Here is a 72,089-nt window from a genome sequence, read left to right on the forward strand (position 1 = left end):
TTCAAAATGACACCGTTTTATAAAATTGACATGGCTTGTTAAAATATTTAATTTAAAAAAAAAATCTTTCTGTTAACACAGAACCAAGTCAATTTACTTACATTTTTAGGGGTCGCATTTCAATAGAAATTAATTGTGCTTAGGCTAGGTTAGGTTTTCATTAGTAATCACTTAATTGATATTCATTACTCATTAAATCTAAGCAGTCTCGGGCTCACTGTGCAAATACTGACTTTAGCAGGTTCTTGGAAGATCTGAATTGATCACAAATACGTAAGGCCTTCCCAATAACATATAAGATATTTGCTCTGTTATAGTTCATACTCATGAAAACTATTTGCTAAACCTGATCGTCTCTGGGATAATTTTGTCAGTGTAGGTGTCAATGTGCTTGAAAGTGCAGGGCTGTATGATGTTAGATAGAATACAGTAGTCAAAAATCATATTAGCAATTAAACTAATCCCAGTTAAAACAACTTTTATCCTGGATAACAGTATTTATGGAAATATCCAGGAAAAAACAGCTAAACCATAACTGTGCCTATAGGAGAAACTGAATACAAAAATGACTGTAACCTTTCCATTCCATTTCATGCTCTATTCTGTGAAGGTTCACAACCATTGCTCTTTTTCATGTTTGGATAGAGATAAAACTGGTCTCTTTTTCATAGAACCATAGAATTGTAGCATGGCTTGGGTTGGAAGGAACCTTAAAGATCGTCCAGTTCCTACCCCTGCAATGCGTGGGGATGGCTGCGTGCCCAGCTCAGGCTGCCCAGGGTGAACCCAGCTCTGTCAGAGAAAGATGCTAAACCAAGAAGAGGAAACAGCCTATGAGCAAAGAGAGAACAGAAAAGGAGATATGAAACCAAGTTCAGCCCCCTGAGAGGAAATCTAAAGGAGACAGCAATCTCTTCAACATAGTGAATGGCATAAAAAACCAGTGAGTATACATTAGAGGCTTCCTATGTAATTTTACATCAAGATAGGTGGGCTCAGACCAGCACCCAGAGCAGCAGGAAAGCCTGATACTGAGAGGGATTTGCACCTTCTGGAGCAAATCCCAAGTAAACATAACCGTTCCTGACTCTCCAAAATGCCTACCAGAAGGATGAATGAGTATATCTATTCTGGTCAGCAGAACTCATTGAATATTTATATACAAGTTTTCATTTAAGTGAAATATTTCAAAGCATTTAACTGCAGCTGAAGAATGTGGATCTTTGAAATTAAGTCATGAATTTACAGATTCCTTCTGCATCTAAGAATAGCTTAAGAACTAGAAATAGACACAATAATAATCACGTATCTTTTGAAACACTATATTTTAGTGGTTACAGCAGTGCTGGTAACTTATTTTTTATTCTATGTTTCTGATCTTTAGGGTAGCACTGGCTACATCTGTTTCCCTCACAGCTAGGAGCTTGCGAAGCTTTCTCAACAATTAGTCTGACATTCTCAGTCCTCCCAGTCTGCACTGAGATCAGCAAACCCAGGAGAGACGGAAAACAGAAGGCAGGATGGTCTCGTGATCACTGCCATCACAAGATATGGATTTGTTTCTGTGTAACCTCAGCGAAATCATATTCAACATGTCTGCTTTTGGTGATGCAATGCCCTGCAGAAATCTTGGAGCTAACACTAAGCCAGCTGGCTCTGAAACGTGCAGTATTTCACTCTTCCTACGTGCACGTGCTGCTGTGTTGTATAATGCAGGTCTAGCAATTTCCTTGGAGCCTGCTGCAGTGCGTCTGCATTGGCCAGCAACTTGAAGTCATTTTTTGTCTCTCTTATGCCTTAGCTCTCCAAGTTTACACTGCAAAAAACAGCACTTTGAAGTGGACTGTTATCAGTGTAGGCATGCATGGTCACCAGCAGTAAATTATGAGCCTACAAACACCCGAGACACAAGAAATGCACCTCTAAAATCAAAGAGTAACAGCAACACCTACTTTGCTTAACTTGCCTAAAGTTTGAGAAACAAAGGCTTAGGAAGGAAGGGACAACTGAACAAGTAATTCTCTTTCTCCGATGGTAAAAATATGATATGTATAGGAAAATGTTGTTTATAACAATTGCACCTGTGGAACGTTTAAGTAAAAACATACAGAGTATTTCTACCAAATGTTCCAGTGAGCAAATATTTTCATTATAATATTTTGTACCAAACTTCTGTGGGATTTCTGACTATTTAGGAAAAATCACAGGGTAAGCAGCATGCATTCCATAGGGGAAATAAAAGAAAGCATCGATCAGAGAGTTCAATTGCAGCATTTGAACATACCAAAGGAACAAACTGTATAGGAAAACAAAACCCTTAAAATGAATTTTGAACCTGAAATTTGGATAGAAATTTTGAATAAAAATCTGAAATTGTTCATACATACTGCTCCTGGTTTGCCAGTGCAATAACAGTAGTGCTTGGTTTTCATTTCAGCTGGATAAAAGTCTCTGAGATTGATGTTTACAGGGCTTAAAATGCCATATTTATGAAGGCTGGCTTCCAGTTTGAGTTCTTTTGAGAACGACAGGGAGAAAGTGAACTTTGAACGGAGCCATGGGAGAATGCAAAAACAGGGAGGAAACAAGGCTCACATCCAATTTAGTTCAGACTTCAGAGAGGGTTTGGCCTGAGGCAGAATGCCTGAAAGACTGACTAGAAAGAAAATGCTATAGGGCCCTCCTTGCAAGGATGTAATTTAGAGAAGAATCACAGCGATACTATGACGATAGATTGTACAACCCCCCTAAAACAGACAGTGTGAGAGAGCATCAGGTAACGGCCTTGAGGGTAACGGCCTTGAGGGTGTGAGCTAAATGACTTGCTGGGATGTTACACCTGCTCCAGGTATCTACTAGGCCAGGCAGCTCTGGAGGGGAGGAAAGCTTGTTTGTAAGCAGAATCAAGATCTGTACCTGTAAATCACCGTGTGAGACATGCAACTGTAAAATGCATTTTAATAAGCATGATAAGGAGAAACTACCCAGAAGCACAGAACTCACCGCTGTGCTGTTTAGCACAAGGCTCTGCTATGATTTAAGATTCTCTGCCACTGTTCCCTTCATAAACCCTAAACCACATTCCTCCATATAAAACCTGCCTCCCCCTCCTCAGAAATATGCAAAGGTTACTTAACTGTTTTGTGCCAAATGGGGTTTGTAAAGTCAGCCAAGCAGGAGAGACATAACAGCACTTAGCAGAAGATGAGTGTCATGGGAAACCTCTTGCCTTCACTATTCTACTCTGATTCCACTTCAATGGTGTGTTCTTGTCCCAGCTGGCACTCGATCCCAGCAACTGACCTCATGAAAAGTTGACAGAAACATTTGTGGTCAGAAAACATTTTAAAACGATAAATGTACGAGAAAAAGATTATGAGCATTTCTCTTTTGTTGTTGTTGTTGTTGTTGTTGTTGTTGGCCTACAGCAAATGAGCTCCTTGCTAGATTACCCAGAGTAGCGTTAAGAAGATTGCACAGTTCTAATAAAAAGCCAGCAAAGACTTGAGTCCTTGGGATCACCTATTTCCACAGGAATGACTTTCAGGCACAAGTTGGAAAGCCTAAGTGAAAAGAAGTTGCCAGCAATCAACCTTTACAGGACAACAGCTTAAAAGCAAGTGAACATTAACAAGAAGAATAGATGATGTGTCAAGAGTACTATTATGGATTACAGACTAAATACTAAACTACAGTAACTAAAATAAAGACGAGAGCATTTTGCCCAGAGGGGTGGTGGTGCCTCATCCCTGGAGACACTCAAGGTCAGGCTGGACTGGGCTCCAACACCTGGTGGAGCCATAGGTATCCCTGCTCACTGCAGGGGAGTTGGACTAGATGGCCTATAGGGGTCCCTTCCATCTCAAACGATTAAATTATTCTATTCAGTCTTTGTTACACAATGGCCCAGTGAGATGCACATTGCTATGGGTGATGACTGCAGACTGGTTTTTTGAAATGAAAAATCAACCATCACAAAGCGCAGATTCTCAGTTCATTATGCATTTATCTAATTCATTCGCACATCAAAAAGTTTTCAAGTACAGTTTCATAATTTCAGAGTTTGAAAATTAGAGGTAAAGCTGAAGGGCTTTGCTATAGAGCACAGGCAGTTTCAGGGTCTTTCTGAACCAGCTGAGAGATACCACTTCTGAGATAAGATGACACTGCAAGCTTCTTAGAAAAGATTTAACATGCTATATTTAAGGAGATAAAGAAACATTCTGTGAATATCAGGGCATCTTTCTCATGGCTTCTTTTCTCCCTTTCTGTGATAGCTAATCAAGAATGACAATAAGAGAGATAATAGTAAGGTTATTCCTTCAGCCCAAACCTTTGAGATACAGTCCTGAGTAGACCAATTATGGCCAGTGATGAAACTGCAAATACATTTTCTTCTATTTCTTATAATGTTCCACTATCAGAAAGCATGTAGTTAATTCAAAGACAAATTCATGCTTTCTTGTTCTGGCATTAGGAAACAAGGAAGAAAAATGGTGAGAAACTGTTTGAGCAGAAATATCATTCTCTGGACCACAACATCTCTACAACGCATCCAATCCTCCTTCTTGATTAAAAAAGTATCAAGTACGTGTTGTACACTTTAAATCAATTAACAATCCAGGTACAATTCTGAAACCCGTGGCTCCTTGGCAGATATGTGTATCTTTAGTAAATATCTTCAGGGATTAGGACCACGTATTTGCAGTTAGGATTTTTAAGACTGAACAAAAAATGAACGTGCTGTAATGGTTATTAAAATTGGATTGGAAATAAATTGCTGAAAGGTAGCACAAAGAGATTACTTATGTAAATGTGCTGGGCCACATCCTAGGACATACAAAGATACACAAAAGCCTTACACAAACAGAAGTGACATCCTGCATTTACAGTCAAGACACATTCAACAAACAGCAGACCAATATGGATGCACTAACCTTAAGGAACTGACCGAGCCTGGCAGATAACCATGTGATACTGAGTCCAAAAGGATGAATGGCATTTCTGAGTACACAAATATGGAAGTATTGATAGGAAGAAATATTATTACTCTATTTGAGACTGGTGAGACCCGCACTGGAGAATTACCATTCAAAAGGCTTTTGCTAAGTGTGCAGTGAAATGCAGGAGTGCTTACAATGCTGGAGAATGCACAGGCACCAGGAACTTGGTCTGTTTGGCTTAAGGATAAGAAGATGAAGGGGAAAGAGGACAACTGCAGATGAGGACCAGTGTGGAGAATGTAACTCTGATAATGACACCTTCACTCTGCAAACAAAGCTTTAACAAATCTCAGTGGTTAGATGTGGATGTCAGATGGATCAGGCTAAGAATAGAACGCACGTTTTTTAACAGCAGGGGTTATTAGACCTTGCAACAATTTAATCAAGGTTGTGATGAATTCTATCAATGGCAATTTTAATATCAAAAGTAGATGTTTTCCTTAGAACTCCAGTTCAAAAAAAGAACAAACTCAGATATTTAACAAAGCTAGATCATTACAGCCCAGTTTTCTCTTGATGTTGTATTTTATGACCTTATTAATCAGATGGCATGTCAGGACCCAGGGGTCTATGGGAAGACATGCAGTTCACAACTGCTTTGGCTGCAATGCTTACATCTCTTTTGTGCACTTGTACAAACATAGGGATTATCTTTATTTACCACTCAAAGATGTGAGGGCTGCTGAATCAGGTTCAGCATGCTTTTTGTCCTATTCTCACCATATTTCTTTGAATCTCAGAGCACTGGAAGAGGGCAGTGAGGTGAAGCTAAGGGGCATTGGGAAGGTGTTGATCCAGCCCACTGCTATCTCTGCAGATTAACTGATACATGCAACAGTTTTGTAGTCTTAGTTTGGGCTCTGGGGAGTTGGAATGGATCTATTTCCAGATTCTGATCAAAGAACCCACAGATATTTTGAATTAATTTTCCTCTTTCACTACATTTGACTTAATTTGAAGATATAGAAGTAGTATACTAAATAACAGTATTTTGCATGGCAGCAAGACACTTTTTTTCAGATTCCTGTAGCTATCTCTGAACACACAAAAATCCCCATGAATCTTCTGTTACAAAGCTCTTAAATCAGAATGAATAGTTTCAAATAAAAAGCCTAACAAAGCCCTCTCTCCTGCCCTAGGTCCCATGTAATGAATAGGGGTCATTCTGAAAAAAAAAGAATGAAAACTTCTGGAAGTAACCGAGCAGAATGCAAAGCGTTTTTAATATCATGGCAGAGGTAGTTATTGTGTTTCTTTTTATTAATATTATTAAACATTGAGGTAACTGTAAGGGACAATCAATACGACGCTCCATCTTCAAAATAATGTTGATATATCCCTATAATTAAGGATTCACAGCCCAGGGTTTATTTTGTTGGATATATGCGAAAAGAAAGATAAAGATCTGGTGGAAAGAGATGTATCTTACTGAAAATGGTCTACTGCATTATTCCTTACATTGTGAAAATGACTGGCATTAACATTAAAGTAGGAATATTTTCTATTCTAGTTTATGTACTGTGGAGACCTCACTGGCAATTCTGGATGTAAGATGTTGCATTAATTTCTTTGCTTGTTCTGCTACAGAATAGTTTGAACACTACTAGAAAGTTATTAAGGGCAATAATGCAACAAGACTAATATGTGCAATAATGCCATTGCACTAGTGTTTGCTTTCTACTGCAATGCCACAGCACAGTGTTGGAATTTGCTTTGCTTCATTACTGCCCTATTTGTAATTATAGTGAAATAAGTAGGTCAGTCCTCCTCTCTAATTGCAAATAAAATATTTCCATTATAATGGCAGAAGTTCAATGACTTTGTCACCCTTAACTGTTCACATACCACTGTGTACTTGATTACTTATCCCACTCAGCGATGCAGCTGTGAGTTTGGTGGCCTTCCTTCCTTCCTTCCTTCAGTAGGAACATTAGAAGCTTGTTTAGGCTAATAAGGAGATCACATGCCTAGCAAACGTGCATGGCAAATAAAAATTACATCTCAATGATACAGACATACTTCAAACCTCACTGAAGCACCTCAGTGAGGAATTCTGCAGTCAAAAATCCTATGGATTTCATTGATTTCAAGTCCTGGCTTCTGAAATCAGTAGGCTGAGTAAATGCGCATCCCAGCTCCTCACTGCACACACTTAGGGCAAATTCCATAGCTCAGCAAAACCAACACTTTTGAAGAGAGCTGATTTATAATTTGAGAGTTACCACGCTTCATACAGCCAGTAATGGTGGTTTCTAATGCTTTGCTTGCAACAGAAAAAAAATGTCTTTACAAGGTTCTGGTACCTGCAATTGTGTAAAAGCTCCTGTCTGTGTTACAGGTGCTTTTACATTGGCACAGCTGTCCTGGATGCAGCTTGCAGCCAGCACTGCATTTAAGTGGATCTCAAGCATTCCTATGCCTCTAGCTGTTTGACCTCCACCCACAGCAGGTATGCAACTCAGATGGGCCTGTTCTTGTTATTCTGCAGAAAGGAAGAGATGTCCTTGATGCACCGTTTACATGTGATGCATATGACAAGCGTTAGCTGTGCTGCAGTGAAAGCTGAAAATTCTTTCCTTCTCCAGGCTGTCACTCCAGGTGTTTGAAAACCTGCACATCTCTTCAGTTTGCCCTCAAACCTGACGAATTCTGTGGGACACGAGGAGTGGTCTGTGCTCCACAATGGCCTTCCTTTGAACAAAAGGGGAAGAAACACTCAGTTCCCCAACCTCCCCCCCACTCCCATATCAGGGACATGGGGATCACACCGTGGCCATGATCACATCCTGGACAGTCCCAGAGCATACTGGGACTGATGATGCCTGGCACCACTTCTCCCCTTGAGGAAAAGGCAGCTATGATCCTTCCCACAAGCCCTGTTGCAGCTCTACACAACCACCCTCCTCTCTGTAGCGTAGGGAGGAAGGCAGGAAAACTCAGGGACAACACGAGGTCTTTATCAAACCATACCTAGACCCTTTCAGGATCTTTCTAAAATACCTTTTTGTGGAACCTGTGCCATTTAAACCAGCAACGATGAGGGCAAAGCGAAACTCATTTTAGAGGGTTGCAAATTTTACTTGTTTAATTGCACATCTGTATGTGTGAGATCAACTATAACGGAGTAGTACTGCTAATAGAATGGCAACGGCCTTTTCCCAGAGCAGGAAATATTATGCAGTGTATCCTTGGCTTTATATATTCCAAGCACAGATAGCAAAAAGTAAATGATCAAAATTATTATTTCATCTGATGTGAGTTTTGACAGATTTATGTCTACTCTAAATTTCTTCCAGAGGAACAGAAAGGTGGAGAGGTCTTTCAATTATACCTGAAAGTAGTTACAATTTGACAAAGGGAGAGAACATTGGGCAGATGGAGAGATTTCTCAATTGATGGGCTGATATAAAAGAACTTTTAAAACTAGAAGTAAGATGGCCTCACCGATATATAAAGCACGTAATCACACTTAAACTGCAGTAATGAAAGAATTAAACCCCACAGATCTGGCAATCTGTTCTCTAACTAAAAAAGGAGCAGAAATTTCCTTTGCCACGAGCTGACCCAGGTTCAGCGGTCGACCTCTTTTCATTCCCTGCTTCTTAAACTACTAAATACCAGGAAGCAGTAACTATGCTGAAATGAAGTATTAGATCAAAATCATTTTTTCAAAAGTACTTTTTCGAAAGTGTTTTTATAGTTGAGGAGGTTATTTGATCATTTTGAGGAAATATGCTACTTCCTTGGGTATTCAGCTTTTAAGAAAGGTCAGTAAAAAAGCACAGAGATTACGCAGTGTTACAATGCTTGTGCTCACTCACAGGAACTGGAGATTTTGGAAGAAGGATGAATTACCTCAACCTACCTTCTCAGTAATATGCCTGAAATTTCTCAAATTGGCTAAGACTTAAGAGGATCTTAAGAGGAATAACAGAAGAATGCACAGAAACTCATGCCCATCTGATTCCCAGCAATTCCATTAGCTCCTGTTTAAATTCTACCACAAGGTTCTGAAAGGAACTTCTAAGTACAGTCCTTTTTAAAAAATAAACATCCTTTTGCAATTGACAAAGTGGACGCACAGAAAGGGAAACCACTTTCTTGAGTGTGAACTGGTTATTCTGACTACAGTAAGAACAGTGCATATTTCAAAACAAAATCCAGCAAGATGAGGTGTACAGAAATTTAAGAAACCTGTATACACACGTAAACAAGTTAAAATATTACTAGCAGAGCATTTAGTGGCAGACCCAAGTGAGCACAAAGTGCAGGTCACAGGTACACAAAATCCTTCTCACCGTGTTCTAACACCTCACACACAACCTCAAATTAGCACAATCCATTAAGTTAGGTTGATATTTGTTCTGGAGATTTTACTGCACGACAATAAATAGAAGAACAAAGGGAACAACCTTGCACTGTTCGGCTGCCTTGATGAGTCCCAAGCAGCTCCTTTACAACTTCACAGCCAATAGGGCTGGCTTAAGGTTTCATCAAAATAACACTTTCTTGAAGGTGCTTTGACAAAATGTAATTATAGAGTCCATACTATGCTTTGTCAAATACCTTTGTAACATTCATCAAAATTACAGCACTAATCTCAAGTGAGATTGTAGTAGCACTGAAACAAAAAGGAGAAGCCCATAAATCACTCAATCTGTACCTTCAAATTACCTCTCTCCTTGCTAATTTCAAGGAGACAGTCACTGTCTGGCTTGGAAGCACAAAGGTTTGACTGCTAATGTAAGCAGACCGTCTAAAAAACCCCCTTCACTTTAAAAAAATGGTTTCAACTAAAACTGAGATTTGCCAAAACCAAACTGTAGTGTTGGTGTGAACATGTGATGTCAATACCATCATTTTGGAACTACTGTCTCTCGTGGACCTCTTTTTCCTTTACTGCTGTGATTCACACGTGGATCCATACAACATGCAAGTGTGTATGAAAAGGACTGAAAACCTTAGAGGACATTGGGATAGGCCTCTTTGTCCCACACAGAACAAGTAGAGGTCCAACAGCAAGGTGATCCCCACCTGTCTGTTTTGCAGGAAGAGACTGAAACGCAGCAAGAGGCCCACAGACAGAATCACAGTGGACATTTTAGTTGAAAAATACTATAGTGAAATAAAGACTGTGGGATGACCAGAAAGACTGAACAAACAGAAAAGACAGTTGGTGCTTTCACCTTACAAGAACCCCCATGGGATTGCTGATGCTAAGAAGCACTGCAGTGTGGCCCAAGTCCTACCAAACCCTTCTGCTATTTGGTGCCTAGAGTTACATAAGTTACCTTTAATCCTGTTCTCTCACATCTTGTCTTTCCAAATCCTGCCCCAAACTTCATTTGTCTTTCATGCTGCCGTATCAATTACAAATGCAAATCTAATTTGCTGCTTGCCTGCTCCTTCGGATCTCTCTCAAGATTACCACCTTTCTGTTCCTCATTGCTGTCTGATATATTTATTATGGATACTTTTTTTCCCCTCTGCATCTTTTTAGGCTGATGATTCACAAACACCATTTCAGATACAGAAATAATACAGACAATTGAAAACAGAAAAGTTGAAAATTGAAACTAGCTTCCCAACAAGTTCAAATAATTGGCCCAAATGAAACTGTTATGCCTTCAGAACAACTGTGAAGTCATTATAATTTTATGATAAAGGAGCAGCACTAAGAATACTGCACAGAGAGCGAAAATTTTGAGGGATACTTTTGCCTTTGTACAGTCTCTGGCTCAGGCAGAATTCTCAGTGCCATAGGCATGCTCTACCTTCATGCACTTGGTGAAAGCTCCTGAGTTCTGCAAGCTACTGAGCCCTGGTCTGGGTCAAGCCAGAACTGCAGTCCTGCTCTATGCACATGTGCACAGGAGTGAAGCCATCCTGCCTCCCTGTGTGCTCTCTCACATCTGCCTGCCCTCAGACACAGCTGATTTGTGCTGCAGAGGAGCAGCTCTGAGCTGCCGGGTGCTGATGTACAATGGAAGTCAGTCCTCCCTGAAAAACCCACGCTCTGAACTTCTTCTCTGTTCTCCTCACTGTCTGCCTTCTTTATCTCCCCCACAGGCCTCATCCCCTTCGTTTTACATCTCCAGGAATCTTCTGTGATGTGATAAGGGCTTTGGATCACAGGAAGGATTATTATTGATCTCATATTCTTTGATCAATTTGGTGAAGGAAGACACTGATCCTGGAGTACCACAAAACACCTCTGCAAATGTTCCATGGTCCGGTAGCAGTTTTGGAGACCAATCCACTGCCTCTGCTACTGTCTGTAAGTGCAGAATTGCAGCCTCTTAGACCCCGTGTTGGCAAGTTGAATGGTGGACCCTACAGTTAATTGCACCTTACTGCTGCCCCTTCCCCACGTTTTCTTAAACCTCAAATATTAACAATACATATGTTTGTGAAGAAAATAGGTTTGTTTAATAACTAAATATGGAAAAGAGAACTTTGAAAAAGCACATACATAGCTGAGTTGATTTAAAGCTTCCTGCCTGTGCATTTCCATGACAATGAGAGATCATAAACACATTCCAAACCGAACGGTTAGCAATGATAGAAGTGGGCAAAATATCAATACCATCTGCTCCCTCCTAATGCTTGGAGAGAGTGAAAACCTAAAATTAACCAAAGAAAATGAGCTGCTAAATAACCTCCTCTTCCCCTCCCAAATCTTGTAGGTCCATATATATCCACCAAGTTTTTGCCCTTTAGTTCTTTGTCATTCCTTATTTTAGTATTCGTATTTCAAATGTTTCCTTAACCTTAATTCAAGCTGCCATGCCAACATGGTTAAAAGTACTGTCACTTAATAAAGACACAGCAAAACTCAGCTTCTATTAGTAGTCTCCCGTTCTGAGACTGACGCAACTCAGGGGATATAAACAACCCCACTGTTAACAACTTCTCAAGATTTTTAGCTGGAATTTTGCATACCCAGTTTCACTTTTTCCTGTCTAAGATTAGTTACTCTGCGCTGAAAGGGTTCCAGTGAATGTCAACAGAGGAGCAGAAACAATGAAATGCATTTGCGTTAGTTATTTCTTTTCCCCAAGTTGGGGCGTTAGAACACAAATTAGTTCTGGTTCTAAAACTGGATTTTCCAATTACTTGTTTGTCTTTCGATTTATGGATGATGGTTCCTTACTTTCAACTCCAAGTTGAAAAAAACAAACAACAGCAAGAACAAAAACACCCAGCCAAAGAAACACCGGCCCTTCAAGCCTTGTCCTAAAAGTAGAATTGTTCAGATCTCTGTGCAATTTGGTTTCTTTGTGCATATCATACATTTCATGTTGTCTGAAATCCTGCCACAAAGAGCCAGTTGGCACAAGCAGATAATGCACTGAGACTCTGTGTTCAAAAAGGGGCTAAATTACAGTGGCTTGGATGAATGGAGAATCCTGATATCAATAGTCAATAGGCTTATATCACCCATTCCTCTGATGTCGTTGGATGTATGAACTATGACTATGTTTTGGATTTTAATATCCTCATGAAAATAGCTGATTAGCCCAGAAAGAAAAATTAACTCCCTATTCCTACAAGAGTCACTACAGTTGCTAGCATGCCCTTTTGATGTCAGCAGTGAACGTTACACATCTCTCCACACCCAGAGTGAAAATAACAACCCTAATTTTGAATCAGCTCACCGTGATCTCATCTACTCTCAGCCAGGCTGCTTACAAATGGGAAAATTTACGAGTAGCCTGCTCACTGAGATTCTCAGTACTCAGGAAAGGAATTTCTGGGAAAGGCAGGTCAGGAGAGTCCAAGCAGGTTTTGGGTCTGCTCACAGCATCAGAAAAATGAAGCAGATGTCAAAGAGCTAAATTCCAGTTTGCTGTTAGTCAGGCTCATGGAATGGAGGGGGCACAGGGAAATGGATGTAAGACACAGACCGAAGGTCAAACAATTGCAATAATGCTAAGAGGGGGACTGGAGATTTTGGAAAAGGTGACAGAATTAGTTCATGAGCAGAGACTATAATTTCTTCTCATTTTTGCAGACATGCTTAGACCATTTTACTGACTAAGTTCCTGAAAACACATAACTATGCATGAACTTTATTTATATGCTATCTCCCAACAGCAACGGAACAGGAACGGATTCCTATGAGGAATATATGTGTAGGCCTAGAGTCTGAGCCAGCACGCAAGGAACAGTTCCTGGCTACAGCTGAGCTGAGCACCGTTCCCCTCAATCTTCAGTGGGAGTAGAGGTGGGAGACGCTCGCTGCCAGGAGCTTTATCCCCTTCTTCTTCAGCACAGGACATCTGCTGCTAGTGCTACAAATGGTAATCAAGCAGTGCTCCTCTCGCTGTTGCATTTACAAAGTACGAACAACAGATAATTAGATATTCAAAATACTTTTATTTGAGAATTCTTAATGAATTTAATGTGGAGAGAGATTGTGAAGCCTCAGTGAAACTGAAAAGCTGACAGCATTAAATGGTGAGGGCGATTATTTTTTGCAAAGAATGTGGATTATACCAGAGCTGAGTGTAAAAATAAAGAGAATAAAACCATGGTTATAATTTCAGCTTGGCAATATAAATAGGATAGACAGATGCTTGATATTGTACAGTAATTACAGACGGCTGAACCGAGAATAAACCTTTCTTGTGGATAATGATTTCTGATTTTGAAGGCCATTTTTAAATCTATGGTTAGGGTTTTGTCTTCCTGCCAAGGACACAAGTTAAATATTTAGTATAAAGTATAGTGGCGGTTTCTGAGTTTGACTTTTAATTATAATATGCAAGCAAGCTGGTAAGTCATGGGTCAAACAACACGACATTCACCAAAGCAAAAGAGATCAGGCTGGATGGGGACGTAATGAGATTATAAATGTATCTGATAATCAGAAGCATATAATGTAACTAAAAGGAAAAAAAGATTGCGGCATCTTTTTGAGGATTCTGTTCTGTGAAAAGACATAAATAAAGGAAAAGACCCCTGACACACTCCCAAAACTCAAAGCTGTCTAGCATGGTATCTTAGTGAAGCTGTAGGCTCTGCAATTGATATGCCACAGCTCTCTTAACAGATGCGAGAAAAAAGGAAACCTAGTACCATGGAGAAGTGAAAGGAAGAGGCAAAGAGCGGCATTGATGTGATCAGCTTTAAGGGCATTTCACCTGAAAGAATACCTGAGGCAACAGCAGCAGAAGGGCCAATAAATAATTCAGCAAGAAAATTACATTTCAAAACAGTGAGGGTGTCTTTCTCTTCCCCCTCCCCAGCCGAAAGCACATTCAAAGAGCTTCTGCAGCATTTCTGCAACAGAAAAGGCTGAGAAACTTCTGCTGAGAAACACTCTCCCACATTTGGTGAAGCAATGCCACCCTTCCCGTGCAGCAAGCTCACCCCAGAGCTCAGAATATATCTAGCTGCATGAGGAATTCAGGCTTCAGACACAACCTGGTATTTGCAGGCAGGTCCTCAGCTGGTAAAAATTGTCATAAGCTGTCTGACATCAGCGGAGGTCTGAGCATTTCCACTGGGGAGATGATGTCCCTGGGGGATTGTGGAAAGTTTTGTTAAAGTCAAGTTAATGAAAATGTAAGTTCAGCACACTGCAAACTGACACACAGGAGAAGGGAAAGCATGTTTATCAGCTTGACTTGGCTGCACTGGGAGTGAAAAGCACAGCATTTTCAATCACTAGAGAATGTGTGTAGCAGATAAGTCGGTACTGGATGGAGAACTGGAGAAGCGTGCGGAGGATTTTAAATAGGAAATGAAGAACTTAATTTAAAAGACAAAAATAATTTGAGTTTGAAAAGGAACAGCTGGATCCTAATCAGCTTTTACACTGGTTTATAGAGAGCTTTGGATATGGCAGGTGAGCAGGACAGCATAGCTTTGGAGATACAGCATGCAAGAATGGTGGGGCACATTTGCCCTTATCTAGGACTAAGCACTGCAGGGTGACATCCTTCTCAGTGAAATGGGGTAAACGGACTTACATTTACTGTAGTGGCACATATCCTTCCATGGTCCTGTAGGATGAGTCACAGATTGCAAGGTCACACCTAACCTAGTCAGCTGTTAGCTGCCTTTGGACCTACGCTTTTACCTGTGATATCAGCACACAGGGATTTCACTGGTAGCAAAGGCCAATGTTGGAAGCGTCCAACATCTCTTGTTCACTGCCACTCACCACTGTCCTTTGCTGGGCTGATGCAGCTACCTGTGGGTCTAACTCCTCAACAGGACTATTTTAGCTTTCAGAGAATGAGCCACAAACTAGATTTCTGATCTAGACTATGAGAAACACAAATTCTTAATCCTGATTTTCAAGTCCTACAGTGAAGGCCTTACAAACATGACATGTGCTGGGACGTAGAGGAGGAAGAAGAGCCAGAAGCCCAGTGGAGCAGAGGATAGGACAGCCTAAGAATTATTTAATGTGGCTTCATGTGAGAGAAAGCACAACAAAAACCTCTGCTGCAGTTTTGGTTCTCAGCCTACATGATTTTTTTTTAATCAAGTGTGAATTTACCATGCTTTGGAAAGCAAAGATCTCAGAGGGGCTGCAGATGGCTAGAAAAAAAAAAAAAAAAAAAACAACACAAAAAAACCTCAACAAAAACCTGAACTAAAAGAAGCTGGAGGTAATCAGAAAGAAAGCACCATATTTCTGCTTTTGCTAAGAACAGTCTGCTAGGAAAGAGCACTTATCTATGGGAAAATGTCTACCCATTGAAGCAGGCATTCATGTAAATATTACGTACTTTTCAAGCCGACATTCCAGCTCATACCATGTAAGTGTGATCCTTTATTATACCTCACGTGAGAAAAGGTTCCAAAGACCCCGTGAAGATTTCCATGTGGAATTTTACAGAAAGCACATAAGAGGGATAAAGAAATTAACCCAGTTATCTTTGCAAGGAACAGATTCACTTAACATGCCCCAGATATAGTTCCTGAATGAGGCAGAGCCCACAAAGTCTCCCTCTATTTCTTCTGTCTTTCAGAAACATGGTATTTTGGTTTGAAGTGGAAGAAAATATTGCAACATTCTTTTCCTGGTGAGTATCTGCTGATTTCTCTGTCACCATAATCCCATGAAACTATAATGGGCTTCTGTCATCAACTGTTAATGGATTTTTCTCACCCTTATTTGGGGATTCATCATCTCATCAGAGGTGAACTGTATTTAATTGAGATTCCAGATAATGGCACAAGGTAAAAAGGGAGCCAACGAGGATGAAACACTTAAACTCTTGTAGAATTCCTGCTGATGCCAACAGCAGTCTTTCCACAGGCTTAGCATAGTATGAGCTATGCTGTTATTTATCTGACATTTTCCCTGAGCTGCAAAAATGCCTGTAGTTAAAGATACTCAACTCTGCCTACCAAGAACAAAGAGTGAATGAAAGATAATATAGTTACATTTCTGCAAGTAAATAAGTACTATTTTATGCATATTATAATAGCAGGAAATAAAATGAATTATTGATAATTGAAGAGGCTCAAATACAGTGATTTACCATTGAGAGTAGGTACGTGTGCAGTTGCTAGAACAACAGAGCTCTCCTACTCTAAGTACTCCAAGCTCCTAAAAATAAACTCCAGCTCATTGCAACTAATGGCTGAGATCTCACTTCATTCTGTTTAGTGGATTTCAGTCAATACAGTTCATGAGGTGAATAGAAGTTGCATGAGACATATGGTGCAGTGCTGAAATACACTGAAGTGCGTCTTTGAATATGACACAGGAGCAATTCAGTTGGATAACAAAAAGCCTCATTTTTTCAAGAGGGAAACTAAGATGGCTCTGAAGCTTGCGAGGTGAGCTCCACCATTAGGTGCTCGCAGTGAATATCTAATGAGAGAGCAAGCCTATTGGGTTAGGATTTTCTGACCCCCTTTTCAGTCAGCAAAGGCTGTATCCAGGCCTTGCATCAGGGCACGCTGCAATGCACCCAGCCAGCAGGGCTCTGCAGCTGTCAGCATCCCAGCTTTTTGACACAGCCCACATCCCCTGCTCTTGGGTGGAGAGAATGAGACCAGCTCAAAAGTCACAGAATCACAGAATCACAGAATAGTACGGGTTGGAAGGGACCTCTAGAGATCATTGAGTCCAACCCCCCCGCAAAGCAGACTCCCTGCATCAGGCTGCACAGGTAGGTGTCTAGGTGGATCTTGATCTCCAAAGGAAACTCCACAACCTACCTGGGCAGTCTGTTCCAGTGCTCCATCACCCTCACCACACAGAAGTTTTTTGCATATTGGTGTGGAACTTCCTATGCTCCAATTTATGGCCAATTTCCCTTTGTCCTGTCCCCACAGATCACTGAAGAGAGGTTGGCTATGTCCCTTTGTCTCCCACACGATATTTATAAACATTAATAAGATCCCCTCTCGGTCACAGCGGTGCCTTCATTCACTCTCAGGCTCTGAATTGCTTTCCACTCTTGGAAGTTCTGTGGCTGGGAGGGGAACGTTAATCCCTCTGCACCTTTTGAGTAGGTTTTGCCATTCCTGCGACAACTGTGCAATGAAATGCCAGGTGGTAGTCACCTGCCACCCCACCTCCCTTTTCTGCCCACTGCAGAAATAAAAACATTTGCATGGCACAAAACTCAGAAGCAAAATTAATGCTGCATAAGGCAGCTTTGACTAGTTCCAGCTTCAGTGAATGCCTGCAGATAGTGCAAAACAAGCAAGTGATTAAATACCAGTATTTCCCACATATCGCTAAGGCCATTTTTTGTAAACATTTCTCCACATTTTCTTCCACCCTCATTGCAGTATATCAAATTCAGCATCCTTCTAGTAACTTAGCTAAGGGAGGGAGAACAGACTGTTAAGAAGGCAACACTTTCCTTCCTCAGATAGGGAGCATTAGACTCACTGTTAGCATCCCCCATGGAGATATTTCTGCATGCACTTGAAGATCACTTGAATACATGGAGAGGTGAGCAGGACAGCTGAAGATAGAACACTTTTAATGTAGCTGCTTTTCAGAGTGCAAAGGCCATTTATTATTTAACATTTGTTCTTCGGTCATGTTTAAAATCATCTGCCATCTCAGCGAGGTGTAGTACAAACATACAATCAATATGACTTCTCAAAGCTTTTCTTCTCTAAAAATCTATGTGGTCTAAAATCCCTTTGCTTCTTTACAGAGTAAAGAATTTGAAGTAGAGATACTGTAAAATAACAGGAAGTTGACAATTCCTAGCTGTTCTATAGGAGGGACTGAAAAAGCCGTTATAAGATGGTATGCTTCTCTATAGATCAAGAAAATGGAGTCTGGCTTCTTTAAGAGGTAGAAATGAGAAGGTTTTCATCTGCTAAACAACAAAGAAAAAATCTGCAGCAAAAGAATGGTAATTTTTGTTTCGTGGGTGGAATGAGTTTCCATATCCTTCTCAGAGTATGTATGAAAGAATCAGCAGTTCTTGCACTGTACTTTGCCTAAATGAGTCTATTCCTTCATTGTCTGTCTTTGCAGGAATAGGAAGGAAGGCTATAGTATCAGATGCATCTCCATCCTTAAAGATTTTCAAAGCTTGTATAGATGAAGCCATAAGTAACCTGATCTAACTCTGAAATTAATCATACCCTGAATAGGAATTTAGAATAAATAATTGCCAAAGGTCCCATCCAGTGTTGTTTCCATGGTTTCTGTGGTCTAAGAAGTATGTAATATCACAAAATAAGAGCCTCAATCAAACCCACAGCACTAAGTATCAACACATACAAAAAAGAATCAGCACTGGTGTGTCAGGAAAGGAAGTGAGAAGCTTTCAAACATGGAAGTAACAGTTTGAGATTGAAACCTATTGCCATGATGAGAAAAGGTACCTTGCACTACTGCTTTCCAAATAGCGTCAATCACTGAAACTATAAAATCTGGACATCAAAAGCATAAAACAGGGAACGAAGCAAAATGTAATTAGAGCTGGGCAAATTGCTGCTACTCTGCAAAGTCCTTTCGAATAGAGAAAAACAAGTTCTTATCATTTATGGCTGCTCTGCAACCCTATGCCAAATACAGTAGTTTTTGTGATACCACTCTCAAAATGTGAAGAACTGATTTGCAGTTCCAATAGTGATGGAAAACTGGCCTCCTGAGCCTCAGCCAGTCTTTGTACAGAATGCAGCATAGTCACAGGATACCTCAGATTGGATGGGACACACAAGGATTACCATGGCCAACTCCTGGTCCTACTCAAAACCCAAACCCAAAGTCTGAGAGTGGCGTACCAATGCTCCCTGAGCTCTGGCAACTCAGGGCTGTGCCTGCTGCCCTGGGGAGCAGTTCCATGCCCTGCCCTCAGGGGCAGAGCCTTTCCCTAAGCCCCTGACGCTCCCCTGAGCAGCACCATGCCGTCCCCTCAGCCCTGTCACTGTCACACAGAGCAGAGCTCGGCGCTGCCCTCTGCTCCCTGTGAGGAGCTGCAGCTGCCATGATGCCTCCCCTCAACTCCTCTGTTCTGGGCCCAACAAACCCAGGGGCCTCAGCTGCTCCTCACACCTCTTGCCCTCCAGACCCTTCACTATCTCTGCAGCCCTCCTTTGGACGCTCTCTCACAGTTTTATGTCCTTCTGATATTGCAGTGCTCAAACGTGCACCCAGTGCTCAAGGAGAGGCTGCACAGAGCGCAGCAGGAATTCAGTGCAGCACCATTATGTTCAGCAGTGGCTGGGGGTTAACGTCATGGTTGTCACTCAGGCAGCTGAGTGGTTTGCCAGCAGTGTGCACAGAACACTGCAAAATATCTTCCAAACTGAGTTTTAAAGGTTAAGCAGTCTCACCTCTTCGAAGTTGCTATGAGGTGTTTCAGTGCAGCCCACTGAATCACCAATGTATATATGCAACATATAATGTCAATTTAGACTGGCGCTGTCTTGCTTAGACATATTGCAAACTGCCAAGTGAATTGCCCATTGGCTTCGTGCTAGAGAGGCAAAGAGATGAAGGCTATGGAAAAGTTACTGTTAAATGTAGTTTAAACAATTTTACTCCGTTCTAAATGTCAGCCTGAAATTTTCCGGAGTTTAATCTGCCAAGTGTATGCAGGCTGGTGATTTCAGCTGAACGATTCCCAAGCTGTATTGTCCCCATCTTATTTTAAAGCATGCACCTTGTTGGAACAGACCAAGAACACCCACATGGATAAGGTGGGCTGGTGCTTCTCTTTTTGCTAGCTGAAAACTGACAAATAGGTTTTATTTCCTTTGATGCTCTACTTGTATCACAGTAAATCCCACTCAGTTTTGAAGAAGAAAAAAAAAAGAGACATAGCACAATTATACATTCTTCTAAAAGAGGAGGGGATTTGCTAAGGAATTTTGTACAACTGTGGGAGGCCAAATACATCAAAATATCTTCTGCGAGGCCGATAGATTGCTGTACTGAAAAGGTAATGCCTGGATGAATGTATCTGTAGGCATCCATAAAAATGCTGTGAAGACAAGAGGAGGAAAATTAAAGGAGCTAAAATGTCACCTGGCAAAACAGAAAGGATTCAGGAAACAAATGCTGATGTTTGGTAACACAAATCCTTTGGGAGCAAGGCCCTGATTTGTACAGCATCTTGCAGAGGGCCATGGAAGTTAGCACAAGCACCTCATAGCTGTTTTCCAGCAATGTTTTCCTATACTGATAATTCTGTGATAGCTGGGCCTCGACTGACAGGGCTTCTTCCTTCCTCCATGCAATGAGAGAAATACTTATTTTACATATGTCGTTCTCAGCAAGTTCAGAAGGTAACAAGCCAAGAAACAGAGCTGCTGCTTGCCTTGTTTTCCTCTAGGTGGGCTAGTTCTGTTAGGGTAACTTTAGATAGGGGCTGGGGCACCCTGAGGTAACCTGAAAACTTACCCATATGGAAGTACCCACAGGTATCTGTCTCAGCATCACTGCCTACCATTCAGTAGGGCTCCTTGGAGGCCTCATTGCTGGCTGGAAGATAGAGATACTTTTGGGAAGAATTCCTCCCCTTCTGAACTTTGCTGAATACATATAACTTAAGATATTAATTAGGCTTGAAGCTAATTTTTTTTTTTTTTTTTTTTTGTTCCTTATGCCACTGCAAAGATTTTCCAGAATCAAAGCATGAGGTCTGGAAAACAAAGAAAAGGCCAACAGAAAGCTGTGTGAGTCAGAGAACTGGCAGCACCATGTGAGGCTGCTCAATTCCAGCCCACAGGGCTGACCCAAATTGAGAGCACCTGAAGGTCACCTCCATCTGCTGGCTCTCAGCTAAGCTGCGTGAAACACATCGTTGGTCTCAGTCCATGTCTCAAGCGGAGAGAGGGCTGTCCAGAAACAACAGCCCTTGAACTGAGTGCTGTCCTGCATGAACTACCTCATCTGTGTCCATTTTATTCAGGCTTAGCTTCCCAATATCTATTTTTCCAACACCTTTCCCTCATCCAAAATTACAGCAGAACAATGTCAATGTTCAGGCAGGGATATTCAAGGCTGGATCCAGCCCTGCTGGCACTAAGATATGCCAAACAGTTAAACAATTTGTAAATTACTGTCTCCAAGTTGTTCAGTTACTCTTTCTCCATCACTTCCCATTCCACCTCCTTAATTTATGCTCGCTATTGTTACTTGTTAGAGCAGGAAGTATGACATCCTGGCACACAGCTGCTGTCTCTTAGCTGGAACAGTCTGCTGCTTCTCCCAGTTCCTTGAATGTTTTTATAGGCTGTCCCAGCCTTTGATGGAGTACAGCAGGCTCCCCTTGCTACTACAGACACATGCTGTTGATAAGCTGTGCCAGAACTGAATAAAACATTTCCTCTTTTCTTTATATACTCCACAGTAACCGAGAGCAATGGCCTTAAATTCACATTAATATGGGTAGTAAATTTTGCCTTATATTTTTTATGAGACTGGATTTCTTTCTATCATCAAGGAAATTAAATATAGGTATCCATTAACACTTAAACCAAAAGTATGAAAGCCGCGGTTCCCTTAATGCATTAGCTTGCACTACCTGAAATAGTCAGCCCTGACAGTAACATTGTACAGGTTGTCCTTTTTTTAAATTTTAAAAGAGAATCCTCTTACAATTTCATTTGTGCTACAAAAATACTCTCCTCTGCAGGTGATTTCCTGATTCTTCCCTGAGTAGCAAAAAACTGTGGGTTTTGCCTAGAGGATGAACTAAGGTCTTTGTCTTTTTGTTCATCTGTATTAAGACTGGCGTCATCACGATCTAGGTTCCAACCGAGTTCTTGGGTGCTACCAAAAATGGTGATAGTTCCTATTAGCAACGATTGCATGTTGATTTTTGCCTTTATTTTCGGCTGTAACCACTCAGGGAAGTGCTTGTGTGATGGAAATGATGAGCAGGATATATGCAATTCTGGAAAAATCTCATAGATTACTGTTCTGCAATTCTTTATTAAGTACTTTCACCTTATAAACACGGAGGAGATGAAAAATATTTCACAGATTGCAGTTAGTGTCTGTAACAGAGAGAGATTTAATAAGATAGTATAGAAAATTTACTACTGCACCTGAAGACCTCAGTACATTAATATACAAAGCAAGCAAATGTCACCAACTGGCAATAGAAAAAGGGTAATAGGAATACTCTAAATCAGAAAAAAAAGCACACACTGACTGAGAGGAAAATAACATTCAATGTGGACTGATCTAGCCTCTTAAAAATACTCACATACAAATTTTACTGGCAAAATCAGGGATCTTCAACTAGACAATAGAGCAAGCAGTTTAGTAAATGGTATAGAAGAAGTTGGTAGGGATTTTTTTTAAGCGTGAGGCTAAACTTCTTAAAATTCCTTGGCATAAATTTCCTAAATTCTCCAGAATAAAGAGCGCTGATGTGGGACATTCAGAGTGCTCTTTTAGTCTGCAAATCAGCTCGGAATTTTCTGATTAAATCCATATTGAAGAGAATGATTTGATCCTGATCACAAGCTACAAGAAAAGCAAGTCTTAAAGCAGCTCAGGTCTAAGCGCTGCCAACCTCCATGCCTTTTCTTGCCCTTGCTTCTGTGGTTTGCAACAGCTGCCCAAGAAAAGCTTTCTTTCATGACACTCAAATTGAGAGGGTATTCTCAAATGCAAATGATCAAACCTCCTTCATGGCACATTTAAAATCAAAGAAAGTTAAATCTAGAATACTTCCAAAAACCTTTTCCACTTCTAGATTTGAGGACAAAATTTTCCTTTTTAGAACCATTTACACAGGGTGGAGTGTTCTTAACATTTACAAACGTAACAGATTCTGTGATATACAAAATATAAAACAAGAGAAACATCAGAAGTCACTAAGACAGATGTTAATGGGAGCATATTGATCCTAATTCACATTGCTTTGTATCTTGAGTTAGCACTTAAAGCCTGTGCAAAATGAGTTCACATGCTGCTCTGAGCGGGCATCATTTCATGCTTCCTTTGCACAGCTGACAGTTGCCACATCATCTGATGACGGCAAATTGGCCTGAATGTATTTGTCATAGGAACGCTTTCCACGAGCCCATTTTCCAAGAGATAAATACAATTACACATATCGAACGTCATCACTTTGAAGTAAATGCAATTCATCAAGAGTAAAAATAAATCGTCATTGCTCTGCTGGGGAAGCAGACACCTTGTCTTGTGAACCGCATGACCATCCTAACGAGCAGATGTGATTTGTCCTGTTGTGGCCAGCTTGACCTTAGCCGTAACCACACACACGTCAAGCTAGGTCAGGAGTTAATTTGGCCACTGGGAATAATATCGGTCTAGTCTTTTTGCAGTGGGCAGTCTGATGAGTCTAGGATTTATATGGATGCTTCACAGAGCAGCACATCCTCCATGTCCTAAAGAACTGTGAAGTTTTGGGGTTTTTTTTTGTGTAACTTTGCCCCTTACAGCCCAGAAACTTATTCTTGTTGAAGTTGCATGCATGGTTTCAATTACCATAAATATGGTTGTAATTTATCCATGACAATACGTTAACAAGCAGGCATTTAATGGATGATATTACTTATTACACATATTATAAACTCTCACGAAGTTCCACACATCTTCTGCACGGAATTCTGTGACATTCTAACTTACAGCTATGATTAGAAGATGTTACATCAGGAAGAGCCCTAGAAACATAATTTATCATAAGCAAATCATTTATTCTCTTTAAAATTTTCACAAAAATGGATTCAATTTACACAATTTCTCTTTTTGTTAGGCATTTTGAAATGACTGTGAAACTGGCAGTGTGTTGGAGCCTGAAATCCTGTGATGACTCATAACTGCTACAAAGATTAAAGGAGAAAATAGAATAATTCTTATAACATTCTTGCAGCAATCTTCTAGCTGTGATGCTAACAGAGTTCGAATGAAACTCTCATGATACAAATTGTAATGAACATCTGTAGCTATTACAGAATTAACCTAATTCTGCCTTTCTGAGTGGTTTCACTGTTTTTTCTCAACAGGCAGTGACAAAGTAACTTTCCAAAATTATCTTTTTTGAGTTATCCACATTTTTCTGCTAACTTGATAAATCAGCATCTCTATATGACTCGCTGACTGTATCATTAACATTTTAGTGTAATAATTTGCATGATGAAGAAAGCAGAACTGTGTGGTGTGAAACTCTAAGAATATCAATCACAAGTGGCAATTCCAGCTTACTCAATGCTGTAAAAATCCCCCTCATTAGTGTCACTTTCCTTATTTTTATCATATTTAAATCTTTTTTACTATGAGCAAGTGAAAACCGCTTTGTATTTAGCGAAACTATTATTGCACACAGCAAAGATGATGACTAAAGGTTTGAGGGCATTAGAAAATGCACAGCTGCATCTGTCTTAGTGAAAACTTGAACAGGTAATCATAAAAAAAAAAAAGTAGAAATGCTTGGACAGTGAAAGACAGAACTGAGAAGGTGTGCAGAAAAGTAACAATTTGGGGTATGAATGGACAGTTCCCAGAATCATCCTTACAAAGTAAAATTCTACACAACTTATTTCCCAAATAGAACAAATCACAGATTTGACTAACAAGGAACTGAGTGCAATGTGGGCTTGGATTAATGGGGAAACAGAGAAGTAAATTGAAAATAAATCTTTAGTAAAAGAACCAAAAAACAAATCTGAGAACAGGGAAATAATAAACAAAGATTAACTTATCAGAGCAGATTACCTTTTTTCATTACCTCTGCTTTAGTGGGGCTTCTTTCTCCCTGTAATGCATATCTGAAGTTAAAAGCAGCCACAGGTAGCTGGTGCAATGGCAGCACCACTATCATCTCTTCCATTTCAATTTGGTTATAAATTATGCCCTTTTCCCCGCTTGTATGCAGTAGTAGGCAGGGGTGTGCACTAATTCAAATCACCTAGTAAGGTAATTTGTACTGTTATCTGTTTGCTGAGGGTGCTCTTCATCAATCAGCCAGCTGACATCCACTCACCAATACATATTATACCTAAGAGATGAAGAGTTGGTTCCACAGATGGTGTAACTCATGAGCTGAACCCAAAATAAATGAAGAAGTAGACAAAGAAAAGAAGCAGTGCTGCTGCATCAGAAGAAAGAGTCTCAACCAAAGCGATTCATTCAGCACTGCTGAAATGACATTCTCAAGATGGCCCCAGGATAGTTATGTTGTTTACTAAAGAAACCACTTCACAGAGGCAAAAAGAAAGGCCATAGTCTGTAGAGCCTGTATGGACTACAGCTACCATACAGTCAGCAACTGAAGCATCTCAGTAAGGGTTAAACATGGAAACAGGGAGGGTGGGGTGGGAATGCTGAAAATGCTGAATGGAAGATCTACCAACCAGAACAGCAAAAGTTTGCAGAACAGCTCTCACCTTTGTAATCTATGCAACAATGAAGTTGTAATCTGAAAACTTAAGTAAAAAATAAATACTGTAGATTTACTATCCATAGACAAGAAGAAAGCCTGATCAGAAGTAGTATTTTACTACATGACTACACAGCTTCTTTCTGGGCCTTAGTGAATATGCTATGTTAATAGACTCAAATGTTCTCCTGTATGTGACAAAGCAAACAGTTCAGTGAGATCTGGGGAACTTAACAGAATTCACATTACTGCAGTTTACTCAAAATTTGATTCAGAACTGAAAAATATGGCTTTTATGTGCTGTGCTGGAGAGACAATATAACCCCCCAAAATGCTTGTATTGAATCACAAACTTAATGGAAGAGCCATTTATTTTTCTGAATTGTACATGGGTGGATAATTATCTCAAGCAAGCAATTTTTGTCTGCTTGTTTACAGAACAATACTTCAACTCCACAACATCTTTTCCATCTCCAGTATCAATTTCTACACACAATAAGAAGCAAGAAAACATTCACTGTGAATGGTGTATTTTACAATAGCAATTGGCTCATTAACCTTAAGTAATATCTTCTTGACTTTATTTCTAACATCATACTGGGAATGGATGGAATTCCTCATCCTATTTTCTTTTCACAAAGGAATATATGTCTCATGAGCTAATTATTCCCAATTTTAACACTAAATTGAGACTTTTAAGACTGTGGTAGTCTGAATGAAAGCAGACTAACAACCAGAGCAGCGAGCAGTGCACAGATCCTGCCTGCACCAGGACTCGACTATCACCTTGTCATACTCCACATGCTCTGCAGACTGCTCTGGAAAAGACTGAAGAGGAAAACAGTTTAGCTGATACTAAATACAGTCTAAGTTGGTGTAAACTAGACCACATCCATGGAAGTTATATGCCAAACACAACAGCATGTAGGCAAAAGCAAAGTGTGTTTCCAATTATTTCTCTGCTGTGATACTTCTTCATAGTAGGCTGTAAGAGGAAGCAAGCTCTCATAGCCATGCCTCTACAGGTTTGGTATCAGCCTCAAACAGCTGATGTTGGGCTATTACTGGGGACACTAAGTGGTGCTGTTATTGATTATTTAAATAACAATGGAGAGGAAAGATTACTGGAGCTTATTATTGTGGCAGGAAGACAAGAACATTGCGATAAAGCAAATAAAATCCCTCTTCAGTATCTTGTGCTTGCAGAAAACTATTGCAAGGTTCTGCCTACACCTCTGAAGTACCATTGAAAAGTGAAGATGGGACCAAATTCTTAAATGTCCCTCAGCTTAAGGAAAAGCCATCCTGAACTCTTTGTCTCTGAGCGGAACACCTTACCTGAAAACACCAATATTTAGAAAAGAAACAAAACATGGGAAAATCTGAATGATTTCCAGTAATTCGGTGCAATGTAATGATTTTGTTTGTGAAGCTGATGTCTGAAACTGAAAAAACAGGAAGATGCAATGGGACACAAGAAAGAAACATTGCCTTAAAAGTGCTATCATACCAATGGGAAACACAAATGGTGGAACATCCTACTGAGATGCAGACTCTGTGAAAATGACTAACCATTCCCAGAGTTAATAAGAAGTAGCTTTAGTGAGCTAAAGCATAAATGGAAATAATGCATAAGATGATCATTTTTACAGATAAGGTTTTCCCTATGCTTTTTTTGGATGAATTGGTAAATTGCTTTTCACTATGAGTAATAACTGCACAGACCATATCACAGATTAATTGCAGTGCAGCTTGATTAATTTTTTTTCCTCTTTACCAGCCAAGCAGTAACTAAAGCTGAGAGACTGAAAGAGTGGCGTGCCTGAAACCCATCCTCAGGTACAAAATGAGCTGTCTCCAATACTAGCATTGTTTCATTTAGGAACGTGTAACACCCAGTAACACGCATACACTTCATTACAGTTTTTAAGAATTGTTTCTCCTGGTTGAGGAATCACTTATTCAAGCAAAACACAGAGCTGCTAGACATGACTGGCACGCACAAATGCACTGCTCTTACAGCATCAAGGATTACTTGCCCAGTCTCTCTCTTACACCTTTGACTTCAGTTGTATTAGCATCAAGCCCCAAGGTTATTTGATGGATGCATTAACTGGCAGTTAAACAGTGAGAAGCAGGTTCCATGTAATACCACAGACATGACTGCCAGCTAGGCTGGAGAGGACCAGAGAGGAAGCAAACATTCAAGAAATAGCCTTCCTCAGTTATGGGGAAATTTGTCACAAGCTGTCGTATTTACCTAATAGATTACAGAGTGTAAAATTTAGATGCTGCTAGGATTTGGGCAATATCTATAGGTACAGCTACGTCACAAAAATCTTTATATAACCCTCATGAATCTGTGAGGAGGAGGAATTTTACATATTTCTCACTGCACTAACATGAAACTCTGTCAACACAGTACATATATATATGTGCTCATCTGTTGAACATATCCCGCTCACTGACAGTAACTGCAAGTATATGTGAACGCAAGACAACGAGTGCTGCCTGAAGTCTAAGTTTTCACTTATTTGTACAAGTCTCTGGTCTGAGTATTTCCATGCTGACGCACAGGGCACTAAGAATCATCTACTGCAAAACCGAAGATAAATGGCATCTTTGTGACTGAATTTTAATTCATTCTGTGATTCAAAGTCATGAGCAAAATTATGCTTGCAATTCATTAATTTGAAGCCTGGCAAGCATTATTAAGCAGAAATTTGCATACAAAAGGTGTAGCTTTTTAAATACTTATGACAGAAAAAGTAATGAGTACATAAATAACAAATCTTGCATGAATATGCATATGGCTTAATGGAACCAGTACTTAATCTTTTCCACAAATTTATTTTAACGAAGGAGCCTTGCAGGTGGCTCTTAGTAGTCTGTGGTGTCATCTAAATCAGCAAATCCTAACTCTTGCATTGCAGACTTTGAGGTTAGGCGGTTCGTGCTGAATGGCTCGTTAACAACTACTTGTAAGGGGTAGCTCTGGGAAGTCTGACCACACAGAGTCTGCCAGAGCAGCGCCAGGGCTCTTCAGAACAAGACTGCATCTGAAGATCAGCCCAGGCCTGGAGAGCTGCATACCCATAGAGAAGCACAGCTAAGGTATCCAGAGTGGGAGTAACGCAGCGGTGATGCTGTCAGCTGTGGGACTGGACCGAGGATCAAAGGTAAAAGAAACAGAAATGCTCTCCATGGCAAGAGGGCTGTACCTTTGCTTTTACAGACTTGTTCTGCTTATTTCCAGCATTTATTCAAGTAGTGACTCATCAAAATGGACTTGATCCTGCATAAAAATGACTTGGTGCCTGTACGTGGCATGTTAACAAAGCCAATGCATTTTGTCAATTCTGCGTCTCTGTACATAGAGCACAGACTAGCTTCAGGAGTTCCTATACAGCGGTTTACATCATGTCACTGTTTAAATATTGTCTTGAGTGGTCCTTCAACAGCTTCCAAAAGGCAGATTCCCCAAATCGGTCAATAAATAGGGCATAATAGTCGATAAACAGACCTTCAGCATGAGATAGTAGGAAAATCCCATGAGATTCCAATAAAATCAGGAAAATCATTTGAAGTAGCTATCATTCAGCTGCAGTGCTCCTACAGACTCTCCAGAAACAAATGGAAAAATACAGTGTCTGGCCCAAAGTGCTTTTCAAGACACAGCTGCTCATAATAGAGCTAAAGAGAGGCTCAGTGAGGACATTTTAATCCTGACCTTGTACATACATACTCTAGCACGTCCTTAGGGATGACTGTATTTTGATGGCCTAGAAAACTTACATAAGTATCATTTATTGTTTCTGCCACAGCTATATCTGGAAGATAGGTTCCAGAACTGCCCTCTTTGTATAGCTATATTATTTATAAAATACACTTATTACAGCTTCCTTTTCATCAGGCAAGGATTAACAGCAAAACATGCAGGGTACATATTATGTGACTGTGAGGCACTCAGTAGGTGTTGGCCACTGCTGCCATACAGAACTGTGTGTCAGAGGCATTGACTTATAAATCACTTGGCTAAAGAAAGTATTTAAAAACACATAAACAATTTAGAGAAGTATAGATGCTGAAAGAAGTATTTTCAGCTAAATCCTTGCATTATTTACTAGGCTGTAATACTGCATTTAAACAAAGAAAGAAACAAGTAAAAAACAACCACGAATAACCATGAATGTAGAAACAGCAGCTACAAGTAGATTCCATCCTGTGAGAGATGCCAACAGATCAGCATGACCTTCAGTGCAAACCTTCTGTCCTGGACTCTGCTAAGAAAGGAGCTACGACTGGCAGATGCAACAGGAATGAAGGTAAATCTATTGTCACAAATTTACCAGAATCCAGCGCTGAACCACAACATGGGAGCGCCAAGAATATCTGGCACTGTGAGAATAGTAGATCTAAGCAAACCTTGCAAGGCACATACAAAGCTTATGCTGTAGGGATTAAACTGATATCCAAGATGAGCTCTTCATTAGTATATTTATTCCACGCCTATCTACAATAATGATTTTTATCCTTATTACTGAGCTGGGCAGTACCCTCATCTGAGCCTCAGACATTTTTAACTTGCTCCCTTCTCTGACGACCACACAAACAAGTTCCCAGTGTCTATCAGACAGCAGGATGCTGGGCTGTGCCTGGGAGGCAGAGTTCTTCCTCACACTCCTGGAGAAGATTCACACTTTAGCACAGTGTTAGCTCAACGTTTGGCTGGCTTGGCCTAAGGCCAGGCTTCTTGTTCCTTCATCCAGTGAACTCACTGACAACGTGGGAACAGCTTTTATTACCTGAGAACCCTAATCATTTCTTTCTTCCCTGTGACTACCAGGAGTTGTTACCCTCCTTCTTTGGGTTGCAGAACTCAAGCTGGGAGATAGACAGGGAGTGTCAGACCTTTTCACTGGATTCAGGTTTTGTTCCCCTTGTGGTTTTTCAACTGTATCATGCAGATTCTTTTGTTTCTCTATGAATATTTGAAGTATATCTAAAATATTCTGGCCAGGAACAAAGTGAGACTAGTGGAGCAATGAAAGGAGCCATGTTCATGAGCCATGTAGGCTATGGGGAACTCACATGACAAGGCACAAACAGAACTCAGATCTCTCCAGGCACAAGCTTAACATGTGAAATTTCAGGTGCTGGTGCTGCCTGTGTTGGCTTTGGAGCCTCTGAGCCCTCAGGAGTAGCAAAGCAGTAAGATATTTCATCACAGTATTTCTAAACCATCCAAATTTAACACTGTCTTAAGCACATCCCAAGTGCTCACCAAACCGAGCTCTGAGTCTGCACATGATGCTAGCTGCGCTCCAGGTAGGATCAGGAAAGGGGACATCAAGTTACAGCAGGTGAGATCTATGATCCACATTGTTCACGTGGGATGCCACAACACACAGAGGATGAGTGCTTCCATGAAAATAAACCAGGTTCATTCAGGAGCAAATTCATGCTGGTCTTGACTCTGCAAGCAGAAGTATTTGCTCCCCAGCCATGTATTTTCATCTTTCTGTCGTTCACCTTTGTCATTCTTGTTTTATTAATTTATTTTAATTCTGCTTTTTCAGGAAGAAAAATTATTCCTAGTGTTTCTCAGCACCAGAGACATTACATTTGAATAAACCAGAGTAAATCTGCAGAACATATGAATTCTCAATTGAAATGGATATACATCATCAACAGATACCAGCAGTCAGCTCCAAATAGGGCTGATAACCCGCACTCAATCTAGGAGTTGCTTCAGGCAAGCACAGAAGGTCCTTCGTGCCTCTGTACGATGTTGATTTGTGGGCATCTGAAAAAGTATTTGTCATTTTGTGAAGAATATTAGCCTTTCCCTGTGATATAAAAGTGGAGCTTTGGCTAGTAAAGTGAAAACGATGTAAAATGTTAACTTGGGTATTTCTCAGCATCCTTCATTTATCTTGAGCAGCACTGGGAATTTCATTGAGGCTGGCTGTTAAAGATACAACAGGTTTATTCATGGAGCTAAGCACCATTTAATGGGAGCAAGGGTTGTGAATCGCACCATAAAGCACTAAATAAAATATTCTTTCAGTTTGTATGATTGCTCAGTGACTGGCTTAGGAAAGAATACCTCCCAGCTGCATTGTTTCTTACTGTTGCATCTTTGGATGCAAATCTAATCAAACAAAAAATTTAAAATTTTAAAATTAAAAGAGGATAAAGACAAGGAAGTCTTTTTAGCTGTGTAGGACTTCTGAGTAAGTTACAAAGGAATCATATCATTTTCTCTACTTAAGAATATGCCTTTGTTGGCATCGTAGTTTGATTCAGCTCTGTTACAGACTGTAGTTTCTACACAATTTGAACTACTTAGACAAATTAATGTGACCAAACAAAAAAATCATCATCTTTCTCTAAGGAGCTGTAGGATGCTGGGAGAACATATTGGCTGGGAAATATTGGTGGTTCTGCCTCTCTTTGCAGTATGTCCTACACATCCAGTGCCTGAGACGGGTGCCTGGGCCAGACAGATGAATCTCTGGTCCAAACCAGATTTAAGGCTTTTAGTTATATTCCTAAACTTGAGTAAAATATGAGACTTCAAAAAGCAATGCCTCCTATTTTATTCTGTTGGCCTACAGTATCACAGACAGATGTTGGTGGGATGGCAGTAGTGGTGAAACCTTCCCACCAATGTCTTGCGATGTTGTGTTGCCACGGGGCAGATGGCAGCAGAGTGATGTCTGACATGAGAGTCTGCGTGGAGCAAAGGGTGGGACTGAATTCCTCCATGCAAAAAAAAAAAAAGAAAAACAGCGCCCACATTCATTCATCAGTGTTTGCTGAAAGTTAATGGAGACCAAGCAGTGGATGTGAGCACAGTGAGGGCTGGGTGGTGTGTTCCAGCACTGGCAACAGGGGGTAACCTCTGCTGGTGTGGATTCTGAGTAGTGCAACAGGAAGGCTCTTGTTCATTGCTGATGAAAATGCACAGCTGGTGGTGGTGACTTCTTGAACAACAGCATTTTGTAGCGGAGATCTTTTTTCTATCAAATGGTGTTATTGAGCTTTTTGTTGTAGTTTCCATGTAAAATATTGGAGGCACTTTTGGAGGGACCTATGTACATACGGGAGAGAAAGAAGGCATGCCTACTGCTCTTTTCTGAATGCTAATACTAAGTGTAAGTGCGAAATAATCAACATTAGTCCTTCATTAAGATGATACATTTCTTGTTAATGTCAGTGAGAAGCTGAACATCATCCAAAACAGGTTTGGCTCACAATGTTGCATGAACCAGTCAGTTATTTGGAAATATGGTCTTTCTAACAAATGTGTTCTCCCTTTCAAAAACAATGGTTATGGATGAAAAGCAGATCTGGATATATTTTGGTGATGTTTAGATGTGACTTTAGGCCTTACTAGAAAATGAGGCAATTGTGGTGATCTGAAATCTAGTGAAATGCCACTTCTTATTCAGCACTGCAGTGATACTTGCATGGTTCTGAGTTTTGCTTGGTTACAAAAATATAGTCCCCAAATTAAAAGTCCGCCAAGCTTTGATCACATCTGCATGTAGATACATTCTGTTAATTGGGAATAACAACTGTCAAATATCTGTGTAGAGATTTTTGCATTGTTCCACCTAATGTCTTTGTAGTCTGCATGACACAGAAATGCAAGGTATTAATAAGATTCAAACATCTGAAATACGCCATCAATATATAGCTTTTACATAATAATTGAAACAGTTCAAATGTGAGTATTGCCAGTATTACAAATGCACAGATGAACAAGAGATTGTTAAAAACTAACATCCTTCTGGCATGACAGTCTTATGATCTAGACATACAGAATAGAACAACGTACAGTGTACAAATACATGTTGTATTTTTAAACACTAATAAATGAAGAAATATTTCCACTTGTATCTTTATAGACAAAGTGTACTTTTACGAATCACTGCTAGCAAGATTTAAAGCCTACTTAAGTAACACTCCAACCAGCCTTGTTTTTAAAGGAACTCTGCATGTCTGTGCCATTTCTAAGCTAATGCAGTGAATGGAACAGCAGAGCTCAAACAGTTGTACCTTATTTTTTTTAACAACACATTTAATTGGAGATGATTTTCCACTATTAGAGAAAAGATGGGACAAAAAAGAAAAGTATTGACTCTGCAACAGATGCTGCCCTTAATATCTGAACACAGATTTCTATGATGTCAATAGAAAGTCTGTAAAAACCAAAGACAGAATATGCCCCAAAGAGGAATTTAGAGTTGTTTTGAGATGCCTGAAACATTCAGATGTAGGAACGGTAGTATAAGGTAGCTCGTGCATCTGCAAGGAAAGAGAATTGAAGAGCAAACTCTACACTCCTTGGGGATCATTGATAGTCTCTGAAGAGGTTAATGTGTGTCCCACAATCTGTTCTTATATGTAAGTTACTTCAGTCATGCTGAGAAGAAAAAAAGAGCAGAGCAGATGGTCATGACAGATGAAGACAGCAGCCAACACTTCCCTTCAAGCAGAAGGACCATTTAAACCTAAATGAACTAGTCACTTGAGTGATGTGGAGTGCTATCAGGTAGAAGATCTGGCCTCATTGCAGAAGGAAAACTACAGCAGTCCTTGGCATAGAGGACTCTGGTGCTGCAGAGCCCAACCTGTGCAGTGTGCTATGACCAAAGAAGAGAGCTCAGACCTTGTTTTAGGCAGCATATGATCTGCAAGAGCCTGAAAGAGCCAAGGCAGGCAAATTGGGAACCCAGCCTGAGCTGAAAACAGACCGTGTGTGTTCAAACTGTACAGCCTGTTGCTCGCTGCACCTTTAGTATCTCAGTTCCTGCATAGGCAGCAAGACCACCTCTTTAAAAACAAGTGGGATAACATTTCCCAGCTGCTGCTTGCTGCTGGACCTGGCCCTCTGGAACCACTCAGCGGGCAGACAGTTTGTTCCTGTGGCCTTTATATCCTAGCAGGGAACAGGATAAGGGTGACGTGTTTTTCCCTTGAGCTGGCATTTTTTAGTTCATTTATTATTTTACCTCAGCTACTCAGGTAACGTGGAAGAAAAGTTGCTTCAATTAACTGAGAAAGAAGTGGATGTCCCATATTTAACGGTCTCATTTGTTCGTGGGCTTTCAAACCTGCATCTTTTAGTTTCAATGAAAAAATCTAATCTGTTAGAGACTTTTCTACGGGAAATAATTTCTTAATTGAAAAAACCAATAACTTGAAGTTTGTCACAGCATACACCCAGGTCTTGCTGGAGTATATGGATTTCTCTCACAAGTGCTTCATATTCACATCTCAGCTAAAAACTCTTGCATTCAGCTGAGCACTCTTGCATTCTTTCATATTTACTGATATCATAGACCATGCTCTGCAGCCTGATCTCTAGAATTTGTTGACTGAATCTTTGTCTTTGCTGTTTGGCCAGATGTAAATAAGATTGATTCATGCACAAGGAAGGGCAAAGTGTCTTCTATAATGCTGTAATCCCTTGCTGACAATCATTTGACTAGGACAGAGAATTTTGCATTTAAAAGTAGTTGAGATTTGCTTTTCTGAATAATTACTGTGATTGCCCGAGGCTCCTTTGTTGAAATATCAGAGAGGAGATAGTTTCAGTAGCTTGATAATAAACTGGACAACTTCTGGCATTTTAATTCTGTTCCCAATCAATAATGACAAAGTCTGACCTTGTGCAGAACTTGTAAGTAGACATTTGTGAAGGAATCACTTCACACGTTCATTAAGATCTTATGAACATTATACATGAATCTCTCAAACCTATTTCTACAATTCCAGGTTAAAAACATGTGAGCTGAATACAAATAAGAGGAAAATGAGTTGTCTTTGTTGATGCGACTCCTGTCCATGTTTCGTATCACAGAATACACTGAGTTAGCAGAAAATGAATACTGATATTTCACCACGTAAAACCAAAAAAAAAAACCAACCCCAGCACACTGTGAGAAATTTCACAGGTAACAAAATGCAAAATTAACACTTATTTCATTGCAAAATTCAGAGCAGCTGAGGCACTTGGGCTACTTTGCTTTAACCAACATATCTTTTTAGAATGATAAACCAGTTCTGACTTAGTGCCTTAAAAGGTGCACATAGCCCAACATACAAAATCAACCAAGCTTGCACCTTCTTTTGTTGCCTGGCTTGAGTGAAAGTTTGGCTGTTGAAATATCAGCACTCCACCTTGGTAATACACTGGCAGTGTCACGATAACTTAAGAACAGCATAAACTTTGCTTCCAGTAACCACCAGGTGCCATTGTCATCCAAACAAAGCTATAATTTAACCCTAGATCGGGCTTCTTAGAAATAGCGAGGTATTTCTTCGGGTACTCCCAAGTGGCAAAACACATCGCAACAGGAAAACGCCAGCTCAAAGTCTGTGCTTACACACCATGTTGCACAGGACAGCATGCCCTATCCCCTAGGAGCTCAGCTCAGCCCTGCTCAGGGCTGCTGTATGAGTACTGAGGAGAAACTGATTGCCATGTATAAACCCATCACACTAAAGCACTAGCTAAATCAAAAGGAACTCTATGGACCAATGAAATCCTACTGCTCTGAGAGCTGCCTTCTGCCAAAATTTTCCAGTGGGAGGAACATGCGGACACTCAGCCAGGAACCAGGGAGGATTGATGGGACAGCACTGCTTTGGGGACCACTGAAAAGGTGGAAAGAAAGGTTTGAGTTTCTCAGTGAAAAGCTCATGCAGTTCTGTTGCACCGTGTTCAGGAAATGCTCAGGAGCAGACAAAGTTTATGTGCTTTCCACCTCTAGCATGTGGGGACTGAGCCCCTTTACCCTCAGCAGCAATGCAATGGCATATACAGAACCTAGAAAGCAAAGTAAACTAAAGAAGTAAACTAAGTACAAAGAAAAGCCCAGCAAAAGACAGAGGAAGTTTCACCAGTTTTGTAAAATGGCTACCTCTGTTTTGGCACAGTTCATTTTCCTTGTATCTTCCCCTTCACCTAATCTATTGAACTGATGTAAGGACAAATCCAAGATCTGATTTAGAGATCTGAAAATCAGCACAGAGAAATAGGTTTGTGATTGAATACACTGCTGAATAAATGGGATTTTGACGTGTGTGTGTCAAATAATGGAAGCTGCCAATGTCTTTGGAGATGCTTCCTGGTGGCACAGAAGACGTAAAGTTCTTAAACTAATTTCAAACGTTCTTACAACTTATTTCACTTGATTCATGTTCAGTATATATTTCAATTACCTTATTTTCTAGACTGATAAACGAGAACTAAAGATTAAATGAATAATTTGCAAAATTAAATTCAGTTCTAATTGGTTTCTATCAAGCATGGCACCTCTCATACAAAGGTAAAAATGACCCAATGACAAGAATAAAGTTATCTTGTGATGCTTTCCCATCCAATTAAACCTTAACTGTTTCAAGAATTAATTGCATTACAGGAAAAGTTAGCTTTTCATTTTCCAGTGCCCAGGTGTCAGCTGTTTTTCTTATCTGGGTTATATTCATACATTTGACTATAGCTTGATGCTCTTATCACACTAAGAATGCATTTACTGGGAAAGGATAATAGAGAATTCATTACTTTAATGCTTCTCAAGTTGTTAAATGAAAAATCGTAATAGTTATGGCTTACTTTGTGGCTAGTGGTGACCTTTTATCCATACACTTAACCTTCAGCCACTTTCCAGATAGTTGAAGTCAATGAGAATTCTGAATGTAAGAGTACCAAGGACCATGCCCTTACATTTAGAAAGAAACCCGTGACTATGTTCTGCATACTGCAGCGGGAGTGAAGGATTCCTGGAGCTTATCATTTATCCTAAATTACCACAGTATTTTTTTCACTGCAAAAGAAACATTGAGTTCAGGATAGGCTCTTGTGTATTCCTGTCTACTTTATGTTTACTTTCAATAGATAAGCAATTAGTTACGATATTGCAAAAAAAAAGAAAGAAAAGAAGCAGTAATAAGGCCCAAGTGAGCCAAGAAGTAGCCACAGGAAATACACCTTGAATTCATAAGGACTGAAGATCACATCAGGAGCCCTGTTCATCCAGTTAAATACCTACGTGACTAATCCAAATAAAATTACACAGCTCTCATATTCACGGGCAAGTACAGCCCATGCAGACAGCTTGCAAATGACCTAAGGATCAAGAACCACTGGTGAAGCAATTTGGCAAACAATTACAAATAATACTTACATTTAGAGAATTCCAAGGGCTTTAGAAAATTTACAAAGAGAAAATGTAGGCTAAATTTATCAGATAAATTGTTAGAGCCAAGAAAATAATCTATCACAATTAGTTCCACCAGAGCACCTCTCAGTCATTAGAAATAAATAACTTTCCCATAAACATCCACCAAGCAGATTTCTAAACACTATACTGATTAAAATGTACATTTTGCATTTTATGTCACTGGAGATTTGTTCTACTTATTTATTCCTGCGGTAAATCGTGAGGAAGACACGGCACTGAAGCGGAACACAGTGAGTAATTACACAGCGGTGCAGAAAGACGCAGCCTGTTGCAGGGAGGGGAAGGCGTGCTGGGAGATGGGCTGCTCGCCTGTCTCTGGGGTCTGCCCCACACCTATTGCTGCTACGTGGGTATGGACCCAGCAAGGCACACATGCCCTGCTGAAAGAAAGATCCATTGTGCTGACTGCGACAGAGGAATCAAACATCAGCCCGGCACAGAACTGTCACTTTTATTAAGGGGAAGTTGCTATTGATCTGTTAATTGCAGTTCACATCACTGTGCGTGATTGGTTTCCTTCCGCTGCATTGTAAACAAGGAAAGGACACAATTGCTTCTCTCAGGCTGGATGAAATGAAATTGAGCTATCAAGATGGATTTCTGATTAGGATTTTGTTTTTTTTTCCTCCTAGTGAGAATTTCTACTTGAACACGGAGCAGATTTTTCTTTTATGTCAAATTAAATTTGAAGTATCTGGGCACACGCAGTGTCAGATTTTGCAGTCCTTCAGAAATCACTCGGTGGCTGCTGGTGTTCAATATGACAGAGATCTGAGTGTGTGTGTCACCAGCAGAGAAGGCAAGTGTCCTTGGTCTGCATTTGCCCTTACTGATGTCTTCACTGTCCCTGTGAATTTACTTCAGAAGTTAAAGGTGAAGGAGGCAGGGCAGGTCTGATGGGAGCAAACCAGAGGAGACATTCAGAGAGGATAAGAAGGAAGGAAAGGAGGCCAGGAAGTAAACTGAATTTCTGAGAGCTCAGTGGAGTTTCATCTATTCCTTTTCAAGAGAGGAAGAGGATCAAGATAACTCAGAGTAGGCAAACAATACAGTGTTTTCTTCCTAGGAAAAACATTTTATTCTGCACAACCAGAGCCACATCATGCAATGCAAAATAAAATGTCTTCCTTTTCTTTTGTTTTCCATGGAGCTTTCAGAGCATTCATGAACTCTGCAGAAATAAAGAAATGCCCAGCCCCAGAACTCCAAGGCACTCATAGGAGCTGTAAGAAGGGTAGAGGACAGCGGAACATTTCACTTCTGATAATGTAAAATTCCCTTTCCTTTGGAGCCTGCTTTTGTAAAGCTGCCGGGCCCCTCAGGGAAACAGACAAAAATGTCTCCTGTCCCGTTCTCCACACATCGTATCTCTTGTTACCACTGGGTCCATCATAAATAATGTCAAAAAATTCCCCTCCTCTCACACTCCGATGCCAGCTACAGGTTTCTGACGTGCACTCAGGACCACTGCCGCGTGCACCAGACGTACCTCTATCACACACCAAGGATTCTCAGTCAGAAATGCCAGCTGATTAAGACATTTGAATAAAAACTTAGTAACTTTTTTCTCCCCAACTTGAGCATAGGAGGTAGGGTTATAACCCAGCACTGCACGTGCTGAGGAGAGGTCAGATCCCCCGCAACACCTTGCTGATGTGGGAGGTGAACGCATGGCACGTGCTGGCATCAAACCCAGAACACGGACTGCTGCTGAATGATGCCACTGCCATGCTGCGACCCTCCTTGCTCAGATACCCTGCACAGGTGGGGCTTTTCATATGCCAGCCTTTCTCCGTTATATTTAAGCTCAATAAAGGCTGGTTTTCATCAGCAGAAAAACATTTGAAGGTTCACTGAACGATGGCTGTTTACTGGAAATGGAAAGTAAAGTTTTGTCCATGAAAGAGTAAAGTTCAGAACTTAGGTCATTAGTGCTTTGCTCTTCCCATCAGCATTTTATTTATTGTTGCTGTTATGGAGAAATAGGTAGAGCTAGAGCTTTGGGAAACCCATATGTCAGGCCATATCCTCCAGGCCTTCAGGCTAATCTTGACAGCTGCTGAGTCTTATGTTAGACAAGCCTGTCACTCAGTACACCCTTATTTTTTTTTTTTCCCCAAAGGTGACCTACAAGGGAAAAGGGAGAAATGGTTTGTGCCCATATATTCCCATTCATCCTAACAGAAAAGAACCTGTGGGAACAATGCTGTATTTATTGCAGCTAGTTCTCTGACTGTGCAGGCAGGTTTTCTATCACCTGCAGTTGGGGAATGGAGGAGTTGTCAGGAGACACAGATGTGTAGAAAATACAAGTAGATTCAGGGATCTGTTAATTCACAGCCCTTTGCATTTTGTAAAGTAAGACTGAAGAGCAATTTACTGGTGAAACAATGGCAGAAAGATACAAAACTGTCGTGTCCCATAAGCAGAATCCTGGTGTTGCAGTTGGTGGACTTGGCTTGTTTCATTTTTGAAAATTCCCTGCCTCATTGAGATTTCTAAATATAAGCCATGTAAGCAAGTGAATTAATTACAGTTTATAACCCAGAAAATAAGAGGAAACATTCTCTGATATAACATGGACAACTATTAGGGATGGGGAAATGAGGCTTTCTCTTCTTTTTTGCAGAATTCCTCACAGATCTGGCATCAAGGCAGGGGACAAAGAACAGCACTGTTTGCCTGAGAGGAAGAGGCTATGGCATGGTTATTCCAACCCAGCTAAATGTTACTAGTGTATGCCCCGTGGTTATGATATTCTGTGGAAAACATATCTGAGCTATATGATCTAAGCAATTTATATTTTAATGGCAAAGGATCCAATTATCTCAAGCCTAGATATTTCACACCTTAGCATTTTCATTAAAGACAGAGAAAATATCACAGAGCACTGAAAGAGTTCTGTAAGTACTGGTGAAGATACAATTTTTATTAAGGAGATTGCTGATGAGAATAATGCATCTGCAGACCTGTGAACACTACCACTGATTCTCTGGCAGGCTACCTGCCTTGGGAGAAGGCATAAGTGCTACCCATTTCTGAGAAGAGCCAAGGAGCAAATGCTGGGCCAATAAAGCTAGTGGCCTCTCTGCTGGTGGAAGAAATGCAGATACAAAGGAGCAATTTGAAAGGAGAAAATTGGACTGCAATAGTTTGGATGCACTGGAACATGAAAAGAGTTGTCTGTCCTCCTGCAGCACTGAAGAAAACATCCAGAAATGCTATACAGAAGGAGGCAAAGACCATAACTGCCTCCTGACAAACCAGGTCTGGTCCATAGCTGGCAGCCAATACAAAGCACCTGACTGGCAGCTCATACCTTGCCCTCCCAGGTTGCCAGGACCTTGTGCCTGCCCCTCAGACATCGCTGGCAGCTGCTGACAAAGGCCACCTTCCCCAGGCCCCAGCATAGCCTGGGCTGGATTCAGCTAAGGGACATCCTGGTCCCCAGCCACTGCTTTGCACAGCCACAGCTCGGTAATCACTGCATTGAAGCAATTAGACGTGATAGCAAAGGGAAACATATTTTGAATATGGTAGCTGAGAATGGGCAGATGCCTGGCTGGCTTATACACATTTTTAAATGGTGTCTGACTGGGTTTCTTGCTCTCAGGATAGCATTCTGTTCTCAGTTTAGACTAAAGAGATTTCACAGGCTGGGAATGATAGGACAAAGTGTCATTTGTTTTCTTGCAGACAGAGCTGTTTCCTACTCAGCCTTTGCCTCAGAGGTACAGTCGTGGAAAGACAGAGAACTCGAGCATTTCTGCAGCTGCAGATTGACAATGTTGAAACATAGTGTTGGCCCTTTCAAATGCCATCTGTCTAATGAGAGCAAGGTCTTCTCTTCCTCTTGCAAATACTCAGTATATTTTGTTGTGTAAGAGATGAAAAATATAGAAATATGCAGGACTTAATTCAGAGAGAATGAGAAGACAGGAAGATATTGTAAGATGGAAAGGCAGGCTTCCATCTCCCATTTAATAAAATAAGAGTAAGGGAACAAGCAAGTGAGGATGAAGTAAGACGAAGTTCAGTGCTAATAAAAATACTTATTTCTTCCCCCCACCAATACAGTTAACCTTTCAAGTCAGTAAGTCATCAAGACCAAGCACTTAGCTTTCATAAAAAGATCAGATAAACGTGGCACAGTTCTCAACTCCACCTAAGGTGACACAGAGGGACACGCAGTGGTGGCATGCACCTCCTGATTTAGAGATGCCAGGCTCCAAAGCTACACAGAATGAACAGAGCTAAGTTTAGCCAACAGTGCACTCTGTCTTCATGGCTGCCACAAAGTGCTTCAGGCCAGGAAGAAACTTCTGCTACAGCAAACTGCTCGGTGAGCATGTGCTAGGAAGTCCTGCAGGCTGTCCTACCTGCACTCAGCATCTCTACAGCAAGTAGATGTAATGAGAAATGTGGATGTAATTGAGAAATGTGGAAGGTGTCACTGTTGTACCTTCCAGCAGGATGAGGTGCTGACCACTTTCAGAAGTAATTTACGTAGGAAAATGACTCACCTTTCTGAGTATGGCAATCCCTATACACCTACAAAAACCAAGACTTTAAACTGGAAGCCATAACCTTTGTAAGCCGCATGGTCTCCTCTTTTGTATGCTCTTTTAATATATATGTATATTTTAATCCACTCACTCACAAAAATCAGTTCCAAACCAATTCTCTCCAAATATAAACATCATCCTCAGGGCAGAAGGATTTAGCTTCAAACTACAAGATACAAGATGTAGCTACAAAGCCTTCAAGTAATTTAAAAACAAAACAAAATGGCCACAGAAACATCCCATTGAGTTGAGACACCAAGAATTTCATCCTACTTAAATTCTTCCCATTTATTTCATTGTAGCATTGTGCCAAGTCCTTTTAACGATATGTAGAAATAACTTCTGTCCTTGAAATGTGTCTCAAGAAGAACTTAAATAGATCAATTATTTCAATGATTCATCTCAGAGATTTTTTTTCTGTAAGACTAAACACATTTCTGTTATGATATCAGGTGATTAAACAAGATCTTCTGTCCTAGTGTAAATTAGGCCAAGTAGAAAAACTCTGTGCAATTATTTTTTATGCTTTTAGATTTTTCTGTTCTGTGTTACATATCTCCTGAAACTAGACTTTGTCAATGAGGGAAAAAACTCACTGTTAAGCTGAATATGATCTATATTATCTATGCTTCTATCAGGAATTTATCATCCTGTTGAGGGGAAGATGCAGTTCTTCAAAGTTTAGGAAGAATAGCCGCCTCAAACGCCCGTGTTGGCATGGGCTTCTGGAGCAAGAGGTGACAGATGGCAGTAGGACTACCTACTTGCTTCTTTACAAGGACAAAGCCGAGTGCCTCTCCATACAACCCTTTATTTTCTTTGTACTTTTCAATCTATTTTCTCTCCTTTCTGTAACCAATTCAACAGGTGACGCGTACGGCCTCAATGAACTGAACCAACGCAGAAGTTTTGTCGAGTTGTTTTCTAGCATACTCACCTCTTTCATTTGTCTTTCAAGGTCCATGAGTTTAATGGAACTCATCTCAGATCACTGTTGCTTTAATTTTTCCCCATAAAGAACTGGAACAAGGCACTGGCCCCTTATCTGATACTAAGGCACTGGTGGGAGAGGACAAATGATTTGTGCTCAAAGACTTCCCATTCCCAACGTAATAAATCGGACTCTGCTTGCTGATGATTCAGTGCAAAAACCACTGTTACACTAAATCTTGCAGCCTCAAGACAGACAAATCACATTGAGCCTAATCTGAAGTCAATGAAATGATTTCAGTGGACTTACTGGGTCAGTCTGCCGGCCACACACAGAGCTGAGCGTGATGAACAGCCCTCACCTTCTACAGCGGCATTCTATTGCAGGAAATTAGCAAAACAGTTTGTTTTTCCAGTCTAATTATTAAGACTAGATTTACTTTCGTAGAGAAGCATCCAAAAATACCCATAGGTAGATAATATTCAGTTCCTTATTCCATGCAAAGAAACAGAACTGAGCAAAACAGCAGCAGCATTTCAGTAGGAGATGAGAAAGAAAATGTCTCCACTATTAATTTATCCTGATAAAGAGTGGCTTTGGTTTTTAAGTATGGCATAACATATCTGCTGCCTAATTACAGCAGGCAATGCATAAACTGGATTTCCAAAGCCAAGCATTACGTTCAGTACACTTTTCTGCAGTTTAAAAGAGCAGCTTTACTTCTATCAGATGCTCTTTGTTTTTATGACAAATACAACTGATGCCCTGAAGATATTGGACAGCATTACAGCAGATTACAGAAATATACTCAGCACTGAAAGCTTACCTTAGATACAAAAGACAAAAGAACCACTGAATTTAAAATGATATAAAATGGAGGCTAAAACAGAATTTTTCAAAATATCCCTAGTTTCATAGCTGCTCTAAATCAGACAATAATTATGATGTAATTAAGGATCTGAATACAACAAAATTACATACAGGTGTGAAAATTGGCATATTGCAGCTTCAGAATGTCTCACAGGTACTATTAATCCTCCCAACACCTCTGTGTTGTCGCTTCAACCACAACAAAAGCAAGCATCTTACGCTCACTGAACCTCCTGCATGGCTGAACAGGTGAAATACCTCATTACCTTAATTGCTCTAAGATCCATGTTGTATGAAACAGCAAGGCATTACTGTGACTCCAGGTGCAGGAACAGGGACAAAGAGGTGTCACTGAAGAAAACCAAGTTTATCTGATTTATAGCCTCAATAACGTCTGAACTATGCTCCACCATCCATGTTGACTATTCTCTTAGGCAACTGCAATAACAGCAGCCAGAAATAGGCCATTAAATCACAGATAAACAGAGGAACCTAGCATTCCCTAAGCTGGGTTACAGATTCCATAGCCAGGTTACTGTGAGTGCTGCTTTCAGCTGCTTCTTCTGAGAATGCGTTCACATGGGGGAACTCGTCTGCTAGTGAGGAAGCGTGCTCAGTAGTGCCTTCACGTTAGGCTATGTTTCAGTTTTCTTGTATCTTCAATAACAGAGGAATGCTGGCACTTCTCTCTGCATGGCAGACAGCATACTGTAGTATCTTCCATTTCCTTTATGTTTTAGATCTTATCGCCATTAGATAACAAACTTTCCTGGGAAGGGGAGACATCTTTCCAAGGCTTGTGAATGGGCTGCTCTCACACTGCTGTATCTATGTCCACACCAATCCTGCTTCACCATGCAGAAAGCAAGTTTAGGTGGTCATATTTTGCCCCACCTAGGCTAACAAGCCACTCCAATGTTATGGCTTAAACCTAATGTGTTCTCCTAGTACAGCTGCCACTTGACTCAGCCACCGTTGCACTTCTGCAGTATTTCTATGGGACAGAAACAGAGCCAGAGAACAGGGGTGCCAGAACATCATCTGGCCTCACAAAATCTGGCTGTAGTTTTCAGCTTCCAGCTTTTGAATAGGCAAATATTTCACAGTTGAGAATCAAAAGAACACACTGAATTGTGCCTCTTTATTCCATCCTGCACCAAACTTTATCTGCACATTTTCCTTTTAAGTGATTAGTTACTGCCACACACAGCAGGTAGGTTGAAATCCTTTTTCATCCCTGCTTAGCGTCTCCCTACAAGGCTTACTTCCAAAATGATTGAAGACAAGGGTTCAGAAACAACAGACGCTGGCAGCCTGCCAGTCACACGCACCCACACGGATGCAAAGTTAAAAATATATCAATTCCTGCCTCATGCAAGTGGGGGGGTAGGATGGAGAGGGCCGACAGAACAGATTGAGAGGGAGAAGTGTATATTCACACAGGGCAGTACACATGTATGTGTCAAGCAAAAGGCCATGAGGAAAGAATAGGAGTTTCTGGCACCGCTGCGTTACGGAGAGGGCATCTTTACCAAAATCATTGCTTGCAGGACTACGTATGCTTAGAACTCTGCAGCTGGGGTGGGATGCTCACCCCTCTTCCCCTTCCTCTGTTAAAGCCACATGACATACTGCCAGTGAATACCAGAAACACAATGTGAATGGAGGTGAATCCTGGTTTTAGCTGATCTAGGGTTAGATTTGACCAAGGATCAATGTGACATTTGTTTTCTGTTGTCCCCGTGTCCCAGCTGGGCTTACACGAGCCCTTTTCTGCCTTTTTTTTCACTGTAGTTGAGCTGAATCTTGAAGGTTGTGCTTTCCTCCTACAGAATCCAATATCATCAATATCATACTGCGAGGAGAAGATCTCCCCTGTCATTTTCTTAAGCCACATCTTGTTTTGAGTCTCTTTTTGAGAGACTTTTATTACAAAGGAAGCTGCCATTTTTAACAGTTTGAAGTCATTCAATGTCAAGGTTTTAAACCATTCTAAAAGCAGCACTTAAAACTGTGTACTGAATTCATTAACAAGGATAGGCTATGGAAATCAGTTGCATGATGAGTATTGTCAAACCAGTGGTGCTTTCCTCAGTGTACCCAGTAGGAGTGAACCTTCTGCAGCAAGTTACTGGGATTTGCTAATGCCAGGACCAGCAAAGCAAATGGAATGCTCTGGGAGTAGCAACTGTACAAACAGCCAAAGAAAATGTGGGTTGAATTGTACATTGTTTTTATAGTAAAAAAGTCAAGTCCTGAAAAGTTTGAGGTTTTGGGGCAAGAACTGTAAAGACTGGACAGGGCTGAGGTTAGCAGAAGGATATGTTTGTAATGCTAATAAGCTAGTTTCTGATTTCTGGCATGAAGGGGTAAATTACAAACTGATGAAGCTTCTCCAGAAATGTGATTTCTATTAACATTAAAGCAGCCATGGGCATATACTGAAGGGAGAAATGGGTCTCCAGAGTTCGCTATTTTAACCATCAGTCTAGTGCAATTGCTGGAAGAAAATAAATGATACAGCAATAGCAACTCTAAAGGCAGAGGACAGGAGAAGGAAAATATTAAATAAGAACAGTCACTATGGAAACTGTTGGATTTTTAGTATTTGAACACCTGAATGACTCAGAAGTGGTAATAAGACAAGGAGCCTTTTGCTTTTAGAAGGGAAGTGGGTTAAATTTTGCCCAACCTGGGGCAATTCGAAGATCTTCTTAATAACAGCACATGTAAAGGGATTTCACTGCTTCAGATCATTTTCAAGAGCTGGTTCCTAGCTAGGAAATGTGTCATGCAAGTGCCTTGGTAAAAAGGCCCAGCAGAAGTCTGGAGAATCTGATCAGGGAGGCAGTATTTTCTCCAGGCTCTCACAGCAATTCTCCCCCAGCACAGTTGGGACTTGAGGAAGTTTTCTTGCTGCTGCTGTTAACACAGTGCCCATGAGTACCAAACTTCCAGTTTCCAGGCTTTGCAACTATGCTTCATAACAACCAAATTAAGAATTAAAAAAGATCTTATATTACATTTGAACTGCAGAACAGAAACAAAATCTGAAAATAAATCTAACATATTCCTAAATTAGGGAATTTTCTAGGTTGGTTTGTTCAAGTTGCAGTTCCTACCTATGTCTGATCTAAAGCCAGGTTCACAGCCTGGGTAGCTCAGAGGGCACATTCGTGTCTCAGTAAAAGACAGACATTGCTGTACAAACTACTGAAGTGTGTTTTTGTTCAATGCTCTGTTAAAGAGCTAAACTGTATGGATGTATTTAGGTTTTGATACTGGAGATATATAATAAAGCACTACTTGAATGATTACCCAGAAAAAAACATCTCTCAAATTTTCAGTCACACCCAAGTTAAATTCTTTCTAATGTTCTTTAAGGTGTTTACTCACTCATGAGGATACTGGAAGGAAATATTATGCTCCTTCCCCTGTTTCTTTTCCCTTCATGCCTACACACAAGACACAAAGCAAATCTGGGCTGCTGCCTTGGTAGTCTTGCTACCAACTGCTACTGGATCGTGTAGAACATAAAGCAGATGGAGCACATTACCAACAGCTCATTCTGCCAGCCAGCCACTCAGCTGAAACCATCCATATCTACACTTACTGTAAGACAGCCATGGTTTTTTGGAAGAAAGTTAAACTGGGCAGCACCAAAGCCTATGAGACATTGCATAGGAAAGCTCAGGTGAGAACACTAGAGATAACATCACCAGCTTCCTCTTCTGAACAGTGACATTCAAGGAAAGAGGCTCCACATGATGCTATAACAAGTCATGGCTTACAATAAGCAAAGGAACGGTTCAACTTCACTCATGATGTGAACACTTTCAGGTCAACAGCCCTGATTTCTCTACTGCACCTATGGAATATTATGACGATGACTGAAACCAATTCAAGCAAAAACAGCAAAGAAGAAATAAACAAAAAACAGTAAAGTGCAGTGTGATAAATCCAACCTCACCAACAACTTTCTGAGAACTATATCACAAAGAGAAGCTTTATGGGGAGAGCACGATGTACTGAGACAGGAACTATGTATGTAGGACAGCTAATACATCTGAGTTATGCGTAGGTCCTCAGAATTGGGCTGTGCCATCTGCAACAAGTTAGCCTCAGCATTTGGAAAAAAAAAAGCCCAAGTTCTCACACATGGGATCATAATATATTAGCAGAAGTTGAGGTTTGGTTTATAAGTTTACAAGAAACTCAGCAGGGAAACCACACAGTTGTTGGAAGCCTGCTCCCCAGTAAACTATAGGCAGCAGCATACTGACTGACCATAAAGCAGCATTAGCATCAAAGATAATGGAGACTTCCAGCACCAAACTCACTTATGATTACGATCTAGTGCAAACAATTTGGGTTCTTGTCTACTCTTGGTCATAAATATTTATTTTCAATAGATGGAATGCAGTCACGTTTCACTTAATGTGATACACAAAAACTCTACCAGTTGTTGTAACAGTCCCCAATTTTCCAAGACACACAGCAGTACTTGCTAACAACAGGAAGGCAGCTTCACACCCTCATGCTTTGATTAAATAGCAATCATGTTATTTTGCTGTTTTGCTCACCATGCATCCCACACATCTGTTATTTCAAAGAAAATTTATGTTTACACAAAGGCTCAAATAGGACTTGAAGAAGAAAGGGGGGGATGCATGCAAGATTTCTAATCTCATCATATTTTAATCTCTGGAAAAACAAAATTCCCTTTTCAGTTAAATAAATTTTGTTTAAAAGCACGTGCACAAACACAAAACCCAAACAGTATTTCAGCTTTAAAAAATGCATATAATGAACTGAAATCAGAGTAATTCTGGTATTTTAAAATTTGGCTAGTAATTACAAAAAAGATCAATCAGCAGCAAAACAAATGGGAAGGAAAATTAGCATCTTCAAATTGTTCATTAACCCAGACTAGTAACATATTTTTGTGCTTTTGGCACTGGCCTTCATTTTCTTCTCTGCTCAGAGCAAATTTTACAGATGTGCAGTGATCAACAAAATAGATCAGTTTTTGTAAAACCCCGACATGATTCAGATGCCAGCTTTCTTCCTTCGGGTTCTTTTAATCTGCTCTCCAGGTCCTTATTTATGCTCTCCCTCAGATATATGTAGCTCTTCACAGAAAGCAAAATTTCCTATCATGTCCTGCTTCGGTCACAAAATATTAAATTCTTCCCTTATCACAAACCATGTGTTAGCTTCACCATTCAAAGTGTTTATGAAAAAGTGCTGTGAATTCCTTGCCTTTGTGCATCAGTCAAATTCCAAACCCACTGCATTTCTGTGGGTGTACAAGCAATTTAAATTTCAGCAATTTTCTGTTAGCATTACCTTTTATTTCCAAGTAGTGAGGAACTCAACTAAAAGTGATGATGGAAAAACTTCAAAGACTTCAGAGCTCGAGTTTGGCTTGGAGGTTGATTCATATCCTATTAAACACTGCCGCAGAAGTAATGTTCTCCATCGCATCAGACCTGTTTTTCCAAAGCCTTTGATAATGGCAGAAACACAAGACCTGTCACAGGGATCTTGCCCTTGTGGGTTGGCTGATGGGCTGTGAAAGCCACGGGTGCTTTGCCACTGCAGCGCTGATGCTCAGCCAGCCTCCCACTAGCACAGAGGGCAAGCACTCTGCAGAGTGCTACAGAAAACAGTGCTTCACATTCCCAATTTTAATACACCCTTCACTAAATGAGGAGAGGGTGAATGAGGGCCAAAGTACTGACTCACATGAAGATGTGTTTTCTTCTACCTACAGGGTGACTCTTACGTTACCTGGATTGAGAATGCTGCGCCCCAGCAGGAGATTATCATCATTCCCATCTTTCAATAGGGAATTAATGTTGTAATCAGGAAATTTACAGCCCTATAAAACATTGAAGGGACTGAAATAAACTCCAGTTTCTGGTGTTGTGAGTGAGGATCTTATCTGCAGATACCCCTTGAAACAATCTGAAAAGGAGCCACATACCTACATCTAACCACTAACGAAAATAAAGCGAGCAACCAAACTACTGGATAATGAAATTAAGTATTAAACTAAAATGAGAAAAGGACTGTAGCATAAAACTAACGACTTCTGTGACGCCTCTAGTGAAGCATATCTTTTTTTCACACGCTATCTGAGGCAGTGATAGCAAATGGTCTGGGATGGGTCCAATACCTACAGCTAGCGCTATTCAAAAGGAATTATTTTTTTATTTTTTTTTATTTTGTAGCTTAATTTTCAGCTTCAGTGCAATATCACACCACAGGTTCCAGCTCAACAAATACGATTTCTGGAAGGGGCAGACATTTTTCACTCTCTTCTACTACATCACTGGCTGCAAAGAGAGAAGAACTGGAGCCACTGCAAACTGTATTCCAATAAGGCATTAGTTAGATATATTGGCTCACTTAATTCATATGAACCAGACCTTGGTTTCTTTCAAGAGATAGAAATTAAAATAAATGAGCTGACTGACAGAGAAGGTGAACATGACAACAAATTTGCCCACTAGAAAAAAAATCATTGAGGTTACTCTTAACTATTACGAATGGAGCAATGCTGAAACAGCCCACATAAATCCCCTCCAGCTGAACAAATCAGGAATGTGTGGCAGAGAATTTCTTGCAGGAAATGCTGGAAATATACAGCCCCATTGCTACAGCACTTCAGTGCAGAGGAAAACAATCTTTTGAGAGTTTGGAGAAGATTGAAGAAAGGTTTCTCATGAATGGAGATTCCCACGCTGAGCACGAGCTGAGGCAGACAGGGGCTCCGTATAGCCCAGCCCTCCTGGCATGGCTCAGCCTGCTGAAGAATGGAGATTCCGTTTATGAATTATCAAGGAGGATTCTCTGAACCAAAAATTGAAACAGAGAGAATCTGAAATAACTCTGCTCTTAAAATACCTTAGAGGAAGTTTTTAAACCGCTTCCCACAGCCACACACACAAACTTCTGCGTTTAGGAAAAATGTGATGGAACATATTTTAGGGATAGAGTTATGGTTCTGAAGAAACTAGTCGTAAAAAGAGATAAGCAGAAGGAGCAAGGCTCACCTTTCAGTGATTGACAGTGACTTTTAACAGCTTGAATCTTGACATAAGCACCTCAGCTAAATGCTCATCACTGGCAACGCTTCAAAGGAGCGACTTGTCATAGCCAGACTAATGATCAGAATTGGAGAGAAAGGATGATAAAACTTGCCTTTTAGAGAAGTCCTATTTATTGACATACTCTTGATATATTATCAGCTAAAGGCTGAAAACGCGAGGGAAGTCTGAACGTCTCAGCTGAAGCAGAAACCTGAGTACACAAACAATAACCCAAAGCTTTCCACCAGGGTGCAGCAAGCTGACTTCCTGGGACTTCTTTCTGTTTTGCCGCGAAAATAAGTTCAAGGAGAAAATGTGCTGCCTTGTACTTTGTGTGTGGGTTACCCTAACTGGACATCTAGGATTAGATTCAGGCCTAACAAAAAAAAGTCAGCTGAAGTCACCGCAAGCACGAGCCCTTATGCTAGTACTGCACTGCATTATGGCAGAACGTATTGGCAGAGGGGACTGGAATATGGTGGGATTTCATCCACTGACACAAATAACAGTTCTTCATGACCAAACTCTTATGCCTGACATCAGTAGTGGACTATATGGTCATCTTGGTTCTTTCATTTTACAAGTCAAAGGCATGCAGTTTGTCTGCTTGCCAGGACAGCAGCTTTATAATCTGCTGCAGTTTATTCCTCTTGCTGTTCTACTTGATGCCATAATTATTTTCTCATTTCTAAATTCGCTATTAATTTTAATTAAGCTCATCTATGCTCATTAGCTTAGCTAATCTATCTTCACTTTCAAGCATACACACACACCCCAGTCTTCATTTTGATACAGTGTTGGTGCGAAAAGCCTTATGCAAAGAGGTAGAAAGAGCCACATATGCAACAAAGTTAAAGGGCTTATAACTGCAGCTAGATGAGGGTTTTTTAATTAAGATTTTTCCTGTTTAAAAAAAAAAAAGAAAAAAAAAGTCAATTAGTTGGGATCAAAACTTTTCAGAGACCTGCCTCCTGTTTAATAAAATGTTCATCAGAGGTTTTCTCTGGTGCAAAGTAGAGAATAATCACTAGCTAATAAAAATCAAACGTACAGGTCATATCTCATCTACAACAGAGGAGGTGCTGAGCACGCTGCATTTGATTAGAAGAAAATTCAGATTTCTCTTTCAACCTTGTGCATCCCTAGCTGTGAAACTACTCCAGTGCTCGTTTCCATCAATGCTCGAGATTTCCTTCAGCGCTGGGGCGCAAATTCCAGATCTGATATTTTTTCATGCAGCTGAAGTTTTCTGAGCTGTCCTTTACGATCATTTTCCTAACTGGTTATGTTTTTTAATGAAAGATTAAATGAAAGATCAGATAAAGTGCAGTAATATTAGTAATATGTAATAACAGGTTTTGGTTTTGTGTTTGTTTTTTTTTTTCTATTTCCTGCCCACAGATTTTAAGTGACGCCTCAATATCTGAATGGACCATAAAATTTTGCAAGGAAGTTCTAACCTTGCCTATGTCCTGCATATAGAGCAGTACTCTCGTATAACTAATGTGATCAATACCAATTAACCAATTCAGAAGCTGCTGAATCAGGGAAAATTGTCCATGGGCTGCATCAGTCCTTTGTTTACTCTTTCACTTTGCTACTTCAGCTTCTCCCCTAAGCCACATCACTTATTTTATGCTACTGCCATCCATCGGACTCTTCTATCTACAATAGTCTTCAGAAAAACAAATAATAGCCAACATAGACCATGTTCACAGTATGTTGTCACCCAGTGTCCTAACAGTTGCTGGTACCAGATGTTTCAGAAGATGATAAAAAACCCTACAGGAGGCAGATGTGAGACAATCTGCTCTAACTCACACACAGAGCTATATCAGGTCCATAAAGTTCATCTATATCCTCGGAGATTTTAAAATTGAGGCATATTCCAGTATTAGCACTTACTCATACGAAGCCTCACCAGTCATACTCTATTTTTCTCTTTGTCCTCTTCCCTCCCAGCTGTTTCTGATGTCCATACCAAATCAGAAACCCACTTCACCTACAAACATCTTTCCATACATTCAGAAGAATATATGTGTCGAAAAAATGGTTTAAGAAGTTTTACAGTGCTCTGTTTAATAAGGTGCATACATTCAGCACACAGGAGATTAAAGGAAGATAGAGACAAGTGGTGGCAATGGTGATGAGGAGACGGTTGGACTAGATGATCTTGTAGGTCGTTTCCAATCTTGTGATTCTATGAAGTTGGCATGATTGTTAACACTAGTAGAGGGAAGCAATGTCTGCAGTCTTGCACCAACAGATCATAACACTTCCATGACAACCAGTGAAGCTGCATGAAATAGCCATTTAAATAAATGTTGCTATTGATGACAACTCCATGTTTCACTTACTAAGGCCTTCATTTACTTTGAGTGTAAAACAAATCTCCAGGAGTTGTTACAATTAGATCTCAACATCACCTGTTCTCTGTGGGGAAGAGAAAGTATGTGAATTGCATCTGAACACCGTCCAACTCATATTCATGTATTCAATTTCATGATCATCTCCAGAGGATAATGAGACAAAATAGAATATACTTGTCTTTACAGCTCATTCTAGGTCTCCACTTTCATCATAGACTGTTTTTCCTTTTTTTTTTCCTTCATTCTTTTTTTCCCCCCTCTCCTTTTTCCCAACATCATTTGGAAGAGGCCCAAGACTGCTTGAAGGTGAGTTCCAGGAAAAATATTTGGTTGAGAGACAGTTTAGATGTCTTTTGGTGATATAGAAAATGTCCTTGTATTCCTGCTTCTCTTGAATTATGTTTCAGATGTTGATACAATAGTATCCCCAAGCTTTGAAATGATTACCCACTTACACAGACTCACAAACAGAAAGAAGAAAAATATAGCAGTCAGCCTCCTCCAGCCCCAGCTCTGCTGTAGATTTACATTCACCTGTAGAGACCATCAGAAGTGACCAAGAAGGGAGGGGGTGAGCAGTGGGTGCATTACTGGGGGAAATGTCAGCATTTCAAACTAAGAGCAAGTTCTGTTGTCATGACAACGTGATGTAAAGTGTTTTCTTAAAGAAAATGATTGCAATTTAATTGAAAAAGAAAAACTCAGTTAATAGAGCAATTTTGGATGATGTGTTTTAGGAGGTTATGACACGGATTAAAATACAACATATTACCATAAACAGATTTCTAAATACCTTAGGCAGTTGCTTCACAAAACTGACATTCTGTAAAAACCTCATTTATCATTAGAAATGAATTTTAAAAGTCAGACTATTTTTAAAACATTTCAAATTAATTTCACATATTTTCTATGAGTTATTCAGAAAACATTTGATGGTTTGCTCCCTCATTTACTCTGTAAGCAATTGATATAAAGTAGCTTGGTATTTTATGCAGTGCAAAGCATCTGTTAAGTGCTGTAGAAACACAACGTGCTACTGGCCTCCAACCCCATAATTGCAGTGGTCAAAGGGCAGAGGAAGGCAATATCATTACCCCATTTCAAAGCAGGAGCAGAGACACAGGGCATGTGAAGCCAAAGGCTCGAAAATCACGTGCAAAGCTTCCAACAGCACTGGGAATTACGTCAAAATTGCTGTAGTCCAGTTCTGTAATTTACAATTCCACCTCCATCTGAGAGAGAGATGGGTGACTATTCTCCTTCAAGCACATTTATTTTTTTCACTGAGTTTTGTTATTAAAGCTTTTATCATTTAGTGCTGCCTAAAAAAGAATTTTTGTCACCACATGCAAGCGTGACCCATGCCTTGGGGCATGAACTGGAGCAGAACAGCAGTAACAGAATACTGAGGCAGCCCTTGCTCACTGGCCATTAAAACGAATAGATTACATCTCCCACGGTGGCAAGAGAGAATGCAAGTTTATGTCAGTCTAAGTGACCTTGTGTAGCTTAGATGAAGCTGGAGAGTTCCTCCCTGTTCCCATACTTCCAACAGAAAAAAAAGCCAATTTTTTTTTTTTTAAAGAAACAAAATACCTTGGGAACAGCTTGAGCTTGCTTTCATTTCCCCTTTCTCAATACATCCTGCTTCAAACAAACAAACAAACAAAATCCTAAAACATTTGGTTTAAAAAATAATGAATCAGAAAATTTAGATTTGAAGATTTACTTGACAGCTTCCAAACAGGATGGATCTCCAGCAGCGAGTTGGGAAATGTGCCCCTAAAATGCTTGCTGCCTCTGCAGAAAAACATCTTGGCAACCGTAGATTCATCTTGCCTACAGCTGAGCACTGGAAGCACGTGCCCTGGCATTTGGCATTACACTGATTTATTTACTTCTGCGAATCAGCACAGGATGGAGTCCCATGAGAGTGGACAGGAATGGGCAAAGAGAGTTAGCTAGGGGAAAGCCCAACAGCTTCATGTTAGTGCCGTGTTCTTCCTGCATATTTATTTATTTTTAAACACACACACACGCAAAAAAAAAAACTACACCCTTTTTGGTGAGAATTCACTGAAAGAGAACTCAGAGAAGCAGGAATGGCAGAGAAGAAATGGGAACATTGAAGAGCAGATCATGTTGGAACGAGCAGAAAGCAGTTTGAGAGCACTGCTGTGTGCCAGGACACACCAAACAGTGCCCGTTTGCAATGACTTCTCAGTAGTTTTTGAGGGGTTTCAGCATCTTGCAGGAACAAAGTCAGTATTTTCAATAAGCTGCAGCATCTAGATCTGAAAACCCCCTAGAAAAGGAGTGCTGAATCCAGCTCCGTTTCAAATGAGGGATAAGAGCAATTTACTGGAAAGGTACATTCTGAGTAGATACTGCAACTATTCTGATATAAAATATTACTTGTCTTGTTGAAAGCTTACAAACTATTTGTCATCTCAATGCTCTGTTCCCTACAATATCAAGATCTGGAAAGCCGTGAATTTCCAGGCAATGGAAACACAGCTTGTGTTAAGAAATTATCTCACGTACAGAAAAATGGCTTTGCAGCCTCTTCCGGAAGAAAGTGAACACGGTCTCCTGGTCTGCTGCAAAAAATCATCTGTGAGCTCAAATTACATGTGATGTAAAAAGAGGGATGTTGAGACTTACAAAGAGAAAGCCACCTTTCTCTTTGCAGAGAACTGCCAGCAAAGCACAGAGGAATCGCCCTCCAAGCCAGAGCTCTGAGAAGACAGAGCGAGCTGAGAAAATCTCCCTGAATGTCCAGCACAGAAATTTGCAGTGAAGCCATCTGTATGTCATATGTGTCTTGTTCTGCATCTGTTGGGCTGGAAACTCTCTTGTGTGATCCCATCACTGAAGGGCTGGAACAGCACTGTGTGATTAGCTCTGACACTGCTAAGACTTCTCCACTGGTTTCCAGCAGGAAGACTGCTGTGCACCATGGGCTCTGCACCACAGATAAATTAAAAAATCACAGGGCACTTCTTAGTGTTCTGCTGGTTACCCATAAGATCTTGACTCCCTTGCACGTCTGTCCTCTGACTCCCTTTAGTGGAAAGGGCCTCTTCCCTTCCCTTCCCTTCCCTTCCCTTCCCTTCCCTTCCCTTCCCTTCCCTTCCCTTCCCTTCCCTTCCCTTCCCTTCCCTTCCCTTCCCTTCCCTTCCCTTCCCTTCCCTTCCCTTCCCTTCCCTTCCCTTCCCTCTACCCCTTGGTTATCTTATATTCTGAGGATTATAAACTGTGCCATGTGGAAATGCTGCTGAGTCCATGTTTGTACAGCACTGAGCACAAAGGGATTCTTGGGTGTCTCAAAGGGTCACTGTAATATAACAGTAATATAACAGTGAGGTGCATCTCCCCAAACACTACTGAGGCCAACAAAATGAATCCCAGCAAGTTCTTAATCAATTATGCCCTCTCTGTGTGAGTTCAGAATCTTATCTGATCCCCCTGATGTTTCAAAATGAAGTTTTAGTACTTCTTCCTCTTCTGAGTATTTCAGAGAGATAATTCAGGGTCTACCAGTGTTTTCTGACCCAGAAACAAGATTGCAGAAAAGAACTTGTTTCTGCATCTGGTGTACACACTAATAATTCTCCACAAAAGAGCAGTTCAGTTCACTCAAATGATCCCCTTAGAATTATTGCAATGGTGGGGCTCTGCAGGTGGTCCTCCAGATCACAATGAACACAGCCTGGCTCTCAGATGCAAGCCTGAGGTTAGATCAAACCAGCAGTTGGAAAACATATCTTGTAAATTCCGCCAATTTGATCAGTATTAGATGAAAAATAACCCCAAGATATCATTTTAGAAAGGAAAATGGAAAGAAAACACATTCACCATTCTATTTACTAGAGATCTGAACTTCTAAAAGCATTACTGTGAGAAGAAGAAGGGAGAACACACAATAGACTCAGAATTATCATCTTATCTCCCCAGTCACACCTGTGGCTTTGTTGACACAAGGATACATTACAAGAGATTATCAGGGTTCAAGCTAACCTTCATATCTTCATAGCATCAAGTGGATGTTAAAATCAGCATCACAGGCACAGAAGATCCTATTTTGCTCAGTTAACTGCAATAGTAACATCTTTTCAACATATGTCTCTGAAATGCAGCTTGCAAGAAGGTAGACTGCTTCTTGGAATAACAAGTGAAAAAAAGCACAGGGACACTTTGTTAGAAAACAAGGAAGGAATTTGAGTTGTGTCAGTGAAATCAGTAGGAAATCAGCAGTAAGCATGAATAAAAACTCTGGGAATTTGACCTTAAATCAGCTTACAGTTTTCAACAAAGTGAGCTTTTACAATCTGGTGGAAGCTCTAATTATATTGTCATAAAAAACATAGCATTGTTGAAGTCTTATTTCTGAAGGCTCCCAAAGAGGCATCTATAAAGGATTTTCTTTTTCTTTGTGTTGTGATAACAGATGATATACGAGGTGTCAGATTGGAGTGAGTAATGTGGGACAAGCTACCTTCATCATCCCTCTGACAAGGAAGCCAATAAGCAATCAGATGGCTTTTATTAAGTCATATTAAGGGCAGAAGCCCCTAGCTGTGACCCCTCATTCTGGCAGTGGTTCCACAGAAAAGGATGATTAAAGGATGTATTTCATAGAATGGTATAAAGGCTCTCAGCTCCATGCATGAAACATGCCTTTAAACGCCTGAATTCATGCAATTGCCACAAACATTGTTTGGGACATTCTTCCATCTCATACCAGAAACACATCGAGCTCCAGGGAGACAGCACCCAAAATGTCAGAAAGACAAAGAAAATTCCTCTCTACGTTCACAGAGAACAAACGCTTTGAAGAAATAGCTCAGCTTCAGCGAGCTTCTGCCAAAGCAGAGAACTGCCATCCAAAGCCCACCAGCGTTCTGGCAGCTCGCTGATGCCTTTTGGCACAACTGGCCTTCCCAGGAGCACTGCTGGGCCACCCTGTGCACACTGTGCCTCCATCACAGCCCCAGGGACCAGCTACCACACCAACGGCTGCCCAGATGCAAAATGGGGGCTGCCTGGGCATCAGGGCCACTGGCTACTCTGCTTCAGTTATGACAAATATGGAAAAACACAGCAGTTACGTTTCCAGTTGGAACATTTCAATGTGTTTGACTCTTCAGTGAATTGCAAATACTGACATGAACAAATCTGTTCAAAGGCTGCAGGTGAAACAACACAGGTCTGGCGCTCAAACCACTGCACAATCTTCAATGGTGTTATTATCCACTGGCATCAAACATAGAACATTCAGACTAACTCAGTGCAGAAGTACAAAAACATGCAAGAAAGACATAATAATACCTGGTAATAATAATGATAATAATAATAATAATAATAGTAATTCCTGATCAGTGTTCAAACCCCTTGAAAGTTGCCACTACAGATATCACCTTCAGCATGGAAAGAATTTATTTCCAAGACTTGCTTTGTATTATGAAAAGCATTAATAGTAAATAAAATATTTGCTTTTACAGTTTTTGGATGTTGCTGTTTCTTAAGCAGAATATACATTTCTAGTCTGATCCACTCAAGAAATTTCTTTAAAAATTAGAATCAAAGAGAGCTTTCTTTCAGAAGTGTTTTAGTGAAATGATAGAAGAATTGTCTGCTGTGGGAAGGTCATCAGTATTCACTGCAAGTGGAAAGGTGTCAGCCAGGCTGACATACTGACAAAGCTCCATCTTCCACATGTATAGTTTTAATTCCCAAGCACAGATTGGTGATGTAAAACCATATAGTGCTACGGCTGAATTCTCACTCAAAACTGGTCAGACCTAAGTTGTGTCTTGCCCAACATCTTCAAATGCTAAACAAGAAGCATAGGAACTTATCAAGTCAAGGCTCCTTTGGTTCACTTTTCACCTGCATCATTTGTTATGGCAGGTGCTGGGTGCAGAGCACACCTGCAGCATGGGCTGACATTGCTATTGCAAACAAACTACACAGACAGCAGGAGCAGAGCTGCTCTCCCTGAAGCTTAGAGTGCATTGCCAGAATTTAGTGAAGAGAGTTTCTATAAATAAGCACCACGAGTTGTCCATTCTCTATGTTAACATTTCCCATCTCTGTAACAGTACTCACACTCAGTCTCACATACAGAGGATGATGAAAGCATGGCAAAGGCAGGGTGAGGAACACAGAAGGTAAAGATTTAAAGGAAAAGAAAAAGCAAATGTTACATTTTGCTGTTGACTAAGATAAGATATACCCCTTTTATCTGTCTGCACCAAAGACAAAATCACTGAGAGAAAGAATGCGTGCCAAGTAGCACACGCAGGATAAGCCTTGCACTGTAATTACATGCAGGAGAGAGCTGGAGGAGGAACAGCTTAACAAGAAGAAAAACAGAAAGAACAAGCAAGGAACACATTTTCAGGCTATGTTACATTATGAGAAAGACGGCGTTTAATCACAAGAAGAATCACAGAATGCCCCAACTCATTTCTAGCAATTCGCACTGCCTGCTCCCAGGCAAAGGACAAGCCCAGCTGCCCTAGCTGCCTCCAGCTGGGATGTGCTTCCTCCAGTGTTGGTACATCCACCATATCGCTACCTTCCCCCCAGGTAGCCATGCAGCCATCCTGGCATGCCACGTGGATGCACTCATACCTGATGATACTCTCTCGAACAAAAACCCTGCTCATCTTTTAAGCATTGCCATTTCACAGCGTGCCAACATACTTTATTTTTGGGAATAGCCTTTCACCTAACACAATAAGATGCATGTACTCACTTGGTGCCTAGCTACTGTTTCAACAGCACTCTTAGCAACAAGCATCCTTTGCTGGGGAGGCAGACAAGCGCTAGCTGCTCACCCTGCTGCTGGGCTCAGCAGGGTGCTGTGCAGCATCCCATTTCAGCACTGGCCCCACAGCAGGACAGGGTGCAGCAGGACACCTCCTCTCCATTCTGATGAGCACTGAGGATCACCTTTGGCCATCTGGTTGCCAGAGCAGCAGGTGCTTCCCCCCTCTGTTTGCAGAATCCCTCCTCTCCCCGCTGCAGTCTCCCCTCGCCCTGGTGCCAGCTGACACAGGGTTCTGCCCTTCTGTGACAGTTCAGTTCAAAACAAACATGAAACTCTCCATCGTGTTTGACTCACCGTTGGTCATTTGTTTCATGTGACAAGACTGCTATTCCCAGGCAGTCTCATTATCTACAGCAGAGATCAGTGCAATATTCTACTTACCTGTGATAAGATTCTTCTTCAGGCCACAACAAAACCTATTTTATAAGGCATTTCTCTATGTTGTCTATATATCTAGCAAGTATAGACCTCTCATAAAATTAAAGTAACCTTTATACTTCAACAGTAAACCTAATATCCAGCTGTATACACATAACCCCATCATAGAACTTGTATCATTTATGGATTGCTCTTTCAGGTTTTTTTTATATATCATTATTTCAGTAGTGACAGCATGCTTAACTATGTCTTGTATCTGCCCAGCATATGCAGCCCTAGCTGTACCATCGGATCTAACATGGTCCAATTTTCACATTCTTTACGGAAAAAATCTTGTCTTTTCCAACTTTAACGATTCCTTGATTTTGTTAAAAAGCTGCCATCAACTATAAGTGTGCGTTGTCCCCAAACTTTTAATTAAAACAGTGCAAAATCACATTTACTATTTTCCAACATTCCGCTCCTTTTTTTCCTTCCTTCTTCTCTTTCCTTGCTTTCTATAGAAACCTCTCCACTTCAAATTTTAAGTTCCTCATCTTTTCAGTGACAATCTCACTGAAAAGCTTACCATGCACTTGCATAGGTGGAATCCGAGAAGGCAGGGAACAGGGTTGTTCAAGCCTCCAAACGTGCTGCAGATTTAATCCTGGAGGGACTGGGCTGAGCCCCAGAAACACTGAAGCACAACAGGAGAGCAAGCAGACACCAGAAGGGCTGGGGTCACTGCAGGCTTAGTGCTGGTGTGAGAGATGCCCCGCTGCAGCACAGCCATGCCTACCAGCACAGCCCACTAGCCTCAGCATGGGGAACAGCCCCAAACTACACAAAGATGGAAACACACCAGGATTTTGCTACAGCTTCCTTATCCTTACAGCAAAGCAACGTAGAAAAACTGCTGTTTTTGTATGGTAATATGACTCCACAAGATTATCAGAGTGGTTGAGGCCAGACCTCCTAAATGTCAGCTTTGTTCTACCACCCCTCTACATATTTACAGAGTCACAGTTTAAAAAGAACTAATTAGTATGGTATGAAAAAGCACAAACCCAAAGATGATATTTGGTGCATTTCTGCACTGGAACCTGCGATTAATTACATTGTGTTGACGTTCAGAGGGGTGCATTGCAGAAAGACCTGATTAACCCACTCGCTTGGGATTCTTTAGGGTCACCATTAATATCGCTGTTGTTATTTTGATGGACGTTTTGCTTTCTTTTAAGTGCATTATAATTTTGCTCCGGGTAAAAAGGAACCATGCAGAATGTTTTATTTAAAATGTTCAAAGAATTTTCTAATTCTTTCCCCTTCACAGCACATCTCTTGTTCTGCAAACCTTTTTATAACATGGAAATTAAAAACAGTAAGGATATAGGAGCATTCATAATGCATCATTTAGGTGATATGTTTAATTAATGTGAACAAATTCATCATTTTATTCTGGTTATCAAGATGGCCTAAGCGATGCAAGATTTCCATAAAGCATGAAATTGGTGCCATGGCCTACAGAGCTCTCTTACAAACTGACTTCAGATACTTTATTGCACTGAAAATCACACTGTATGCTTATTTTCATGTATGTGTGCTGGCCCACACATATGCTTATTAGGAAGATGAAGTAATAGCTTATCAAAATAGTATAAACAAACTTCTCAAACAAATTATTTGGGCCAAAATGGCAAATTTTACTTTAAAAAGGAAAACAGCATTTCCAGGGTTCCTAATGTGAAGCAGGTACAGTTAAATCGAGCAATTTCCTATCTCATCCCATCCCAATAACCTGCTCTGGTCTTCTGAAATATTCATGAAAGAATAATTATTGCCTTTTATGGTCAAAATAAAATGCTGTTAATGGCACACTATATTACAGCAGTTCCTAATATTTTCCCCCAGCAATCACCCATTTATTTGACTTGCACTTGGCTCCAGCTTATTATTGCCCTCAGTGTAATCAGAAGGGCACACTGAAAGAGGAAAAAATGCTATTAGGATCAGTATTTATCATAGGGACACTGATTTTTAGAATGAACGGAGGAATGCATTTTTGGCAGAAAATGTGTTATCTAACGTGAAGTCCGAACAGCCTGAGATCATGTTTATCCAAATCACCCTTGGGCATAAGCCCACATTTATTAAACAGAGTTCCCAGGGAGCTGATGCTAATCCCGCACTGCCTCTCTCCACAGCTGGATTCCCAAGCAGTGGCCAGCAGGGAGGTGTCCTTTGTAGAGATTATCCGCCAGCAGCAAAGCCATGTTTAACTCACAGCAAGACATTCAGATGCTTCAATGCACTGACTGCAGCAGACACCAAGGAATGACAACTTCCCTCATCGCTTTGCCTCTCAACTGAACCCTTTTAACTTCTAACACTTCAGCAGAAACCTGGTCCTGACCTTCCTGGGAAATGTCACCCACCAATGCTTTCATCGGGTGCCTGGGGCCATTTGCTCAGCTTTAGCAACAGGACCAAGACAAAAAGGAAAGCAAGGTAAACACAAGGTGATACTCTCTTTGCTTTAATTTTTTTTGTTTGAATTAAACTGAAACACTCCTGCTCCTCCCAAGAGAAAGTCCTAAAACCCTTGAGAGTTGCTGAGCTTATCCACGAGTCTGGAAGCCTTTTGAAGATTCCCTTGCTTTATGGATAACAAAAATACTACCTGAACATCAACTCTATCTAGCTAAATTTTTAAAATCAATCACTCTAAATATAGTCGTAGTGCAAATGGGTCTTTCACTAACAAATGAACAGGGAAATATAAACTTCATTTCTTTCCTGACATTAGCTTAACTGTAGCATTTGTGTATTAATTCCCCTCCCCCCAAAACAGTTTGCAGTTATACATGACTGTCAAAAAATCTTGTATTAGACAATTTACAATAACACAAGAGATTAATATTTTCCTTTTGTCATTATTATTTTGTGTTTTCATTCACTAGAAAAGGACACAATTCAGGGGGATCTTGAGCTTCTATGTTACAACCAGAGACTATCCTCAGACCCCTCACCCATGTAAGGTGTGATCTAGAGCTAACATGGACTCATTAAGGTTGCATGGACTGTCATGACTTCTTACATCCTTTGATACAACGTCTGGCTACAGTTGGGTCACTCTCAAGACATGCAGATGATTCCTCTTGCACAGGATAATTTTAAAGGAGAAAATGTGACTTGCTTAAGCAAGTGAGCTGTGTAGTAATATCACCATTCTTTCTCTTACTTCTCTTACAGAATGAACAGATAAAAGCCTGTTTTCTTCAGAGTAGTCTCTGCAGCATGACTTTGCATATATATAAGTCTAAGAGTAATATATGGTCCTCACTCACAGGTGATTTCAGCAGGAGTTACTTCATCGTCATTGCCTGACAACCCAGTAAGACACAGCATGCAACAAAACCTATCAGTTCTCAGTATTGTGCAGGCTCACTTCTTAATTTTTAACGCATGCAACCCTTGAACACAGCTATTTGCTATTACAGGTGAGGCAGCACAAGCATATGGTAAGTGGAGGCCCAGTGAGCTGGAACGTCCTGTTTCAGCTGATATTCTGCAGAATTGTTTGGCTGTGAGAGCTCAGCAATATATTTTGATAGGCTTGACTATGCAGCTATGGATCTAGTTTGCTTCCCACTCGGATATTGTTCATGCTTCAGTTATCATGCACAAAATTAGAGATAAGCAATATTAAGCACAGCACTCTGTACTGCAGTTCTGCCCAAGAGGGCTGATAACGGATCCCAGTCTCCTTATGGTTTTACAGGAAGCTGAGTGACTGCATGTCTGGGAAGCAGAAGCAGATAAGTATTCTGGGCTTTATGTTAATGCAGTGTCTGTCACATCCTTCTTCACTGGGAGCTTTCAAAGTCTTGGTGGAAATGCTAAAATAGAAGACCTTTCTACTAGTGCTATTTCAGTGAGGAAGCCACCATGCTGAAACAACTAGTAAAGATATTTTAGCAGTTTGCCATGCAAAAAAAAAAAATGCATGACTTTCAGAACATGACCATTGACAGCAATTAGCATGTATTTATAACATGCCTGTGACTAACTGCATTCTTACCTGACTCTTGCAGATACATAAATAACATTTATGCATGGGCTTCGAAGCCCACAGGTCTCTTAATTTTATGGAGGTTTGGTCCATTAAGAACAGTAAGAATCACATACAGTTATCCCACCTTTTATTGCCAACACTTTAGAATACAGCTCAAGAGCCTACTCCCTGGTGTTTCTGCCCTTCTCCCTTTTTCTAGGAAAATCCCTTTCCAAGAGAAGTCTTAATATGCTATCACCCATGTTAGAGAACATTTCTTGTGGGCTAGGTGTTCTCTCCATATTCAATCCATGGAGTCTGATACTTTCTTTAAATGTCTGCAGGTTTGAGTTGTACCCAAACCACCCAATGTGTGTTGGTGCACCCTATGACCATTGCTGAACAAGCCCTTTGCCCATCAGCAAGCTGCCCTCCTGCTCTTTCTATACAATGTAAAAGCACATGATTAAAACACGGAATCAAAGCAGTATATCCAAAGAAGAATTGCAACAAAACATGGATCCCATTGTACTTTAGGCAATACAAGTATATCAAGATACACAACAGGAGTCAGTTGTTTTCTTGAGCACTGTCTTTCAATTGTGCATCTCTGACTCATACTTTCAGGGCAAATATTCCAAAGCTTCAAGTATTTTTATTGTCACTGCTCAGTATATTACTCTCTAGTTCCAGACATACTGAAACCAAAACTATTTTATTGGAAGGGTTTGCTTTCAGCTCTAAAATTGTCAGGCTTTCCAAAGGAAAAGGGGTGGGGGGGGGAAGTCAAATGTACTTTCAGGTAAGAAACTAAAACGATGGAACCACAGAACCATCCCATTATTTATATCACTATGGTGTAGATATATACTTTTTTTTTTTTTTTTTTAATAAGGAGAGTATCTGATTAAGATTGCTAAACTGAAAGAATCTTTATGTTACCTACAGCTCATGATCTGAAAAATCATTTCTCAGAATAACAAAGAAGCTCATTTTCCAAACCTCTTCTAAATGACAGCTTCAGATGGAGATGTTTCCAATGGTTGCTTTCTTTTAGAGCCCAGTTGTAAATGAACACAGAACACCAATTACTTCTCTGTACACTTCTATCCGTCCAGCAAATTACAAACTTGATTTCTCTTGGGATATAGAAAAAGAGCCTCAGCAGATGCAAGTATGCTGACTTACCATAAATGAAGATCCAGTTCCTGCTAGGAAATGAAAACCATCTACATAACTCAAGTGTACTCTAAGTCTCATGAAAAGATTCTGAGTCATCTGACTGATAAACTACATTAATTTAGCCTGATTGTTCTATTTAATCTAACGATTGCCTGGAAATCTCAGGGGATATTTTGTTTGGCGCCAAGAGAACAGCGTACTCACAGGAATGTCAGTTGCCTTCATGGTTGGTGGTCCTGTTTCAGAGCCTCAGAATCCCCCATCGGCTGCTCCACACAAACCTGAACTCCTGCAGAAAGAAAATCAGACACAAAAGTCACACATTTAAGTTGCCTAGTTCAACTTTCTTGCTCCTTAAAGTCATCCTGTTTAAGATAAGACAGTGTTCTAGGGGGTCTGTTCGTACAAAAGGTAAGTAAAGAGCCAGTAGCCTATGCAAACATTGCTGAAAGGGTCGGTGTTACTTGCACAATGTTTTCTTTATTCTGTGGTCACTTGATAAGCAAGCATCCTCTGGATTTTCATCTGGATTGACACTGGTACCCCAGTGAGAGAACTGCCTAATCCTTTATCTGAAACCTATGCCAGAGCTGTGAGAAATTCAACAGCACTGGGGATATGCAGTCTATCGCCTTTTAAAGGGCCTCTGGGGTTTCTCAAAAAGATTTTAATGGAAACCAATGAGAACAACTTTGATTATCCCATGCTGTTTCAAAGATGCTGCAGCTGAACCACAGAGACCATGAATTTGAAAAGTAGCAGACAAATCTAGGGGAGAAGTGGTATTTGCTAAGGTTCGTAAGAAAGATTTATATTTCATATGACTGGCTGTATTTCAGAAGCTGTCATTTCCAGGAACGTCAGTTGGAGGTATTATTACTACTTATACAAAGCTCCAGATGCATTACAATGTTTGCGCAGACATTAAAGCCAGCAGTGAAAACAAATGGAAAGAAAGGAAGTAGGAGGCAAAGGACAGTATCTTCATGTGTACAGTCAGGGTCTTGCTTAGACTTAATTTGAAGGTTTGGATTTACTTTTCCACATCAGCTCACAAGTTAATTAGTTTTGCTCATCAATTTCCATTCCTGAGAACAATATGTTTATGCATGTTTTGGATGAGAGTCATGTTACCTTGAAGCAATTACTAACTTATAGCAAACTTGTTACAAATAAATTCTGGAGCCCCATTATCCCAAATTCCCTTCTGCTGGTACTGCTTGTTGCCCAGAGCCTCTAAAGACACCCCAAGGTTTCATTCTTCCTCAGAGAAACCATCATATCCATTATTGAAAATGTCATAGCAGAAATATTATGTTGTTTTGTTACTACACTGCTTAATGGCTTTCAAATATAACATTACAAACTCATTATAAATATCAATCTTGAAGAGGCATTAAAAATTCAAAGAATACTAAATTACCACGTGTAGGTGATCTAGAGTGATTATAAATTAATGACCACAAAGAAAGTTGAAATTCAAAAGTTCTCAAAAGGTAATAGAAGAGTTTTGTGCAAAACACCGCAATAATGGACACATCTCCTGTGGCACCATCTTATCTCACTTTTGCCAAGTACTGGTACATGGTTTTATTCAATTAAAATACCCAGAAAATTTCAGAGAGAATTATTCCACAGCAATCCTTGTCTCGTTTCTTTAATCATTCAACTATTTTGTAAGCTGTTACAACTCTAAAAACCACTCATTCCTCACTTCATACTGGACTTCTAAAAATGAGAAATCTGTTTCCTGAGCTGGAAATCTTTGGCACAGCCTCCCTTGAAATATTCAACTTCTGCTTCTCTCAGCAGTTCCATGTGCTGGGCTCTGCTGCAGTTTGCTCTTAGTCTTGAACGTGCCAGCTCCTTGTGAGGCAGTAATCCAGCAGTCCCAAAAAGGGACTTTCCTGATGATGACTATTAAGAAAGTTGCAACTAGAATCTGTGTTTGATGACTATTTTTTGCAGGGGCATAGGCTCCCACTGCATCCTCATCGCACCTCACCATGGACAAATCTGGTTTCTTCTCACTCCTCCGTTTGTAATTGAGGTAAACAAGAAACAAAGCTTAAAGCAAGGGGTTGAAAAAAAGAGATAATCTTTTAGATGCTCTCTTCTTAACAAACTGATGCTGGAACGTAAAAGCAGCCTTGTGCAAATCTTATTTCTAACCACAGTATTTTAGTTATCTCAGAAAACCCTGCTTCAGTTTTAAAAACATAATCTCTTTTTTCTACAGTGTTAAAATACTTCATGGAGGGACAGATAATTTGTCTGCATGCTGACTACTAAATTATGCTAAACTAACCAGATTAATCTTTTCTGGGACCATTCAATGGCCATCATGCCTTGTCATCCTGAAGCCTGTGTGCTGAAAACAGCAACCAAAGCATTACAGGTCGCTACATCTATGACTCATTTGCTGTAAATACTTTTCCTGTGCACAGGGCACAAACCAACGGGGAGGAAGACAAGTAAAGGCAATCCAATCAGTCCTTCTTTTTTTGACTCTGTGGTAGTGGTTATAATCAATGGTGATTAGGAAGTAATAAAATGGGACGCACTGTAGGTTGCTCTGCTCTGAAAGTAATGCCTGCTATTTATTTCTGTAGAAACAACAGTTACAAAGAGCATAACAACACGGCTTGATAGACCAAATTCTCAGCTACAGAACACTGCTTTGCTTCATAGTCACCACTGTGAGCTATGCATTTTTGACAGAGATGAACAAGATACTCTACCAGCGGAGACTACCACTGTTGCTGTCGCCACTGCTGGAATGCACCACCCAGCCCTCACTGTGCTCACACCCACACGTTGGTCTCCATCAACTTTCAGCAAGCATGGAATGTCAGTGGAGTGCTGTTTTTTGTTTTTGTTTTGCATGGAGGAATTCAGTCCCACCCCTTTGCTCCATATGAACTCCCCTCTGCTGCCATACCCTGCTGCGTACCGCCGGTGTCCAGCTCTGACATCACGGGCCAACAGAATAAAATAGGAGGCATTGCTTTCAGAGCAGCTCTCGTATATTTTTTATGAATGAATAAAAATCTGTTGTCATTCAATTAACACACCCATTTCATTAGCCTTTGCTAGTCATTACACAAAATGAAATTTCATAGTTCCAAAAACCTGAAATGTGCTCCTCCAGTTATATCAACATTCTTTGAAATATCTTTAATTGAAAGTAACTGGTAGAATATAATGCAGCATTTATCCTGGTGCCAGTGACACAAGGTTCATATCATAAAATGTTTTAACAAATGTTTTATTTAAAGACAGACTTGAAAAGTCTGTGGGAGTAATTGCCAGTTTGTCAGCTGAATCGCTTTGTCTTTTGGAAGAGCTTTTTGTCATTATATTAGATGATTTTCAGTGTCAGTGCAGGCCAATTTATGGGATAAATGCACCCCAGTGTCACTGCATTCTATTAATGAATATTAAAATATTATTTTGGAGCTTGTTTTTAAAAAGCTGCCATTACTCATATACTGGCGGTCATGTCATTAAATGGCACACACATTGCAAACCTTCATTTCAATGATAAAAAGAACCATGATCTCTTTTTCCAAATTCTCCCTTCTTTCCCATACACAACAAAATGCAGTCTATTCAAATTAACTTCTTCATATGATAAAATATTTTCCTACATAGTGTAGCAAAGTCTTAATCCTGCATGAGAATTTCTATTTAACTTAATGGGATTGTCCAATTGGGGCAGGAGGCGGAACTGGACCCTTTGTGCTCAGCAATGCTGTATTTGCACAACAGATATTGCACCAGTACACTGTCAAAAAGCAAGAGATATGAACAAAATTTCTAGTTATTGTATGTCAGTGCAGCTCCCTGGTATTTTTAAAATGCTTACACGCCATTGAAAGAGGAAGATGTTCTGCGTACACTTAAGAAACTGACATGTACTAATCCTCAAAAAGAGACATAACACCATCTGTTTTTGAACACAAGAATAAAACAATCTTAAGGACATGGTTAAAATTCTTTGCTCTAGCTGAGGAAGAATGTATGAGATTTACTCGATAAAATAATATACTATGATTTTCTTCCTTATCAAAATATTTTAATCTGTATACATCTGGATTATTCATGTATCTGTCTGCAAGAAAAAAATGCGTGAGACTAACTTGCACAGATTTCTGTAGGAGATACTGTGTCTTGCATCTTCTGTAGGAGGAAAGCAGTTGGGAGATGAGCAAGAAATACATGAATCATCTTACAAATACTATCTATATATGACTTCCTCCTCATAGGAAATAAAAGTTACCTGACAATTTAACCAGTAGCGTGGGTTTCTGACAACTTCGCATAAAGTTTGTTTGAAGAACTCTCATTTTTAAATCTGCAGAACGCTTTTCTAAACATATTATAAATATTGATCTTGGGACTGGAACTCTTTGACATCTTTATCAATGACATAGATGATGGGATTGAATGCACCCTCAGCATGTTTGCAGGTGACATCAAGCTGAGTTGTGCAGTTGAGACAACAGAAGAAAGGAATGACATCCAAAGGGACCCTGACAAACTCAAAAGATGGGCCCATGTAAATCTAATGAGGTTCAACTAGGCCAAGTGCAAGGTGTTGCATCGAGATGTGTGTACAGACTGGGAGACGATTGCATGGAGAACAGTCCTGCAGAGAAAGATGAAAACTTAACATGAGCCATATCAGCGTGCACTCATAGCCTGGAAGGCCAACAATCTGGGGCCCCCAACTCATAAAAGATGTGGAGCTTTTGGAAAGGGTCCAGAGGAGGGCTACAAGGATGCTCAAGAGTCTGAAGCACGTCTCCTACGAAGACGGCTGATGGAGGTGGTCTTGTTCAGCCTGGAAAAGAGCAGGCTGTGAGAAGATCTAATTGCAACCTTCCAATATTTACAGGGAGATTATAAACAGGAAGGAATTCAACATTTACACAGATAGTGATAGGACAAGGTAAAATGGTTTTAAACTAAAGGAGGGGAGATTTAGATTAGACATCAGAGGAACGTTTTTCACAGAGAGGGTGCTGAGGTTCCAGAATGGGCTGCCCAGAGAGGCTGTGGATACCTTATCCCTGAAAGTGAGGGATTCAAGGCCAGGCTGGATGGGGCTCTGGGCAGCCTGATCTAGCACTTTATAATCCTGCCCATGGCAGAGAGTTGGAACTAGATGATCTCCGAGGTCCCTTCCAATCCTAGTCTTTCTATGATTCTATGAGCTGAACAGAATTCAAACTGGATAATTAAAAATGACAAAAAAAGCATTTAAAAAGTCTTTGAGGTGAATAAAATCAGAACTACAGATGGAAACAATTAAATCTCCAGAAAAGTCTCCAACCACGTTTGACTTACAGTTTGATAAGTCAGCAGGAACAGCCTGGATTCTACAAAGAGTGCAGGTGATTTCACTTGTTACCCCTCTTTCCCCCCACCTTTCTGCTTTTAAGATCTAATTTCAAGAAGTCCCTAAATTAATCCTTCTTTTCTTATATTCTTTGGGTGGTGTCCAGTGAAGTGATGGATTAAACGCTTTTTTTCTCTCTTATTTTCAAATGAGTAGGGAAATACAATGGCAGTTTTGGCAGAAGCTTTGCTGAGACCCATAGGACTCTCCTCTACCTCAGTGCCAGAGGTGCTCCTTCCTCCAACCTTCTTGCAAGTCTTAGTGATGCCCACATGAGAAGGCAGTCAGTGTCAACAAGAACACAGTGAAGCACTTCCCCTTGGGCTCTCAGCTCTGCAGCATGAGGCTCTGA

The sequence above is a fragment of the Lagopus muta genome, chromosome 13 (genome assembly GCF_023343835.1).
Source record: "Lagopus muta isolate bLagMut1 chromosome 13, bLagMut1 primary, whole genome shotgun sequence".
Lineage (NCBI taxonomy): Eukaryota > Metazoa > Chordata > Aves > Galliformes > Phasianidae > Lagopus > Lagopus muta.